Raw genomic sequence first — 72,089 nt, 5'->3', positions numbered from 1 at the left:
GCTACAAGCTAAGGAACGCCAAGGATTGTTCAACAACTACTAGAAACTAGGAAGAGGCAAGGAAGAATCCTTTGATTACAGCCTTCATAGAATGCTATGGCACCTTGATATTTGACTTCTGGCTTCCAGAACTGTGAGAGAATAACATTCTATTGTTTTAAACCACCAAGTTTATAGTAATTTGTTATGGCAGCCCTTAGGAAACTAATCATTTGTAAATGTTTTCTCCCAGTCTCTACCTGGTCTTTTCACTCTCTAAACAGCACCTTTTCAGAGAAAGATTTTAATTTTGATGAAGTTCAAATTATTAATTTTTTACTTTATGGATCATGCTTTTAGCATCCTGTCTGAAAACACTTTGCTTACCCTTAGATAACAAAAATTTACTCCCATCTTTTCTTCTAAAATTAAAGAAAATGTTATATTTTTACTTAAATCTATTATCCATTTGAATTAATTTTTGTATATGGTGTGAGGTTTAGATTGAGGGTCATTTAGTTTTTGTGTGTGAATGTCCAATTATTCTAGCACTGTTTGTTGAAAACACTATTCTTTCTCCATTGGATTGCTTTGGCACCTTCATAAAAAATCAGTTGTACATATTTGTGTTTATCTGTTTTAGGATTCTTCCTTATTCTGTCCCATTGATTTTGTGTCTATTTCTTTGCCAATACCACACTGCCTTGGTTACTGTGGCAATATAGTAAGTCTTAACATTAGGTAGAGTGATTCTTTTCACTACATCCATTTTCAGAACTGATTTAACTATGCTAGTTCTTTTGTCTTTTCATATACATTCGGGAATAATCTTGTCTATAGTTACAACTCATCTTTCTGGGATTTTGAGAGAAAACTAATTAAGTCTATAGGTCAATTTGGGCAGAACTTACATCTTTACTAAGCTGAGTCTTGCAATCCATGACCAAAATATATCTCCCCATTTATTTAGATTTTTGACTTCTTGCATCAGCATTTTATAATTTTCAGCATAGAAATACTATACATATTTTGTTATATTTATACCTAAATATTACATTTCCTTTGGAGTGATTAAAATGAGTATTGTATTTTTATTTTCCTATTTTTTTTTGCTTGTTGCTACTATACAGGAATGTGATGGAGTCTTGCATGTTGATCTTGCACCCTGTAATCTTGATAACTGAATACTTTTACAAACTCTTTTGTTGATTTCTTGGTATGTATACACACAGTAACAACTATTTTAATAATCATGATGCAAGCTTGCACAAATCTAGTGGCATATATTCAAGGGGGAAGTATCAGAACTACTGGTAGATCAGCTCAGAGTCATAATTCTACCTCCTATTCACTCACTTAAGTCTTCTGAGGGTGGCTGCATACATGAGAAATTTTAGAATCTTTTGCTTTCAATTTTGCCAGGGTAGCTAGAGTATGAGATCTCATCTTAGATTTAACCAAAGCCCCAGTATGATGGAATGCTTAATAATACCCAAGCTCCTTGGCAGTCAGTTTTGCTTTGCAAAAGGAGTGCGTTGATGTCCTCTGACCCCTTTGTGGGTGAGGGATTTAACTGTATGCCATCAAAGATTTTGCTATGGAGCACCATGGTGGGTCTCACTAGACCTTGAGGTTCTGTGTGTTTGTGACAGAGGCACAAACAGCAACCACAGCATAAGCCCTTAGGGCTTTGAAATGCCTTCTGTAGCCAACCCCATTAAGGAAATATGGACGTCAGCATATCATAGTCCAGTAGTTTTTTTCAAGGGTGGTTTACCTGGGGGGAGATCCCTCTGGAAACAACAACTGGCTGTTAGGAGAGGACCAGCTTAGGTGTTACAATGCTACTTCACCCTAAACAGGAGTGACTATCAGATTGACTATGCATTCACATTCTGCATTTGTTCTACAATTTGGACTAGGTAAAACCCTATGCAAGCCACAGAATGTGGTACAAATAAGAGCAAGGTTTTGCCAGTAGTCAAGGGAGCTCTTCTAATCTTTTTGGGTCATTGTGTTTATCCACCTAGTAAGCCAAGAGCAAGAAATAAACTGTAACCAGCCTGCACTCTGTGTTATGATTGGGACATCCTGTTTATGATGTCATGACACTGGCCTTGCTCTTGCTGGCCTTTGTTCTAGGGACCATAAGCTGAGTTCCAGGCTTTGATACCTACTAAGTTTTCTGCCAGTCTATCTAGATTTCTCTTGTGTCCAACCAGATTCTTTGTTGATGTGGTACACCCCTCCCCTATCTGCCAGAGTCTTTCATTTCTTTTGGCACAGATACAGACTCCATTGCCTACATTGCCTGTCATGGTTATTTTTTGCCTGCTAGTCTGGTCTTTCTGCCAGGCCAGAAGTAAAGAAAAGCACAGGTATTTGCACCACACATTTCTAAGTATCACCTACTCCTGATTGTCTTTGGCTCTACCTTGATTGTATCTCTCTTGTGGTTCTCCTCAGACCCTCACAGCTCAGAGCAGCTAAAGCACACCCATGAAGCCAGCACATACCAATACCCTCCGCCCCCACTTTTGCACCAAGTCTGGGAACAGAATGTTCCAGAATAACCCAGTCAGGGATGGTACCTGTTAAAGTACAGAGGTCTAACCTACCTGCAGGAGGTCCGGCTCTGGGTGATCTGACCAGATTACCAGTCACAGACAACAAGAGCTAAGGCTGACTGCATATACCTCTCCTACCAGGCAAAGCAGGTTTCTCTCCTGGAGGCATTGTGTTTGTCCCCTGGCAAGGTGTCAGAACACCTATTCCTGAGCTACAATGTGTTGTTCTAGGAGAGTCAACCTCACACACCTGAAGGGAGGGGGAGGAAGGCAAAGAAGGAAGGAGAGTAGCAGGGAGGGAGGAGGGAGGGAGTAGGGGAAGGAAGGAAGGGAAGAAGGGAGGGAGGGAGGGAGGGAGGGAGGGAGCAAGGAGAGGGAGAGATCAGCCAGTGGGGTGAGGGGCTGCTCCCTGAGAAGAGGAGGCTGAATACCTCTTGAAGACAGTGGGGCTGTGAAGCAAACCTGGGGGCAGGAGGGCTTCCACCAAAGGCTAGTCCTGAAGCCTAATCATGTCGTGTCCTGTGAATGTTCCCCTTCCTGCTTCTCAATACCGTAGCATGAAATTAGAGAGGAGTAGGTAAGAGGTAAGGTTATGGAAAGAAGCTTTGCCCTTAGCCCCCAGACCACACCTCTTCCAGTAGGAGGGGCAAAATAGCAAAACCCACCAAGCAGAAAGGGCAGTGGTGGGGCAATGAAGGGGATGGCAGTGGGAGGAGAATGCAGGCTAAGCCAGAGGCTTTCCCTAGCAACCAGAGACTATGTTGCTTATGAGCACTGGTTCACCCACTTTTGACTGGCTTTAGTTTTAGAGACTTATAAAATGGGACAGGGATGAAAGTCAAGGAAAATAGGCTGAACACGGTCATTAAACATAGCTAGTATCAGAAATAGTTGCAGTCTATGCTGTCTGATTGGAAGTGCACTTTGAAAACACTTCTTTTTTTAATATTTTATTTATTTTTAGAGAGGGAAGGGGGGAGAGAGAGAGAGAGATAATATTTTATTTATTTATTTTTAGAGAGGGAAGGGGGGGGGGAGAGAGAGAGAGAGAGAGAGAGAGAGAGAGAGAGAGAGAGAGAGAGAGAGAAACATCAATGTGCGGTTGCTGGGGGTTATGGCCTGCAACCCAGGCATGTACCCTGGCTGGGAATCGAACCTGTGACACTTTGGTTCGCAGCCCGCGCTCAATCCGCCAGCCAGGGCGAAAACACTTCTGTGCACCACAAATTAAACATTCTCTACCTGTTCTTACTTAAATTCCACCACTACTGATTCAGTCCTCAGGTAAATACTCAATTATCCCTTGGCTCTTTCTTCCTTTGGAACCTTTTAAAAGCCCTTAAAGAAAGTCACTACTAACTGATCCATTTGCCCTATGAACCAGTGCACACTTTTCCCTTCAACAAAGATAAAGCAGAAAAATGAAAAAGGCACTAGGTACCCCAGGCCCCTGCCTCCATAAGGCAAAAACCTAGAATTGTTGACAAAGGAAGAAAAGCAGGCAGGTGGAGAGTGATTTGGTCTATTGGTATATTAAAGAAGTCTCACAAAGGAGGTGCTAGTGAGATCAAAGCAACAACTTCTCCATTCCTGTTCCTACCATTCCACAAAATACTCCCAGATGTCTCTACACAGGGCTGGCTTCTAATAAATCAGCCTCCAAGCTATCTTCCAGCCCACCACACAAGGTAATGATCACTATTGATGCAAATCGTTCTACCATAAATCACCACCCACACTTATCCCTTCCACATAGTTAAAGTTCAAAGATGATAGAAATGCTATGAGTAATTCCAGACACCTGCCTCTGTACAGGAAGGAACACAGATGCTGTATCCCAGAAAAAAAAAAAAAGATCTTTCATATCCATCAGTCCAAAGCCAAAATGTATTCTCCACTGTTTCAACCATACTTTGGAGGAACTATATCAGAGTTCCCTGGCTGAGTCGTCAAACTAAACCCCCTCCCATGGGGTAACACCTATCAAGGGGTAGTTAATGCAGACAGAGCAGCAAATGTGTCTCTGCTTTTCTCACCATTTTCTTGACTAACACCAAATCTTGCCTGGACAATCCAAACAAGTGTCCCCCTGGGCTTCTTGCCCATCTAGCAAGAAGAGGGTGTCTCTTGATCTATCCCACTTGATTAGTGCACCATTGCTTCTACTGGAAATAAGTCAGGCTCTGGGAAAACAGTAGCTGATGGTATCTCCAGTCCCAGCCTCTGTAGAGAACTTAGACAACTGTTCAATCTCAGTCAGTCTGTCTGAGAAGAGGAGTCTGCAGAGGCTTGTGGATGAGGTTCTGGACCTCACAGGAGAGAAACATTTCCTCCACTGCTACTTACTTTCTCTGAACTAGAGTTCCCTTTGGGCTGCCTTCCCACCCATCAAGCAACGGGAGGGTGACTCTCAATTCATCTGCATAGTAATCAGTGCCCCAACTGCTTCTATTAGAAATAGATCAGGCCCTAGTAAAATGGAAATATTGATGGTGTTTTATGCCCCCAGACTCTGTAAAGGTGCAATTGTAACTGTTCAATCTCCGTCTATCCAAGAGATGGGTAAGGGCTGGGAAGTCTGCAGTCTAGACTTAACAGGGAAGAGAGAAGAAAATAGACTGGAAGAGAGTGTATAGAAAGTGTATTGATCCTTGGGTAAAGCGGATCATTCAGTTTAGGAAAAGTTTGAATCCTTGTTTTCTTGTTTCTGTTTTTTCTTATTTTGTTTTTGTTTTTTGTTCTTGAAAGCCATGATCACAAATCTTTCCTCTTTTTATTGTATTGAGTCATTGCCAAAGATTCAAGGATTAGTCTTAGCTTATTCATTTTAGAAACCCAAAGAGATTGTGTCCTTTTGTCCATAGTGATTCAGCAGAAACAGTAAAACATTATCTAAATCCCTAACTTTAGCCTGTAAAGGTCCTAATACAGTTGCTTTTATTTATGAGAGAGCTAAATAAGGGAGCAAGGCAGACAGCTCCAAGTGCCTAGACCTGTTAGAAGTATAATCTCAACTCTAAAGGACTCTAGAATGGCTATGATAGCAAATTGTTGTTCCATGCCCAATTCATCCCCCTTCTGTATTAATGATTGTTGTAATCATATAATCTTTTCAAAATCTTCTAAAAGACAATCTTTGAGATTATGTAAGTCTTTGCATATTGATGTGCACTCAGACATGTGGGGTGTGTGTGTGAGAGAGAACTGTAAACCAGTTCATTTCATTACCCTTGTACAAAAATTACCAAGACAGGCTTGTTATATACTCTAAAAGACAGGAAAATTGGAGGTGGGGAAGTCTTGATTTGGCAGCCTTTTTCCTCATCTTACCTCTGTTAACCAACGTCAGTTTAATTTGGGGTTGTTTTTTCTACAGCCTCATGCCTACCATGGACCTCTAGTTAGCTAAGGGCTGTGAGACTGAGACTGGCATCTAAGTCCACATAATCATCCCATTAAATAACCTGGAACACAGAACTTTCTCCCTAGCCTTACAGCCCTTCAAAGAACAACAGACCCATCCAGTTCCTTTGAGGGTCTATCAGGCTTGAATCCTAAATGACAAGAAAGAGTGAAAACTTTTGGTTTACCTAACAAACTGCCCTAGGAAACCACCTCCTGGGTGAGGTCAGCTTGGGGAAAGGAAAGGCCAGTTGTGAGGGGGAATCCCAGCTGAGTCCTAGTTCTTTCTACCCCCCCCCCCATAGGGGACTGTTCCACATGGCATGGAGAATGTAGCTAGCCCTCACTCAGAAAGGCCAGTGGGGAGTGAGGTCTAGCACACAGGACCCATGCCCACGGATAGGTTCTCCTGGGGAGAATCAGGCCTGCATTGTACTTAGGCTGTTTTGAGACTTGCTTTTGCTAAAACTCCCTCACCCTGAATTGAGGCAGCAAGTGTTTACTACATATCTTTAAAATAACTTCCTAAAATCTATGCTAAACCTCCCAAGGACAAATGTAACCACTTTTCCCTTTGCATTTGCAAATATCCTTCTTCTGTGATGTAATTAGCAACATCCTCTCCTTTGTTTTCTATAAAAGGTAACCACCTAAAGCGAATCTGTGCATAGTAAATGAGGACCATGCTCGATGTAATATGCTCAGAAAAGCAATAAAAGCCTGTCCAGGCAAGGGTCAAGGCCCTCTCTCTCACTCAGAAAGTGGCCATGCTGTCCCTTTTTCTCCACAGGACTTTTGCAGTCCATGTGAATTTGTTTGTCACAGCCACAACACACAGACCCCCCGAGCCAGGGTCTGTATCACACACACCCTTCACTGGTGCTAAGGCACCGTGCCTTCCCCTAGGTATGGAAAGGGGCTGACCTCCTTCCTTTTATCAGCTACGTAATGCAGAGAGCTATTTACTCCTCCACTCCACTGGAAAGAAAGTGCATAGTGTGAAAGTTAAGGGACTAAGCATCTCAGAGTAACAAAAGGAAGACAATGTGAATTGAGGCATAATTACCAATTCACAGTGCCATGGCAATTTGTTTTGCTTGTCAGGAGTCCACAGTCCACTTATTGCGTGCATCTCTGAAACTTAAAACTATTTTTATCACTCACAAATATTATCTCAACTCATCTACATGTTTATTTTCCTAGCACTGATATTTAGATTGTGTCATGGTACATGATATTTTATTGTTCAGGTACTCTGCATATTTATTAGAAATGTGTTTAAGACATCCAAATAACATTCAGTAGTAAATGTGTCACAGGCAAGGTCCCTAGAGCCTGGAAGTTTGCCTTCTGAGAGAAGGATGTTCTGGGAGGAGCAATGCCAGGAGAGTCACTCTTCTCTTACATCAGACTCTAACGTACTTTACATGATCTGTAACAGGTGCAGTGCAGATCCTGTCATATTCTCAGACTGACATCCTCCTGTCCCCATTCCTGGGACAGTGGGATGCTTACCTGTACATTCAGTCCCAGTGCCCAGTCCCTAAGACCAATCTTGACTTTGGGATATATTAAGAATTCTGGGCTTAGCTTCAAGCTACCTTTCGTACTTTTTTGGCTCTGCCTTTGCATTTCTAAAAAAGATTTTATTTATTTATTTATTAGCAGAGGCAAAGGGAGGGAGGAAGAGAGGGAGAGAAACATCCATGTGTGGTTGCCTCTCATGCACCCCCTACTGGAGGACCTGGCCTGCAACCCAGGCATGTGCCCTGACTAAGAATCAAACTGGCGATCCCTTGGCTTGCAGTCTGGAACTCAATCCACTGAGCCACACCAGCCAGGGCCCTTTGCATTTAATTTAAATGTCTCCAACCCTACCCTTTTCCTACATTTTGTGAACTTGGACCTACCTAAGTCCTTTTCTCGATAATTTACAAAATACCATGAGGGAAGCATTTTCTTCACTAGATGGGGAGTTCACTTGCTTTTTGGTGGAAGGTGTAGGTGGGTAATTCCTAGGTTTGAATTTTACTGTGAGATTCTGGAAGAATCCCTGAAATAGCTCGGAATCATCAGTCCTTGTCCTTCTCATTCTCTGTATCCCATCTTCTCTTATTTACACACTTTACCTTTCTCCTAGAGTCTAGTTGCTTAACTTTATTATACACACCTCCCTCTCCTGTATAGGGCAGTCTAGCTAGTCATAACTGCTCACAAGGGCTTGGGGGTCCAAAAGTAGTGCCAAAGGAAACTACATTGAAGATCATTCAGGTCATTAACTGGAAAAGCCAGGCTCCTAGAGAGGAGATTTTTTAAATAGCCACACCAGCCCCTATACTGTGCACCAGGGACCTGCTCAGCTGTTAACAGCCTGCACTCTTTGTATGTGATTTTGTTCTTCTGTAATCTCATTTTATGCTTCTTCCTTTTCTGTCTGGGCTTGTAAATAATAATAAAAAAAAGAAATAGACCTTGGTACTACAAAGCTCTGGATTTGAATCCTGGCTCTTTTACTGACAAATATGTGTAAACGTAAGCAAATTTGTTTACCTTCTAAGATTTTCTTCACCTTTAAAATGCAAAAGTATATCATCTATCTCTCAGATCTGTATTTGAATTAAATGGGATAACACCTGTGCAGATACATTATAGCACCCAACATACAATAGGTGCTCAGTGCATTGTGGCTGTTAGTCCACCTCAAATCAAAATGCTGAGGGAGGACCTATTCCACTTAATGTAAGCTTAGTTGTGGTCAAATAAGAGCACAAATGAAATGCACATTCTGCAATTAATATTTAAACCTAGCAACTATATTCATTTTAGCCAGAGCATTACCCTCCACAACCATGTGGGTTCTCTTCACCAGAGAAGCTCCAACAAACGGGCTTTTTAAAAGTTGTCATGGCCCTAGAAACCCCTTGTGAAGCCCCATCTTCATTTCCAACTGCTCACTGTAATCCAACAAGCAGTGGTTATACTGGGGAGATTCATAAAATGGGAACTGGAAAAACAAAATAAGACCAGATCGTAAAGTCAAGTAAGACTTGAAAACAATGTAGTCAAAGATAAGATGAGGTATGGGCAGGCCAAAGTGATGTTCAGAAATGATTCCAGGAACACAGCTCATTTGCCATGGTATACCTGTTAGGTATAGTTCAGTGTACTTCTTGAAAAACAAAATGTGCCTTGTATGCTTTTAAAGGAGCCAAATTAATTCAGACACCAACTTGAATTCAGCCAAGTGCATAGCACAATCATAAGTGTAGTGTGGCTGCTGTATCCCCAAACTGTCAACCAAAATATATGGTAATGTTCCTGGGTTTCTGGTCTGAGATTGTAGAGAGGGCATCTGCACATATCACTCTCTTGCTCAAAAATTTGAAATAACTTCTTATTGCCTATTGAATTAAATGTAATCTCAGCCCACAACATTCAAATGTTTTCTACAAGTTAACCTAAACCCACCTTGCCAGATTTATTTCAACTTACTTCCCTATTCACACCCACATTTCAGCCAAGCTGGACTGTTTGTTCCCTGAACATGGCCCCAAACATTTCCACCCCTGTGTTTTTGCTGTTTATGACTTCGTCCCTATTCCTTCTCTCTACCTACTGAAATCCTTCAGAATTCCTCGGAAAAAAATGGAATCTCTCCCATTAGTCCTTTTCTGATCCTGCAACCCTTCTCCAATTTAGATATGATCTCTCTTCCCTCTGAAACATGATATAATTTACTTTCTATCTTGCTTGTGGCATGATTCTAGCTTGAATCTAGGTTTTGGCCCTTGCTGGGGTTCAGGTATACTATTCAGTCTGGTAAATTGGGGGAATGGTGGTGGACCTGATAGCCTTTGTGAAAATAAGTCCTCCTGATGGGAGGAAATAACAGTGTGACAGTGCTGACTCAGGCACAAATTTTAAGTCTGCAGTAGGAAGCAGTGAATTAAGAGTACTATACGATGGCTGAATCTGCTACAGCCCAGCCTACCTGGATGCATGCTTCTATCCTATCCAAGGACTTATTTGCATCCAGGAATGATTCTCCTGGCAGAAAAGTGAATGAGATTCAGAGTCCCTCTTCCTGACACAGCCCATTGAGGTTCAAAAGCATAAATGGTGTTTAATGGCCTGGGATGGCCCGAAATGAGGCCAGAATGCAAACAAAGAACAAGAAGGATATACTCTGAGAGACTCTCCAGGGAAAGAGAAAGTGGATTGGTGATCCACACTGAGAATGAGTCCAGCTCACTTGGAGGGGTCTTGTTCAGGACCTTCAGTCATCTTGAACATCCCATGGATGCACCTCACAAGAAAGACTTGCATTTAAGCCACTAAAGAATTAGAACATTTAAGCACCCAGGTGGTCTTTTCTTTAGGACACTTTGGATGTGAGTCTGACAGAGTAAAATGACACCTTGAGAAGCCATCTTGATGAGGGTGGATTTAGTTAGCATTTTATGCTGGAATCAGTTAAGTTGGTGGCTTGATTAGAGCTACCTCTGTTTAATAGGGATTGTGGGTAGGAGCATGGACTCTGGGCACAGCATCCTGGGTTCAACAGCTTCCTTATTTGTAAGTGAGGGTAATTAAATCAGTTAACAGAGGGCAGCAAATGGGACCACATTGATGTTAGCAGTTCAGAAGTCCATTCAAGAGGCACATTTAACTTGTCAGTAACCCAGCAGACAGGGTTGAAAAACCGGAGGACTTATTCATACATAGTTGGATGTAACTCTTAAAAATCTTGGGACTACTTAAGGTGGAGACCAGTAGAATTCTTTCAAGAAAAAAAAGAGTGTATATAGGACCTCAATACCATTGTAATTTGAATATTGAAAAATAAGAGTCCTATTTTACCCTTAAAAATAAGGGCTCTTATTTTTTTTTAATTTTAATCATTGTTCAAGTACAGTTTTCTCCCTTTTACTTCCAATCCAGCCCACCCACCCAACCCTCCCCACTTCCCTCCAATTACCACCTTCCCCCTAGTTTTTGTCCATGTGTCCTTTAAGTTTGTTCCTGTAAACCCTTCCCATTCTCCCCTAAAATTCCCTCTTCTCTCCCCTCTGGTCACTGTCAGCCTGTAGGGCTCTTATTTTTTCACTGAGGTATAATTGACATACAACATTATATTAGTTTCAGATGTACAACATAATGATTTGATATTTGTATAGATTATGAAATAGTCACCACAATAAGTTTAGTTAACATTGTTGTAACATTTTTACAATTTTTCCTTGTGATGAGAATTTTCAAGATTTAAGGAGACATTTTTAATTTGCAGGTTTATCATATCCTATCATACTAGCAGCTCTCAGAAGACCAGTGGTGATCAATGGAGAGTGAGCACTCTGCTTGGTGGAATATTGGAGAAGACTATGAGGCCCAGCAGAGTGGCAAGGACACTGTAGGGCAGAGTGTGAGGCACCCAGTGGAGCAGCAACAGTGCTGGTGGGAATATGAGGTCTGTCCAGAATGTATTGAGTCATGTAATATGAAAAATAGAGACATTTATTGAAGAAGATACAAGATACAAGAAATATTGGACATAGGACAATGATGCCTTAGTCCCCTTCAAAGTAGGCACCTTGGGACCTCACACAGTTCCAATTGCCATCAGCCACCTGTCATATTTTCCTGAATCTCATTGACAGTTTGAAATCTCTTCCCTTTCAAAGGTGATTTTAGTTTTGGGAAAAGCCAGAAGGTACAGGGTACCAAATCTGAGCTGGAGGGGGCTGAGTCCCCTGGGTGATTTGATGTTTTGCCAAAAAACTGCTGCATGAGACATGATGCATGAGTGGGCACATTGTCATGATGAAGCTACCAATCACCAGTTGCCCATAGCTGTGGCCTTCTGAATTATCCAAATAATTTCCACAGAGGAATGTGCAAGCTTAATGCAAAATTGGATGCAGATGCATTGCTCTACTCACTCAGTCATTTTGTATGTGACAGCCACACAGTACACATGTTCACTCAACAGTGTTTACCACCCCCACTGACTAGTACAGTGAAGTTGTCATTGTTCACATATGTGCATTCCAGTTCACTCTCCTTGGCTGCCAGGTTACACTGATGTTATGCAAACTGTTCTTGTTATATTAACAATGGCTAGACTTTTCCTGGACAGACTGCCTCCAAGAGACCCACCTCAGATCAAAAGATACACACAGACTAAAAGTAAAGGGATAGAAAAAGATATTTCATGCAAATGGAAAGGAAAAACATTTGGGGTAGCAATATTTATATCTAACAAAATAAGCTTTAAAACCAATCATATAGTAAGAGACAAAAAGGACACTACATAATGACAAAGGGAACAATCCAACAAGAGGATATAACCCCAGTAAATATTTACAAACCAAACATAGAAGCACCTAACTATGTAAAGCAAATATTGATGAACATAAAGGGAGAGATTGACAGAATCAATACAGTCGTAGCCAGGGATTTTACACCCCTTTGACTCCAGTGGATAGATCTTCCAGACAGAAAATCAACAAGGACACAGTGGCCTTAAATGACACACTAAATCAAATGGACTTAATTGATATCTTCAGAGCATTTTACCCCAAAAGAACAGAAATTACATACTTTTCAAATGTACATGGAATATTTTCTAGGATAGACCACATATTAGCACACAAAACAAGTCTTAATAAATTTAAGAAAACTTAAATCATATCAGGCTCTGATCACAGTGCTATGAAACTAGAAATCAATCACAAGAAGAACATTGAAAAATACACAAAAACATGGAAGCTAAATAACATGCTATTAAACAATGAATGTGCCAACAAAGAGATCAAGGCAAAAATCAAAACATACCTTCAAGCAACTGAAAATTAAAACACAGCAACCTAAAATAGATGTGACAGAGGGAAAACAATTCTAAGAGGGAAATTCATAGCATTACAGGCCTATCTCAAAAAAAAAAAAAAAAAGACCAGAGGGGAGAGAAGAGGGAATTTCAGGGGAGAATGGGTAGGGTTTACAGGAACAAATTTAAAAGACACATGGACAAAAACTAAGGGGAGGGTGGTAATGGGAGGGAAGTGGGGAGGGTTGGGTGGGTGGGCTGTAATGGGAGTGAAAGGGAGAAAACTGTACTTGAAGAAAGATTAAAATAAAATAAAATAAAATAAAATAAAATAGAAAAAGAAAAAGCTCAAATAAACCATCTAACTTTACACTTAAAGGAGCTTGAAGGAGAACAACAAACAAAACCCAAAGTGAGTACAGGGGAGAAAATAATAAAGATCAGACCAGAAATAAATGAAATAGAATCTAAATAAATGACATAAAAGATAAATGAAACCAAGAGCTGGTTCTTTGAAAAGATAAACAAGGTTAAAAAACCTTTAACCAGACTCATCAAGGAAAAAAGAGAGAGAAACCAAATAAATAAAATCTGAAATGAAAGAGGATAAATAACAACTGACACCAAAGAAATACAAAGGATTGTAAGAAAAATATTATGAACAAATATATGCTAAACTGGACAATCTAGATGAGTTACGTAAATTCCTAGAAACATACAACCCTACAAAACTATATCAGGAAGAATCAGAGAATCTGAATAGACAGATGACACCTAGTGAAATTGAAGCAGTAATCAAAAAAACTCCCAACAAATAAAAGTCCTGGACCAGATGGCTTCACAGGTAAATTTTACCAAACATTCTGAGAAGAACTAACACCTCTCCTTCTCAAACTATTTCAAAAAAGTCAAGAGGAGGGAAGGTTTCTGAGCTTATTTTATGAGGTCAGCATTACCCTAATTCTAAAACCAGATTAAGGCACTATAAAATTATAGGCCAATATGGCTGATGAACATAGACACTAAAATCCTCAACAAAATATTTGCAAACCAAATACAGAAATGCATCAAAAAGATTATACATCATGACCAAGTGGGATTTATTCTGGGAATGCAGAGTTGCTACAACATTTGCAAATCAATAAATGTGATTCACCACATATAACAAAATGAAGGATAAAAACCACATGATCATATCATATGATGCAGAAAAAGCATTTGATGAAATCCAACAGCGATTTATGACAAAAACTTTCAGTAAAGTGGTAATCGAGGGAACATACCTAAACATAATGAATGCCTTGTATGAGAAACCCACCATCAGCATCATACTTGACAAGTGAAAACTACAAGCATTCCCGTTAAGATCCTGAACAAGACAGGAATGTCCACTTTTACCTCTCTTATTTAACATAGTTCTGAAAGCCCTAGCCACAGTAGTCAGATAAAAAGAAAAAATAAAGTGCATCTAAATGGAAAAGGAAGAAATAAAACTGTCTTTATTTGCAGATGACGTGATACTGTATATAAAGAATCCCAAAGATTCTGCAAATAAACTATTAGAACTAATAAGTGAGTTCAGCAAAGTAGCAGGATAGAAAAAAAATCCAGAAATCAGTTGCATTTTATATGCCAATAATGAACTAAGAGAAAGGGAAATTAAGAAAACAATCCCATTCACAATTGCTTCAGAAAGAACAAAATACCTAGCAATAAACCTAACCAGGTATGTAAAAGACCTGTACTCAGCCAATTATAAGACCCTGAAGAAAGAAGCTGAAGGAGATACAAACAAGTGGAAGCACATACCATGTTCATGGGTAGGAAGAATTAACATCATTAAAATGTCCATATTACCCAAAGCAATCAATAGATTCAATGCAATTTCTATCAAGATTCCAATAACGTATTTCACAGAACTAGAACAAATTTTTCAAAAAATTATATGGAACCACAAAAGGCCCCACAAGGCAACAACAATCCTGAGAAAGAAGAACAATGTTGGAGGAATCATACTATCTAATATCAAACTATACTATAAAGCTATAGTAATCAAAACAGCATGGTGCTGGCAAACAAACAAACAAACAAACCCAGAAACATAGATCAATGGAACAGAGCAGAGAGCCCAGAAATAAACCCACACCCTTATAGTCAATTAATATTTGTCAGCAAGCACACACAAGGGGCTAAAGATAGTTTATTCAATAAATGGTGTTGGGAGAATTGGACAGATATGTGCAGAAAAATGAAACTAAACCATCTTGCTACATCACGCAGAAGAATAAACTCAAAATGGATCAAAGACTTAAATGTTAAACCTAAAACCATAAAAATTATAGAAGAAAACATAGGCAGCAAAATCACAGATATTGCTTGCAGCAATATTTTATGGGATATATCTACCCAGGCAAGGGAAACAAAAGAAAACAAACAAATGGGACTATACCAACTAAACAGTTTTTGTACAGCAAAGGAAAGCATCAACAAAATAAAAACACAATCCACAGAATGGGAAAACATATTCATCGATACATCTGATAAGGAGTTAATATGCAAATTTTATAAAGAGTTTACAAAACTCAACACCAAAAAAAAATCAAAGGACCCAATTAAAAAATGGGCAAAGGACCTGAATAGACACTTCTCCAAAAACGACATACAGATAGCCAATAGACATATTAAAAGATGCTGAACGTCTCCAATCATCAGAGAAATGCAAATTAAAACCACAATGAGATTTAATCTCACACCTGTCAGAAATGGCTATCATCAATAAATTAACAAACTACAACTGCTGGTGTGGATGTGGAAAAACAGAAACACTTTTGTACTGTTAGTGGGAATGCTGACTATGGAAAGCAGTATGGAGAGATACCTCAAAAAATTAAAAATGGCCCTGGCTGGTGTAGTTCAGTGGATTGAGTGCTGGCCTCAAACCAGAAAGATGCTGGTCAATTCCCAGCCAGTGTACATGCCTGGGTTGCAGGCCAGGTCTCCAGTTGGTGTGTGCTGATGTGTCACTCCCTCTCTTTCTCCTTCTTTTCCCTCTCTCTAAAAATAAATTTAAAATATTTAAAAAATAAAAAATGGATCTGCCTTTTGACCTAGCAATCCCACTTCTGGTAATATATCCAAAGGAACCCAAAACACTAATTCGAAAGAACATAAGCACCTGCAGAAGGCTGAAAGTAAACCCTGTGGAAATGTAACACATGATTAGAGAATGAGAGAATTCTAAGAAAATGGAGATTACTGAGGAGAGAGGTCAAAATGTGCTAATAGATTCATCTACTTCATAATTTGTACCCCAATATTCAGGAAGCCTAAACATTTTATCTGCTGCAAAATTGCCTCAATATTATAACTGTAGAACTTCACATTGATCACAGGATACAATATTAGGCATGTGTGGGTGGACAAATACAGTGATTCATGCATATAAAGGTACCTAAATCTGAACAACCTACATGGTTGTCCACTTTTAGGGAGCCATCAGTTTAATCATGACAAGAATTTGCTTAACAAAAAATTCCACTTAAAAATTCAGTTGGAATTTCTACTGTTTATAGAGCCTACCATTACAGTATGTATTTATTCTAGCTGGTGTCTACAGAGGCCATTCTGAACAGTAGTGTCCCCTTGAAATAGAAAGCTATACCAATAAAGTTTGGGGGCAAGAAATTATGAGGGAGAACAGAAAATTCTGTGACAGCAGGAATCACTATTACATAGATCCAAATATACCCACAAGTCAGATTGTATCTTCATAAAATTGATCTAAATTAATTCATTAATAACAAAGAAATCCATCTTGTTTCCCAACAAAAGTGTGTGTGTGTGTGTGTGTGTGTGTGTGTGTGTCTAGAAAGTATCCATCCATATAATATTAAAAATGGGGACATTTACTAAAGAAGATACAAGATACAAGAAATATTGTACATAGGACAATGATGCCTCAGTACCCTTTAAGGTAGGTATCTTGGGACCTTACACAGTTCACTCAGTCACTATCAGCTACCCCATTGTATTTTCCTGAATCTCATTGATGTTCTGAAGTTTCTTTCCTTTCAAAGGTGATTTTAGTTTTTGAAAAAGCCAGAAGTTACAGGACACAAAATCTGGGCTGGAGTGGGGCTGAATCACCTGGGTGATTTGATGTTTTTGCCAAAAACCGGAATGAGATGTGGTGCATGAGCAGGCACATTGTCATTATGAAGCTGCCAATCAACAGTTGCCCATAGCGGTGACTTTCTGAATCATGTGAATAGTTTCCATGGAGGAATACTCAAGATTCACACAAAATTTGATGAAGATTCATTGCTCAATTCATTTAGTCATTTTGAATGCAACAGCCACACAGGACACATGCTTAGTCAGTGGTTTCTACTGCCCCCACTGAGTAGTAGAATGAAGTCATCATTGTTCATGCATGCCCATTCCAGTCCACACTCCTTGGCTGCCAGGTTACATCGATGTCGTGCAAACCATTCTCATTATATCAACAGTGGCTGGACTTTTTCAAGACAGGCTACATATATATTGGACCTCTGTAATTAGAGACTTACAGGTTGAGAATTCTGGTTATTCATTCTTTAGTTTCCAAATACACAAACAGAATTAGTGCTTGAGTTATAGGCAAAAAGTTCATCCACTTTATCTCTCTCCCATTGGAAAGATTACCCCAAGCATGGGGTTACCCTGGATGATTTGAATGTAGGTATCTGAGTTTAGTAGATCTGGCTTACCAAGTACTGAAAAATATAGGGAACATTTTTGAAGAATGTGTCACATTACAGAACTCCCTTTTCTTTAATGAAGACCAATAGAAATATCTCTTTGATCTCAAATCAGGAAAAGCCATACTTCTTTTAAACTGTTTTTAAAATATATTTTATTAATTATTCTATTGCAGTTGTCCCACTTTTTTCTCCTCTTTATTCCCATCTGCCCTGCACCCTCCTCCTGCCAGCATTCCCCCCCTTAGTTCATGTCCATGGGTCATGCATAAAAGTTCTTTGGCTTCTCCATTTCCCATACTATTCTTAACCTTCCCCTGTCTACTTTGTACCTTCCACTTATGCTTCTTATTCCCTGTACCTTTACCCACATTCTCCCCCTCCCCCTGATAACCCTCTATGTGATTTCCATTTCTGTGATCCTGTTCCTGTTCTAGTTGATTGCTTAGTTTGTTTTTGTTATTTTTTAGGTTCAGTTGTTGATAGTTGTGTTTGTTGTCATTTTACTGTTCATATTTTTGACCTTCTTCTTTTTCTTAGATAAGTACCTTGAACATTTCATATAATAAGGGCTTGGTAATGATGAACGCCTTTAACTTGACCTTATCTGAGAAGCACTTTATCTGCCATTCCATTCTAAATAATAGCTTTGCTGGATAGAGTAATCATGGATGTAGGTCCTTGCCTTTCATGACTTTGAATACTTCTTTCCAGCTCCTTCTTGCCTGTAAGGTTTATTTTGAGAAATCAGCTGATAGTCTAATGGGAACTCCTTTGTAGGTAACTGTCTCTCTTTCTCTTACTGTTTTTAAGATTCTCTCCTCTTTAATCTTGGGGAATGTAATTATGATGTGCTTTGGTGTGTGCTTCCTTGGGAACAACTTATTTTAGACTCTCTGAGCTTCCTGGACTTCCTGGAAGTCTATTTCCTTTGCCAGATTAGGGAAGTTCTTCTTCATTATGTTTTCAAATAAATTTTCCACTCCTTGCTCTTCCTCTTCTCCTTCTGGTATGCTATGATTCAGATGTTGGAATATTTAAAGTTGTCCCGGAGGTTCCTAAGCCTCTCCTTATTTTTTCAAATTCTTGTTTCTTCATTCTGTTCTGGTTGAATGTGTATTTCTTCCTTCTGCTCCAAACCATTGATTTGAGTCCCAGTTCCTTCCCATCACTGTTGGTTCCCTCTACATTTTCCTTTATTTCACTTTTCATAGCCTTCACTTTCTCCTCTATTATGTGACCATACTCAATCATTTCTGTAAGCACCCTGATTACCAGTGTTTTGAACTATGCATCTGATAGGTTGGCTATGTCTTCATTGCTTAGTTGTATTTTTTCTGGAGCTTTGATCTGTTCTTTCATTTGGGCCATTTTTTTTTGTCCCAGTGGGCCTGTTATGTAGTAAGGGGCAGAACCTTAGGTATTGGGCAGGGAGGGGCCACCCATGTCACTGCATTGTGGTGCTATATATGGGGGAAGGGTCTGAGAAGGAACAATGCCACTTGCTCTGTTCTTGGCTGTCTTTCAGTCACTTCCTCCACTACCCACAAGCAAATTGGGCCCTTCTGATGCTGATTCCTGAGTGGGTGAGCTTGTGTACTTTCTAGGACCCTGTGGGTCTCTACAACGAACCCTGCTCTGAGGCTGGGAGTTTCTACTGTTGCCTCAACCCCCATAGATTTTTATAGCCAGAGGTTTTGAGGCTTCCTTTTTCCCTGCTGGAACCCTGGGTTGTGTGGTTTATCTCGCTCCCCAGTTGTTCCTCCCAGTTTATCTACACGTAAATGTGGGACTGCCCAGTCCACCTTGCCATGACTCCTCTCCACCCTGGCTGCCATCTCTGCCCATCCTACCAGTCTGGATGAAGGTTTCTTCTTAACTTCTTGGTTGTCAGACTTCCATATGGTTCAATTTCCTGGCAGTTTTTGTTTTTAAATTTGGTGTTTTCCTTCTTTTGGTTGTGTGAGGAGGCAAAATGTATCTACCTGTGCCCCCATCTTGGCCGAAATTCCTAAACTGTTTTTTTATACTACATAAGTGGTTCTCAGAGTGTGGGTCCCAAGCAGGAGCATTGGTATCACCTGGGAAATTGTGAGAAATGCAAATGTCCAAGCTCCAGCCTAGAACTAACAAATTAGAAATTCTGGAGGTGAAACCCAGCAATCTGTGTTTTGATGAGCCTTCCTGGTGATTCTAATGCAAGCCAAAACTTGAGAGAGCCACTGTCCTGTATAGTTGATGACTGAGAAGCTTGGGGCCAAGTTTACTGTTTCTCTCTGGCAACTGTTTTCTAATTCCTCTGCCCAGCATATTAGAGGCAGAGAGGAGTTCTTCAGCACCATTAGATCCCCAGCTCCTTAGAGATTTAAGAAGGATTTTGCTAACACTAACTGAATTGGACTGAATCAGGAAACCCAACTTTCGAAAAATGATAATTTACTTGTACAATATCCAATACTTCCTTCAAGTGAAAGGCTACATTAAGATTGTATTACAGATAACCATCACTCAGAACTGTTGGAAATTGAGCTGAATGGAAGTCCTAGAAGTACAGAATTAAAGAAATAACTACATCAAAACTGGAAGGAGAAGTGGAGATACAGAATAGAGTGGTCCTCCACACATGTGCTGGATAAAAATTTGGAGAGATATCTCAGGAACCAGGGGTCCCAGCCCAACACCAGGCACCTCAGCCCAGGGTTCCTGTACCTGGAAGATAAGTCCCCATAACTTATGGCTATGAAAACCAGTGGGGATTAAGGCTTTGCAAGACAGAAACTACCAGACTCCCAGGCAGTTCCTCCTAAAGGACCTGCACATGGACTTACTTGGACTCACTTGAACTCATTTCCTCTGAGCTGCAGTGTGGAAGCAGCAGATTTAATGACATCAGAGATGTGTGGGGAGGAAGTGATTTGTCTGACATCAGGACGATCCCTGGGGAGCAGATTTCTCCCAGACAGAAATGCTGGCAGAGGCCATTGTCCCTTTTCTGAGCCCTCCTCCCACAGAGCCACAGAGTCAGAAGTGGGGCACCATATCTGAGAGTCCATCAACCTGGATCATACTGTTTGCCCCACCCTGGTGATTCCCTGAGGCCATAACCCATTCAACTTCAGGCTTACCTAAGCTGTTTCTGGTGGCTTTTCTAGACAAATGTCTTATCTTGGACCATGCTTCAAATTTTCCTAAATTCTCTCAAACAAGCAGTATCTGGCTTTATAGCAAAGCCCTGTACCTCTCCCTAATTTCCCCAGGCTCAGGACAAGCAGAAGCCAGCCTTGTTTCACAGCTTGGCCTCTCTAGGGCACCTCCAAGCCCAGCACAAGTAGCAACCATCTGCAAATAACTTTGTAGCTAGTGGTGTTTGATCCCAGATAGAACACAGTCAGTGGCTGATTTGGACCTGCCAACAGCAATCAAGGCTCAACTACAAAAGGAGGGTATAAACAGCCCACACAGTGGGTGCACCTTGAGTACCCAGATTTGGTAATAGCAGATGCTGTCCCACTGGACCCTACAGGACACCTACTGCATTAGGCCATGCTACCAAGCCAGGGAAACATAGCAGCTCTACCTAATACATAGAAACAAACACAGGGAAGCTGGCAAAATGAAAAGACAAAGAAACATGGCCTAAATGAAAGAACAGAACAAAACTCCAGAAAAAGAGCTAAACAAAATGGAAGAAAGCAATCTATCAGAGGCAGAGTTCAAAACACTGGTTATGAGGATACTCTAGGAATTTAGTGAGGATTTTCAACAGCACAAAAAAGATCCAGCCAGAAACAAAGGATACACTAACTGAAATAAAGAACAATTTACAGGGAAACAACAGTAGAGTGGATGAAGCAGAGAATCAAATCTATGTTTTGGAACATAAGGAAGAAAAAAAACAACCAATTCGAACAACAAGAAAAAATAATCCAAAAAAAAAAATAAATAAGGATAGTATAAGCAGCCTCTGGGAAAACTTCAAGAGGTCCAATATTGTCATCATAGGGGTGCCAGAAGAATAAGAGGAAGAGCAAGACATTGAAAATCTATTTGAAAAAATAATGAAAGAAAACTTCCCTAATTTGATGAAGGAAATAGATATGCAAGTCCAGGAAGCACAGAGAGTCCCAAACAAAGTGGATGCAAAGAGGCCCAATCCAAGACACATCATAATAAAATTTCCAAAGGTTAAAGATAAAGAGAAAATCTTAAAAGCAACAAGAGAAAAGGCAGTTAGTTACCTACAGGGAGTTCCTGTAAGACTCTCAGCTAATTTCTCAAAAGAAACTTTGCAGGCTAGAAGAGATTGGCAAGAGATATTCAAAGTGTTGAAAATCAAGGACTTACAACCAAGATTACTCTACCCATCAAAGCTATCATTTAGAATGGATGGGCAGTTAAAGTGCTTCACAGACAAGGTAAAGCTAAAGGAGTTCATCATCACCAAACCAGTTTTATACAAAATGTTAAAGAGTCTTCTTGAAGAAGAAGAGGAAGATAAAAAACATGAGCAATAAAATGGCAATAAATACATATCTATAAACAACTGAATCTAACAAAATAAACAAATAGAACAAAAACAGGATCATAGATACAGAGAATGTTTTGTTGGTTGCCAGATGGGAGGGGGGTCAGGAAGATGGGTATAAAGATGAAAGGATTAAAAAGTACAAATAGGTCGCTACAGAATAGTCATGCGGATGTAAAGTACGGCATAGGGAATAGAGTAGCCAAACAACTTACATGTAGGATCCATGGACTCGGACAACAGTTTGGGGATTTCCTGAGGGAGTGAGGGGCTAGGTGGTGGGGGACAAAATGGGAAAATTTTGGATAACTGTAATAGCATAATCAATAAAACATAATAAAATGAAAAAGACTGTATTACAATTGCTTAATTTATAGCTAAGTGGTTGGTTTTGAAAACCTTGTATGATTATATTGTCTAATTATGAACTAAAAACAAACAAACAAAAGGATTTCGTCATTTTGTATAAGATAAGTGCCCTACAGCTTTACCTACAAAAGACATGGTGATGTTTTGTGGTGAATTATAAGGTTAAAAAAGTAGATGTTGGCTATTCTTATTGACAGTCAAATGTCACTAATAATATCAATATCAAGATATAATAAAATATTAATAATATTAAATTTAAATAATTAGAACCATTACATACTGTAATACTAGCAAATGGTGACTGACAAAATATATAATAAAAGCTTTTATAAATTGAAAATTAAAGCAGATGTATTTAAATAATCTATCATGATTTGCTTGTTAGCCTGGAAATCTCTTATTCTTATTCTTAACCTTATTCTTAGGTTAGTAAAACATGCAGAAAAACCAATTCCACAATGCCAAATGAGTGAATATGACTTACTGTCAGGAACTCTTAACTCTTGTCACTGATTTTTAACCTTTTGGGATTGAGAGAGATCTCATTTCATCTGAACCACAGAGTACTTCTGTGACCTTACATGAGATAATTTCCCCGCTCTGAACCTCATTTCTGCCTCTGAAAAAGGAGGATTTGATTTTATCATTTCTAAGGTCACTTCAATCTCTGATATTCTGGGATTCTAGATTTCTAGAGATAAGGCCATCACTGTTCCAGTACCACCCCCAAATCACTGCTCTCTCCTGACTTCTCCTGACCAGAAAGAAGAAAGAGGATAAAAGGCAGATTGGTGGTGGCAGACTGGTGGCTGCAGCCTAATGGAAAGCATGCATGAGAACTTTGGAATCCAGATGATTTTGGAAATCACATGCAGGATTTGTTTCTTGCTGTGTGGCCATCAGTTGAGGTGTGAATTGAGGGATACTGTTTGTTCTTCCCTAAACTATATGTAGAATCCCAAAAATTTTATCATAAACTTTGTGAGAATAATATATAAACCATATAAAGCCATTTTCAGTAAAGAACATCTTAAAAGATCTAGTCCAGTGCATGAAATTACTTAAGTGTATATAATAAAAGCTAAGAGACTTGTGTTTACCTATACATCTCCCTTCCCCATTCCCATCAAAACAGTTATTTAGCTGAATAATTCAAGCTCCGGAGATAGGGTAGAGGATAGGTGTGGTTTAAGAGGCTCAAATTAACCAGATAATTGATTCAATTCATCCAATTCACTTTCCTGTAGAATTTATTACACCTATTCTGTCAGTATCAAGAGCAATCTTTGTTTGCCACTACTGTTCATTGGCTAGCCAAATACTTTGCTGGTTTTCATTTCACTTCCCAGGCTAATTCTTATATGGATATGTTTTTAACACCTCACTACAAAAAGTTTCTCATAGCTGAGAGATTATCCTTTGAAATTGATCATTTCAGAAAATATTTCTTAGCAGGTTATATTATTAAATACTTTCAAAATGCAGGCTTCCAACTCCTAATCAACCTCCCACCTCACATACACACATAAATCACATACTTACATTTCCTGTAACATGGGGCTTTTCTTGCTGGTACTAAGGTAAATTGTCTTGATTTTTTGCCTCCTGTTGATATCTACATGCCCATCATCTCTGGAGTAGCCTATGTCATTCTCTCACTTGAAAAGAATAATTTTAACTCTTACAAGTCTTTTTGTGTCAGAACCTTGACTGTGTTCTGTGTTATTTTGTTTTGTAACAAGGCAGGTTCATTTAAACTATTTCTTAAGAGAGAAACCCTAAACTGCATTTAAAAATATATGAAATTAAAACAAACAGTAAAAACTGTTTTATTAGGACATTTAGAGACAAAGCAACTGGTGATTTGCCTGCATTTTTCATCTCTTAAAGGTTGCTTTGCTGTTGTGCAGTGCAGCCTCAGTAATATGCACAAAGTTGGGAATTACCATGTGTCAGAGCAAGATGATATGTCCAGGTCACCTGAATTATCCATCATTAGAGGTGACATCAGCCCTGTAAAAATGTGAATGATCTTTGCTTTAGCACATCACTGATATGAAACTTAGAGAAGTGGATTCAAGTCTGTGCTTGAGGGTACATACATACTTATTTATCATGTAAAAGAAAGTGCATTAGACCATGTTCTGATTGCAGAAAAATGAATGAGTTCCAGGACAAAAGTGACAAGATCTATATAGATCTTCGTGGTTAGATAGGGAAACAGAGTGATTCTAATAAACAATGGGTATTATTTTATACTACCTAGTTATTCATAAGATTCCCCAACAGGGAAGAACAAGCAACTGCAGAGCATTTCCCAAACCCCCCTCCTTCAGTCACAGAAACGTCAATAAAACTCTTCCACCTCCCACTCTTCAGTGCCAGATTCGTAAGCACTTAGCCAAGCATGCTGGGAGACACAGAATAACGGAAAGAGGCGAATATCTGGATGTCTTGAATTTGCTTGCATTCTGCTCTGTTTCTCTACCATCTCGTTACTAGACATGGGCATTAGATGTGACAATCAACAACATCTGAGCTGAACAGAAGAAACATTAAAGGCATAGTCTTCAGGAGAAATGCCTCGACGACAGCCTCAGTCACCTAATCAGACTTTAATTTTAATCACAAATGACACAGAATCATCCAGCCCTGTCATTCCTAATGATACCAAGAATAAAGGATGGACCGGAGACAACTCTCCAGGAATAGAAGCTTTGTGTGCCATCTACATAACGTATGCTGTGATCATTTCAGTGGGCATCCTTGGAAATGCTATTCTCATCAAAGTGTTTTTCAAGACCAAATCCATGCAAACAGTTCCAAACATTTTCATCACTAGCCTGGCTTTTGGAGATCTTTTACTTCTACTAACTTGTGTGCCAGTGGATGCAACCCACTACCTTGCAGAAGGATGGCTGTTTGGAAGAATTGGATGTAAGGTGCTCTCTTTCATCCGGCTCACTTCTGTTGGTGTATCAGTGTTCACATTAACAATTCTCAGCGCTGACAGGTGGGTTTCTTTCTTCAATTACATTTGCCAGGATGTGATATGAGGCAAAAAGAAAAGAGAACAAGATATGAAAAGAAATAAAAGCTTGTAGTTAGTATTTACTGGCTCCTATCCTGTTTTTCCTACACTCTGTAACCGAGGTGTAAGATTGAAATATTGGGGAGCATTTTAAATAAAAGTTGGTATAAGAATGTTAAAATTCCTGTGTTAGCATCAGAAGAGAGATTGAAATTGCATGTTTTAGGGATAATATATTCTCTTTGAAATGTAATTGTTTGCTTGAAAGCACATTTGAAAGATGCCCCCCCCCCCAGTTTATTACAGCAAATTGTTTCAGGTGTAAAAGAAAAACAATTTATGCTTTATACATTAGTGCATCCTAGTGGTGCAATATTGTCAACATTAGAACACCAGCCTAAGTGTGAAATTGACCATATATGCATTACTGACTACCAGGAGAGCAGTAAAAAAATTGCATACATCTAATATATTTAAAATTAATCAAATTAATAGCAGAAAAATAGCAAGCTTTTTGGCTTCCTGGTAACTCAGTGTAATGTCATCACTTAATTGTATTTGTTTTCTCTATAGGTATCCAATGACATTCTTGTTTTCAGAGAAATAAAATAACCTTGTTTAACTTTCAGAGCTCTATGGATAGAGCATGTGAGATCCTCTGGCAGTCAGAGTGTTTGGGCTCAGTTAGGATATTTTCAGTGTAAGCACTGTTTTTCTGTGTTCCTATTGTAGAATGGTGACTGAAAACATGAACAAAATTGAGCCTCCAAATGTTAAAAGTGATGCTTAGGAAAGTCTGCAAGAAGCCTGTAATAAACACCTGGCAGTACCAGAAGGATAGCTTCTTCAGATTCTGGAATCTGAGATGAGGAAAAGCTTTCTTGGTGTCTTTTTGGGATCTTTGCTTTGATGGGTTTTATATTATATTATATATTTGAGGACAGATTTACTTAAAGGCTGTAGATTTTAAGGTGGATGTGTTAGAATAAAGACATCCATCTTTGCATGGGCACAGGGCTTCTGATTTCACCCTCTTCTTGACCCCAATCTACCTACCTGTGGCTTGGGCAATAAGTTACCACTTTTGAACAAGGAGGAAATTAACCGTCTCCTCTCTACTGCATAAACTCATGGGATTCCTGTATAGGAATAAAGGAGAATTAGGTTTAACATCAGTCACTTATACAAAAAAGAAGTCTTTTAGAATATGTAAGGTGATACACAGGCAATGAATTACTCTCAATCACACATAAAATCATGCTGGAAAAAACTTATTTGTCTTAAACAGAGGATCTACACATAAAATTATAAACTTGCAAACCTGGAATATCCCACACTGGCGAATAAGGGAAGAGGTGATGAACACAAATTAAAAAAACTGGGATGTCTTATGTGTATTTAAAACCATAACTAATTCCAAGTGGTTAATTTTGACTTGGTTATATACATTTGGATAGGAGGTAGAACTGAGTGACCACTTTTAACCCTAAGATTTTGTAATTTTGATATTTATTTGATCTTTGCTTCTGCTTATGTATTTCTAGATACAAGGCAGTTGTGAAGCCACTAGAGCGACAGCCCTCCAATGCCATCCTGAAGACCTGTGCCAAAGCTGGGTGCATCTGGATCATGTCAATGATAATTGCTCTACCAGAGGCTATATTTTCAAATGTATATACTTTTCGAGACCCCGACAAAAATACAACATTTGAATCATGTGCTTCTTATCCTGTTTCAGAGAGGCTCCTGCAAGAGATACATTCTCTGCTGTGCTTCTTAGTATTCTATATTATTCCACTCTCTATTATCTCTGTCTATTATTCTTTGATTGCTAAGACTCTTTACAGAAGCACCTTGAACATGCCTACTGAGGAACAAAGCCATGCTCGTAAGCAGGTATGTACATATCAGGATTCATGAATGAATTTAGAAGTGAAAGGTCCTACTTTAGCACCTGTGAACAATAAATACAGCACGAGTATGGTATTTTTGTTATGATCATGGGCTGTGGAGTCTGTCAGACCCACAATTTAATCCCAGTTCTACCACATACTAGCTGAGCAGTCTTGAGCAAATTACTTAACCTCCCTGCACTTCAGTTTTCTCATCTGTAAAATGAAAATGGGGACTGGATGATATATATGAAATGCTTAGCATAGTAAGCATTCAATAAACAATAGAAGTATTATTATTAGAAAAGGGACAACTGAAGTTTGGGAGCAGTCAAAATTATTCACCTCTGTAATAGTGAGGATCATTGCACAACGTGAGACCATAAAGTGAAGCATCTTTTATTGTATAACATGTAACAGAATGATAGAAAAACACAGGATGATAGAACTGGCAAGAAGCCATAACATTATTCAATGCAAACCACTTACACAGAGATGAGTAAACTTTGGTCTCCAGGGATGAAGTGCCAGTGGCAAAAGAACACAGTGACTCACAGAAGCTTATTTAAGACTGTTGCAAGAAATTAAAAAAAAATATTGCAAGAGCCAGGTGTGCTGTTCTGTAAATATGAACAGAATAAAAAGAATGTTGCCAAAACACTGTTCCATTTGATTTTTTAAAATGCAACAGGATTTCTATCTTTCTTGAGTGGAGAGGGATGATTCCATTTACCTCTTGATCAGTTTACAGAGAGATCAGTGCCTTTTTTTGCAGCTGGTCCATTCAGTTGGTTCAACAGCAGTGCTCATAAAGCTAAAGTTGCACATTTAATGCCCATGTGACCAGTTATCTTTGCTCTATCCGTAACCAGAGGCAACATCTTCATTTCATCTGATTAATTTCTCTTATTAATAGGTATAGGATTTTTTTACATATGAAAGAGGCACAATTAGTTTTTATTCTTTTGACTACATAGAATTCCTATAGGTTAAAAAACAATTTTTGGTACCAACTTGGCAATTTTCCTAAACCTCAGAATAATATTCTAACCTAGTCAGCCTCTGCTGATATGATGAAACCAGTCTTGTATAATACCTCTATTTTTTTTTAAGATTTTTTTATTTATTTATTTTATTTTTAGAGAGAGGGAAGGGAGGGAGGGAGAGAGAGAGAGAGAGAGAGAGAGAGAGAGAGAGAAACATCAATGTGTGGTTGCTGGGGGTTATGGCCTGCAACCCAGGAATGTACCCTGGCTGGGAATCGAACCTGGGACACTTTGGTTCCCAGCCCGCGCTCAATCCACTGAGCTACGCCAGCCAGGGCTATAATACCTCTATTTTTAACTAAAGTAAAATTTCCAGAATTCCACAACACTCCTTGAGAGATAACTAGAGACATCTTCGAGTCCCTCAAAACCAGGGGTGGGAGCCTCTGAAGTAGAGCTAATGAGACCAAGAACATGGATTACCATGCTAATTAACTTGCTGTATTCTATAGCCACTGGCTGCCTTCCCACATGCGTCAGGTAGTTGTCTCACACATGTATGTCCAAAAGAACACCAGCTTGTTGACTGTACATTTCTATGTAAATCTAGAGAATGGTTTTTAAAAGACTCTGCCAGCTAAATGATTTGTTTCTTTTGCCATTTTTATTTCCCCTTATAGATTGAATCCCGGAAGAGAATTGCCAAAACGGTGTTGGTGCTGGTGGTTCTGTTTGCTCTCTGTTGGTTACCGAATCACCTCTTGTATCTCTACCATTCATTCACTTACCAAACTTACATGGACCCCTCTGCCATTCATTTTATTGTCACCATTTTCTCTCGGGTTCTGGCTTTCAGCAATTCTTGTGTAAATCCTTTTGCTCTTTACTGGCTGAGTAAAACCTTCCAGAAGCATTTTAAAGCTCAGTTATTCTGTTGCAAGGCAGAGCTGCCTGACCCTCCTCCTGCCGATACTCCTCTTGACAACCTGGCTGTAATGGGAAGGGTCCCCGGTGCTGGGAGCACGCAGATGTCTGAAACTAGTATGTCTTTGTTCACTGGGTGGAGTGTGAAGAAGGAAGATGACAGAGTCTAGCTTTTAAATTAAAAATGGTATTTTTCCTCCCAGCGTATGTATCCAATACTGAGCTGTGCATAGGTATATGGTGTCAGGGTTTTTGTTGCTTACGAATTGTGTTAAAATCTTAGGAGTGAAGGTCTTTTAAAAGTAAAAGACAAACCATGATTTTCTTTAAAGTACAAACGTTAATGTTGTTGGGCTTTCTAAGTAAAGTGAAGCCCCACTAGGTGTAGAAAGAAACATTTATATATGTCAGTGGGTCTTAAGGGAGGTTGCACAGAAAGGAAGGTAAAATGAACAAGGTAATTTTTAAAAATCGAATTTGTTTCCATCACATCTATAATGCTTCTAATTACTCATATATTCCTGTGATTTTCATAAAATTGTGTTTGTGTTTATTATGTGGTATAAATCTACACATTACACCTTGCATTTGAAAAGGGGACCAAAAACATCTCTTTTGCACTTTCCTTAAAAAAAGAAGTCCTAAAAAATAAACCTTCACGGGGTTTTTGACTGCCCTTTTCTGTTAATCTCTATTTCATTATAAGTAAACTGCGCAATTGTAATGAAAATGTTTTGGGGTCAGTGAGTATAAAGCAAGGAGTGAGCATCTGAAGCAAGGAGCTTGCTTTACTGGGTCAACACTTACTGACTTAATGCAGTTCTATTTACAACGACTATCAATTAATAATTGGAAAATGTTCCCTCTCACAAATAATATGGAAAATTTGCCTTATTTACAGGCAAAATAAGTGGCCACATTTATGGTGTCTTTTGAGGTCCGCCTCCCCAAGAAGGATGGACCCCTGTTGAAAAATCTGCAAGCCTGCTGGTGTCTGAAATTCTTCCTTTAAGAAAATTCATTTCTTTTGGTAAGCAGTGCCCTCTTTCTTAAAAATGCAGAAGTACCACACGAAATCCCTAACACCTGGGTATGTAGTTTTTATCAGATGATCTTCCTGCTTGATTTTATTAAAATGTGCTTAAGTCCAGTAAGAGTATGATCTGATTAACCTCTACCCTTGGAAATCAGACATAAGGTTCTGGTTTCCTATCCTCCATTCCTACTTGCTATCACTATAAGCTTGTTAATAATTATCATTTCAAGCAACAGTTGTTAGTAGACATCAGATTTAGATTTGTGATTTCAGAAAATGTTTTCTTGGGGCAATCTGAAGCATATGTTTGGCACTAGAGATAGCTACTTTGCAATTTCAAAAACTTGATTTTGGGGTGTGCTTTTGGTAGTTTTGAACTTTCTTTAATAGCTTATGTAGTTGGAAACTTTTGCTAATGATGTGGCTCAAAAGGGGGATATATATGAACGCTAAGCTTTACATTTCTGTAAAACTGTTTTACTTAAGTGTGGGCAGTGCCAATATTGTATTAGTATTGTTTTAAGTTGGATATTGTAATAAGTGGGGCAAAAGAAATAAATACTAAAGTTATAAATAATTTTGTGTAACTTCATATTCTAAAAATAATACTTCTGATAGAATATAACTGAGAATCCGTTTTAACCCTGAAATTTATTTTCAAGTCACAAAGATTCTGAATATTTTACTATTTTCCTCACTCTGGGTAAAATTATATCTTTACTCTCCTAAGTATAACATTTCAAAGATAACTTGATAAAAGTACCAGATCACAAAAGCCAAGATAACCTTTTAGCAGTTGATAAAACCAGAGCTCAAAGAACTTTCATTTTATTCATTCTAAGTAATCCCAATGTGACTTAGGGATTTGATATAAAATAATCCCCTAGTTTTATAGGGCATCAGTCTCCCTTCCAGAGTTAAAGAACTGGGATTAAAACTATGGCTTTGACTTCCAGTCAAGATGGTGGCATAGGTAAACACAGCAGGCCTCTCCGCATAATCACATAAAAATTACAGCTAAAATATAGAACAACCATCACTCAGAACAGTCAGAAACTGAGTTGAATGGAAGTCTGACAACTACAGAATTAAAGAAAACACATCCATCCAGACTGACAGGAGGCATGCAAATGCAGAATAAGCTAGTTCTCACATCCATGTGTGGTGGATAAAAAATTCAGGATATCTTAGGAGGAGTCCCAGCCCCACACCAGGCCCCCCAACCCAAGGTTCCAGTGTCAGGAAGATAAGTCCCCACAACTTCCGGCTGCAAAACCCAGCAGGGATTGAGTCAGTAGAAGAAACTTCTGAAGCCCCATGAAGTTCCTCTGAAAGAACCCACACACGAACTTACACAGACTCACTCCCTCTGAGCTCCAGCACTGGGTTAGCAGCTTGAAAAGCACCAGTGGCATAAAGGGAGGAACTGAGTTGTCTGGCATCAAGATGAGCAGAGGCCATTGTCCCTTTTCTACACCCTACCCGCACAGGGCCAATAGGCTAGTGCCATATCTGAGACTCCATCAACCTGGCTTATGCTGTTTAACCTGCCTTGGAGATCCCCAGAGACTCTGCCCCCAAAACTTATAGGCCTACCCAAGCTGCTTTTCTGTATGAATGGCTGGTCTTGGCTCATGCTTCACAACTTCCTAAATCCTTTCAAACAAGCAACAGCAGGCCTCAGTGAGCCCCAGGCCTGGCACTAGCAGACAGCCTAGATTCAAAGCTTGGCTTCACCTGGGAATCTCCAAGCCCAGCACAAGTAGCAACCATCTCAGATTGGTTTATACCTCAGGCAGGTTGGCCCCAGAAAAACACAGATGGGGGCTGACCTTGACCAGCACCACCTGGGGAAGCTCGGGGCCAACATGCCCAGTGGACAGCTACATACCACGTCAGAACACCACCACCTTGACCCTGCACAGCTGATTATCCACAGAGGACAGAGGCTGGTGGTCAGGCTCACAGCCAGTCCTTGCAGTTAACTGGCCTGGGTAAATCCCTCCCATTGATCTGCCAACAGCAACCAAGGCTCAACTACAAGAGAAGGGTGTACTGAGCTCTCACAAAGGGCACACCTCAAGTACCTAGCTTGAGCAATAGTGGAGGCTGTGCCACTGGACCCTACAGGACACCTACTGCATTAGGCCACATTACCACAACACAGAGTCAAAGAAGCTCTACCTAATACATAGAAACAAACACAGGGAGGCTGCCAAAACAAGGAGATAAAGAAATATGGCCCAAATGAAAAAACAGATAAAACCTCCAGAGAAAGAGCTAAAAGGGAGATAAGCTATCTACTATATGCAGAGGACAAAACACTGGTTATAAAGATGCTCAAGGAACTTAGTGAAGACCTCAACAGCATAAAAAATGATCCAGTCAGAAACAAAGGATATACTAATTGAAATAAAGAAAAATTTACAGGGAAACAAGAGTAGAGTGGATGAAGCCATGAATCAAATCAATGATTTGGAACACAAGGAAATAAAAAACAACCAATCAGAACCACAAGAAAAAAATCCAAAAAAATGAGGATAGTATAAGCAGCTTCTGGGAAAACTTCAAGAGGTCCAATATTGGCATCATAGGGGTGTCAGAAGGAGAAGAGGAAGAGTAAGAAATTGGAAATCTATTTGAAAAAGTAACAAAAGAAAACTTCCCTAATTTGGTGTAGGAAATAGACATGCAAGCCCAGGAAGAACAGAGAGTCTCAAACAAGATGGATGCAAAGAGGCCCACACCAAAACACATCATAATTAAAATGCTAAAGATTAAAGGTTAAGAATCTTAAAAGCAACAAGAGAAAAGCAGTTAGTTACCTACAGGGAGTTCCCATAAGACTGTCAGCTGATTTCTCAAAAGAAACTTTGCAGGCTAGAAGGGATTGGCAAGAAATATTCAAACTCATGAAAAGCAGGGACCTACAGCCAAGATTGCTCTGCCCAACAAAACTGTCTATCATTTAAAATCAAAGGGCTGGTAGAGATTCCCAGATAAGAAAAATCTATAGGAGTTCATCATCACCAAATCATTATTATATGAACTGTTAAAGGGACTTATTTAAGAAAAGATCAAAACTACGAACAATAAAATGGCAAAAAATACATATTGATCAACAACTGAATCTAAAGAAACAAACAAAGAGAACAGAGACAGAATCATGAATACAGAGTATTTTGATGGTTTCCAGATGGCAGGGAGGTGTGTGGGAGTGGGTGAAGAAGTGAGGGAATTAAGAAGTGCAAATAGGTAGTTACATAATAGCCATGGGGATGTAAAGTACAGTTTAGGGAAAGGAGTAGCTGAAGAACTTATATGCATCAGCAATGAACATGAACAATGGTGGGGTTAGTGCCTAAAGGAATGGGGGTGCTGGGTAGAGGGGTACAAAGGAGAAAAACCAGGACAACTGTAATAGCATCATCAATAAAATATAATTTTTAAGAAAACTATGGCTTTGATTTAGAGGGGGTAGTCTTTTTTTTAAAACAGATTATCCTTGTTAGGATTACCCTCCCAAGTAGGCTCCAATATCCACAATGTCTTTCATACTCTCTACTGTGGTGCCAGAAATGTTACTATGAAGGACTTCCTTTCTTTGGATGTGTTTGAAATGGAAGGAGAGGTAGGATACTTGAAAAACAAATTTTGCATACTTCTCAATTTTTCTCAGGGTCTGCCCTGACCCTAGAGTAAGAATAATGGACCATAATCATATGCTATAAAACAGCAAAACAAAGACACAAACTTAGGTATAACCAAAATGTCCAATGGGGAAGTATTTGTCACTGAAGTTGAAAGTGCCACAAAACATTGAACACTGGTGTATCTACTGAGAATAACAAATTTGGGTTTAAGAATTTCTGCAGTTATAACCACTTGAGGTCAGGGATCCATCAGTTGTTTGTCAAAAGGAGTTACTTTTATTTTCATGAAGTTTTGAGATTACAGGAAGTGGGGAAAGGAAATTCCCACATAGAGTTAGCTTGAATAAGCCATTAAAAATTTCACTTGGTATAGTTCAGTAATTTTCCAGAAAATGTTCCTACTCAAGGTAGGTGACTTCTCTGGCCAAGCAGTTTCTACTTTTGTAGGTTAATGTATTTTTATCCACCAAGAGGGCCGTGGCCTATCAGGCCAGGAATACAGCACAGATCACCACTTATAGAGGTCAGAGAGAAGAATGGAGAAGACATTCAGAAATAAGCCAGCAGTCTGGGTTCCAAGACTGTTTCCACTTCCTGCACCCAGCAGCCCCTCATGCGGCCCATCTACATTCCAGTCCTAGAGTTTCGGGAGTTACTCCCTATATTTATAATAATGAGTCCCCCCTTTTTGCTTGTTACCATGAGTATTTCTGTGCCTTAGAAAAAAGGTTATGAACACAGAGATGCTTCCAGATTATTTTGGTTACTAGGGAGTTAATTCTACAACTATACCAGGGCATAAGAACAAAGAGGAGCCAAGCCTCATAGAGACAATAGCATTGCTTTAAAAATAACTGTCACGCCTCATAGTCAAATAGAATGCCATTTAGGCAGCAGTCACCAACCTTTTTGGCACCAGGGACTAGTTTCCTGGAAGGCAATTTTTCCATGGCTGGGGTGGGGGTGCATGGAGGATGGGGGAGTCAGGAGGCAGAGCTCAGGCAGGGGATGGCATGAGGGACAGGAGGTAGAGCTCAGGTGGTAATGCCAGTGAATGTGGAGGGAGGTTGGGGACCCCTGCATTTAGGCACAAGTGTATTTGGCTCCCCATTTCCCTATTATGTTGACTCAGTGACCCCTGTCACTGTCAGCTTATCCTCTCACTTCTGGGGACCTTCACAGTAGGCCACTGCTCTGCTAATTACCTTTCCTACACAAGCTTCCCTGCTTCTGTTCTACTCTGATCATGTTCTTGTTTCTTCCAGTCATTTCTCTCACTGGGAGAGGCTCTTTTGGGCTCAGCTCATCAGACTGTCTAGAATCCAGGGCTACCCTGCCAAGTCACTTCACAGGCCTCTGGGCAGCCTTTGGGCTAGGGTGGCTCGGTCACATGGGACACAGGAATAGGAACCTCTTTGAATACCTAATCAGAGCAGCCAGTGGATATAGCAGGCACACAGAGTGTCACATGCAGTAGTCCTGGGTAGCGTATTATCTATCACTTATTTTATGAACTCACTCAGGATTGAAATGGGAGCCCGTAACACAGTGCTGAAAACAGCTGTATGCCATTTTTGGACTCATGAAGAAATATTTAGTGATGCTTAAATGATCCTAACAAAACTCATGTTATCTATACTATAAAAATGCATGCAAGTTCAGTTCTCCCATAGTCTCCAACACAACTTCATAAAATATAAATGTTATTGGAAGAACACACCCAAAACCCAAGATACTATTTAAAAATTGTTGTTATGGTGGGAAGCATCTTCACACAGCTGGTGACTAGGGAGTTAGAATGTTCAGAAACAAAGAAATGGTAGAAATAATTTCTTCTGGGATGCTTTTCCCCACCCTCAACTTTGTTTATGAACTTCATGTTTACAAATAATAGGCTTGTTATTTTTGTTATTTTTAAAAGAATTAATACTTTTAGCCCTGACTGGTGTGGCTCAGTGGATTGACACCGGCCTGCGAACCAAAGGGTTTCAGATTCAATTTCCAGTAGGGGCACATGCCTGTGTTGCAGGCCAGGCCCCCAGTAGGGGTCGCACAAGAGGCAACCACACATTGATGTTTCCCTCTTTGTCCTTCCCTTCCCCTCTAAAAATAAATAAAATAGTAAAAAATAATAATACTTTTAAACGACCTTTTTAAAAATTTTTTAAAAGTATGTGTTTTGATTTGAGAAAGAAAAAAAAGAGAAACATCAATCGGCTGCTTCCCACACATACCCTGACCAGATTTCAAGCCTTCAATCTAGGTATGTGCCCTGACCTGTAATCAAACTCCCAACCTTTAGGTGCACATTTAACGCTCCAACAGACTGAGCCATACTGACCAAGGCTAAATGGCTGTCTAACTTTAGTCTTACAAACACCAGTAAGTACAAACCACATAAAAGCTCTTTGAGGTCTCCAATAATTTTTTAGAGTAAAGGTGTCTGAGACCAAAATGAGGACTGCTATTCACCAGAATCCAGTACTTCCATCTTACTTCCCAACCACCATGAGTGTGTCTCCCCTGAGTGGTACCTGTCTTGTTGACAGCTAAGTCGCCAGAGCCTAGTACAGTGCCTTGCACTTAGCAGGGACTCAGTATCTGCCCAATTAAAATTTATACACTTCTTCATTTTCAGCGATATGTGTAATATGTGAGAAAAACAAGTTGGTTCGAGGGAAAATATCCCGTCCTAAAAGAAAGAGTAAAACAACGAAGTTAGCCAGTAAAGCTGGTGTTTACACTTGGTATTTTATATTCCAGGTTTGGAGCTTGTGCACCTCTGAATCATGGAGTACAAGAGACAAGCAACTAACTGCTACCCTCCCCAACCTCCTTTCCACAGACCCAGCCTGAGGAAGGTACCAGATAAAGCAGAGGGCTGAAGCTTGGAAAAGGCTAATCCTTCCACCCATCGCACCTTCTTCCACTCATTCACGACGATGGAAGCTCACACTACATTCTAGGATCGTAGGCTATCAAGATCAAGATGCACTAGAACCGACACCTATCCTAGGGAATCAGAAAGAAACAAAATACATGTTTCTCACACGGAGGAGGGGCCTTTGGGCAAAGGAGGTAGGGCTTTTTCTCAGCAAGACAATCCGGTTCCGTCAGCCCCAGGAACCTCCCCAAGATGGCGGCGCCCCGACATCCGCCTGCAGGGTAAGAATATTCCCATGCTTTCGGTCTGCCACCCCGGGCCGACTCAACCCTGCCTACGTCGGGACGTAGCACCCCGCGCCACTTGCCGCCCCAAGGTGGTCCGCAAAGACACCTACGCGTGGCAGCAACGCGACCCTAGCTCTCAGTCCCGTGTACTCCACGCCCAGGCCTGCGTTAGCGCTTGTTGACGCCAATGTGGGCGTGTCGGCGCGACGCGCGACGTCTTGACGTGCCGACAAGGCGACTGCGTCAGTCAGAGCGGGCTGCCGTTCTCAAGTCATTTCCTCGCGTTGCCGCGGGAGTTCGGTAGTCTCAGACCCGGTAGGCGGTGGCGGCGGCGCGCGTGCGCGCTCCCGCTGCGCTGTGGAGCCAGCGGCTGCGCCAAGGCCCGGCGGAGCGAGCCAGGTGGGCGGCGGCGCAGCCCGGCGGGGAGCTTCAGGGCGGGCGCCGGGGGCAGGCGGAGAAGGGGCAGTGCGGCTGCTGTGTGGCCCGCACTCCCGGGGGCTGCTGGGGCGCTGCGGGGAGGCGGGCCGGGGGGCGGCTGGGCGCGGGCCGAGCGCGGCCGACTTCTATTTCTCTATTCCCCTTTAGTTTTATCTCGGCCTTTTTGCGCGCTTGGTTGCTACCTGTAGGCTAAGTCGGCAAAATGAGCTGCAACAACTTGGATGGGAACAACGACTTTGATGAGCAGTTGCGAATGCAAGAATTGTATGGAGACACCAAGGACGGAGACACCCAGAAAGATCCCGATAGAGAAACCAGTTCTTTTGGACAGCCGCCAGATGACACCCCCTACGAGTGGGACCTGGACAAGAAGGCTTGGTTCCCCAAGGTAAGAGTGTGTCACCGGTGCACTGAAGAGCGGGCTCCTGGACCAGACTCATTTTCTTTGCGAGGTTTTGGGATAGAGTCCCCAATGGTAGTGGTGTTTCTTTTTGTTGTGTCTGTTGCAGAACCAATGTGTAAAGGAACATAAATCTTTAGGGGCATGTCTTAAATGTAATTTAATTATAAAGTTTTTTTATGCCTCATTAATTTTATCTGTGAAGGTCACAGTTGGTTATTACATTGGTGGCTGCTTTTTATTGCAAAGAGGAAAAACACCAAGAACAAACTTGGTAGCTATTACTTTTAGGGACCTGACCTCACTTATCCTAGGAATTCATATGTTTAGCTTATATGCTATGTGCAAAATGCAGCTTTTTATTAAAAAAAAAAACTAGCCATTTATATAGCATTACTAGTTGAACTTTACACCCCTACTTTTCTATTAAATTTTGTCCCTAGACACATATGCTTGAACCATATAACCACAGGAATATGAGTAGAGGTGCACAAAATATGGATGGACAAGATCTGTGTATATTTGTTTCAAGTATTTGGAAATTCTTAAGCATTTTATATCAGCCTAATCTCAGTAAAATAACTGATGTTAGACTTAGTTCTGTAAACTTCTCAGTAAATGTATCCTGTTAATCAGAATCTCATGGGTGGAAAAAAGGATACCAATAGCACACTAATTGACTTGCAAGCCTGTAATAACAAATTGTGTCTCTACTGTGGAACTTTAAAATTTATCTATTTCAACTTCTTCCTTTACCATTTTGTGTACGTGTATGTGCTCCAATCCCTCCAAATTGTTAAATTTACTAAAGTTGATCCTTGAACAACCTGGGTTTGAACTGGGTCCACTTAACATGCATATTTTTTTCATCTTGTAAGCAGATGACATAAACTTATGGTATCAGTAAATGTAGCACAGTACTGTAAATGTATTTTCTCTTACGACTTTCTTAACATTTTCTTTTCTGTAGCTTCATGTAGTACATATAATATACAAAATATGTGTTAATTAACTTTACGTTATCAGTAAGGTTCTAGTCAACAGTCGGCTATTAGTAGTAAAATTTTTGGGGAGTCAAAAGTTTTATGCACATTTTCAACTGAATGAGGTGTTGGCGTCCCTAACCCCTGTGTTGTTCAAGGGTCATCTGTAGTGCCAGCCCCAGTGCACCTTTGGTTTCTTCAGCTTTCTGAGTTCTTTTTAAAATACAACCAGAGACATTGAAATAAAGAACAAACTGACAATAACCAGAGGGGAGGTAGGAGGCAGTAATGGAGAAAAAGAGGGGAAGGGCCATCAAGGAACATGTATAAAGGACTCATGGACAAAGCCAAAGGGGGTAGGTTTGAGGGTAGGAGGTGGGGATGGGTGGAGCTGGAGGGGCATGGTGGGGTGAAAATGGAAACAACTCTACTTGAAACAATAAAAATACAAATTTTTTTTAAAAGCTTAAAAAATTAAAAGTATAACAAAATAATCTAATAAATATTTAAATTCAAAAAAATAGTCTGATAATACAGTAACTCATGACTCTATCTTATGCTGTGGAAACCCGTATCTCTTAAAACTTAGAGTTTAAAATTTTTCCCATTCCTATGCGTGCATAACATTGATTGGTATGAAGATATAACTACACTTCTTGCATTGCACAATTGTGCTGTTTTCCCTAAAAGCCAGGAGGATAGATGTAAGTTGAATTGTTCTTAACTTCTTTGTCAGTAAATAATAATGTGATTTAATTCAAGGTAAAGTTAAAACAAGGATTTAGATTTACTGTTGTTAGCTGCATTCTTTATATACCACATCAAAGGTCCATACTGTTCTCTTTGAATACAAATATATAAATATTCAGTGTACATACACTTTTGTGCACCTATATAGTTAAAGGAATTCTGTTGTTAGATTACTGGTTGGCTATTGGTTTATTCTGTTTTATTGTTATATGATACTCCTTTGTTACATGTTCTTGTTGCCTTAGTCAAGTAGACTATAGACAGGTAGTAATTTATAAATAAAATAACTAGAAAGGTGCCAACATCATTTGAAATATTTTAGTAGTAAAAAAACCTTAGTATTATCTCAGACTTTTGTGTGGATAATCCAGGTGCCCATGGTTTGTTTTTTATCATTTTATGCACAGTTTTCTATTTGTAGGGTGGGACAAAAGTAGGTTTGCAGTTATTAGCATGTGAAACACAGTTCATTTTTGTATTGTTTATTAATTATATTATTTTCCATATGAACAATTTTTTTAAAGATTTTATTTGTTTATTTTTAGAGAGGGAAGGGAGGGAGATAGAGAGAGAGAGAGGGAGATAGAGAGAGAGAGAGAGAGACATCAATGTGCGGTTGCTGGGGGTTTTGGCCTGCAACCCAGGAATGTACCCTGGCTGGGAATCGAACCTGGGACACTTTGGTTCCCAGCCCGCGCTCAATCCACTGAGCTACGCCAGCCAGGTCATATGAACAATTGTTTATAGGTCCACTGTATAAGGTGACTATTCTTGCATTTATACTTTGTCACTACAGTTATTTGCAGAAACACTTCTATGTTAGGGTGTATAACTGAATACCCTATAATTTAATACAGTGTAAACATTTTACAGTAGAAAATCATTTAAAAATTTTTCTAAATGTGTGTGTGGAATTTCTTGTTCAGATCACTGAAGATTTCATTGCTACCTATCAAGCGAATTATGGCTTTTCTAATGATGGCGCATCTAGCTCTACTGCAAATATACAAGATGTTAGTGCTAGCCCCACAGAGGAACCACCACAAAGAAATGCCCCTGAACCCACTGATCCCAAAAAGAGGGGAGAAAAGCGAAAGGCTGAGTCAGGCAAGTGAATTTAGCTTAAAAACATGAGTGTAAAAATTAAGTGTGTGTGTGTGTGTGTGTGTGTGTGTGTAGTTACTTTTTGGAGAATTATAATGGCTTTGAAGGAATCATTGGGACGATTTTTTAAAAAATATTTTGGTTCATATGTTGACTCTCACTACCTTATTGAGGGCATTGAGTGGGCTGTTTCAATTCTATGCTTCTGTTGCTTGCTTTACGAAATAGAGCTATTATTAAGGGATTATCAAAATTTCTATTAGTAAGGTTGTTTTTTGTACTTTTTGAATTTAAGTGAATTGAACTTAAGTCAACTTTGCTTCAGCTTGGCCATGTGTAACACAGATTGGAGTCAGAAGCAACTTAATGTGAAGGCCTAAAGTCAGTTCAAGGATGAGGGTTTTTTTTAAGGTAGTATCAGAATCTTAGCCTACATGTGGAAGCAGCCCAAGTGCCCATCAGTAGGTGAGTGGATAAAAAAAGCTGTGGTACAGTTATACAATGGAATACTACTCAGACATAAAAAAGAAGGAACTCTTACCTTTTGTGACAGCATGGATGGACCTGGAGAATATTATGCTAAGTGACATAAGCCAGTCAGAGAAAGTCAAGTACCATATGATTTCACTTATAAGTGTAATTGAATGAACAAAATAAACTAACAAATAAAATAGAAACAGACTAATTGATACAGAACAGACTGACAGCTGTCAGCGGAGGGGCAGGAGGCCGGGTGAAAAAGGAAAAGGGATTAAGCAAAACAAACAAACCAACCTTATAAACACAGACAACAGTACATGATTACCGAGGGAAAGGTAGGTGGGAGAGGTAGAAGAAGGTAAAGAGGAGATAAATGGTGATGGAAGGAAACTTGATTTGGGGTGGTGAACACACAATCGAATATACAGATGATGTATTATAGAATTGTATATCTGAAATCTATATAATTTTATTAAGTAATATCTCAATAAATTAAATTTAAAAATTTTAAAAAGATTTTATTTAGTATTTTTAGAGGAGAAGGGAGGGAGAAAAGGGGGGAGAGAAACATCGATGTGTGGTTGCCTCTAGTATGTGCCCCAACCAGGGACTGAACCTGCAACCCAGGCATGTGCTCTGACTAGGAATTGAACTGGCGACCCCTTGCTTTGCAGGATGACTTCCAACCAAATGAGCCCCAACGGTCAGGGCTCCATCATTTTTTTTTAAAAGATGAACTAACTCTCTTTCTTAAGATAGGGTTCTGAAACTAATTATGCGTCAAAAGATCCAAATACTACTTTGAAAGCCAGACAGTGGTTTGAATTAGTCTATCTTGTTCTAAGGGTAAAAGAGTTCCTGGAAGTTTTAAGACACTGCCACATTGTCAAGATATTATAATGTGACTTTTACCTTTTGTTGCATGTGTTTTATTTATTCATTTTGATTTTTAGGATGGTTTCATATTGAAGAAGACAGAAATACAAATGTATACGTGTCTGGTGCGTATACCTTTTTAAACAGATTTAGAGTAGAAAATACTTGATTTTGATATTTTTCACAAATTATTTTGTTTTCAGTTTTTCTAAAGTCTTTATTATTGTGTCATCTTTTGTTGAACTGTTTACATTAGTGAGGAATATGTTTGTTGTTTATGACCAAACTAAGAAAGATTAAGTATGTATAAATTTGCATGCCATCCTTTTTGTCTGGTTTAGGTAACTTATGGCACTTTGTCCCTTCAGATTCATTGCTACAAGGCTTCAGCAAAGCATAATTTTAATGTATGTTTGAATACATTAAAACATGAAATTTCCTCAATTCTATAGTTGTGAGATTTTGCGTACATTTGGAAAATCAAAATTATGCTCATCTAAGTTGTAGTTTTCTAATTTGTAGAATGCAAAGTAACCTTCACCTTTATTTAGATGCCTTTATACATTTAAAAAATTTGTCCTAATGTTAATAGGTTTGCCTCCAGACATTACAGTGGATGAATTTATACAGCTCATGTCCAAGTTTGGCATTATTATGAGAGATCCTCAAACAGAAGAATTTAAGGTCAAGCTTTACAAAGATAATCAAGGAAATCTTAAAGGAGATGGGCTTTGCTGTTATTTGAAGGTTAGTTATATGGTCAGATAAGTGTCTTTGATCTCCATTTTTAAGTCAGGAACCATTTTGTATAGATGATTACTAAGATGAAGAACTATTCAAAATATGATGCCTCTAAGAAGAAGAAGTGCAAGGACTACAAGCAGTTTTAGATTGTGCCTGCATGTATCACCTTGATAGGTTTTTCACTTATTCATCTAAGAAAGTAAAGTATCGGGTCAGAGTATTATGTAAGTTATATGACTGAAGTGCTTTTGTCTTCAAAGAATTCTCACTGCAAAGATCTCTTTCAGAGTGTATGCCTATAATCAATTCACAACACATTTTAAAAAAATACAGAAGGAAAGGAAGCCAGTAATATTTTATTTGCCCATTTGAATGAATTCGACCAGGGATCAGCAAACTGCAGCTCACTACTTGTTTTTGTTAGTAAAAGTTTTAGAACATGGCTGCATTCATTCATTTACCCATTTGTCCATGGCTGCTTACATATTTTAACAGCAGAGTTGAGTAGTTGCAGCACAGACCATGTGGCCCACAGAGCCTAAAATATTTATTAACTGGCTCTTTACAAAAGAAGTTTTCTAACCCCTGAGTTACACCATAAAGGAAATTATAGCTTATGCCTACTGTTTCCGAATATCTTTTAATGGGAGAGAATGGCATTAACAGAAATTTGCAGAACTATATTTATGGTATCATAAATGCACAGGAAAAGCTCAGTGTTAAAGGCACTCATCATTTCTCTGGAACACCTATCATCTTAGAAATGGGCGATACCCATTTTGCAGGGTATAAAGAGATGGGCACGACGATGACATACAAATGTCATAGAACGTGAAAATAATTGTGAAGTAAAATCAAAGTGATAAAACAGCAGTACCAACAGCACAGATGTGTTGTGTGTATACAGCATTTCAATGAAATCAGAAGGGAGTAGGATTAAGCTGACAGCCTTTTGGGAGAGAAGGTTTTGACCTAATTTTTGAACATGGTGGGAATGGGACATGGGTGTGAGCGTTATAGGAAGGTAGTTATATAATTTTCAAATGGCTAGTTTTACAAGGATTATTAAAAATCTGTGAACAGGTTCTTAGGGGTTTGATTGTATTTTAACATAAAAAGTGGGGTTTTGAGACTCTGTGTGTACAGTTTATGATCCATAAAACTGTAAGATTGGCAGACCAGTAAATTGAATCCCAGAAGGATATAGTTAATTGCTCCAGGATCTATATTATATTATGCAGCTGTGTTCAGCTGTCCTTTTGTGTTCTCTTCAGGTTCTCAGATTTTTGACTGTAGAACTGACAACTGCCCCTTTTGTAGAAGACTCAGAATCCTCAATGTGTCTAATGTACAAGCTGTCAGATAATCATTATCTACTTCCCATTATGTTAAAGACCTACATTTTAATTGGTGAACAAAAAAAATTAAAGGCTGGCTGTGCTATTCCCTGTTCCTTGAGCCATCTAGTCTTTTAAGAAGGAATATCTTAGAATTTTAAAACTGGAATGCACCTTAGAAATCATGCAAGTTCATTTGCCTTATTCTGTAGTTGAGAAATGGAGAGTCCAAGAAGCAAAACTACTCCAATAATGGTGTAATTTATTGAACAACTGCCATATGCCAGTCGCTATCCTTAATATGTATTCCATTTAATTTTGTTAGGAACCCTGTGATGAAGGCATAGTTATTCCCATTTTACAGATGAAAAAACGGGCTCAGGGAGCTTGAATAACTTGCCCAAGTTCACATGGCTGGTTGGGGGCAGCTATGTCTTGAACGCAGGTTTCCTGGTATGCATTCTAGAGTTCCTTATCCCAAAATGGTGGTTAGGTATGTTTAAATCATCATTGCATGTTTAGTCATCATTCATCTAAAAGAACTCCTGAAGTTTTATTTCAGTCTGTGCCTTGCTGACTGTGTCTTGTTTTCCCTTTTTAAAGAGGGAATCTGTGGATCTCGCATTAAAACTTTTGGATGAAGATGAAATTCGAGGCTACAAATTGCATGTTGAATTAGCAAAGTTTCAGCTAAAGGGGGAATATGATGCCTCGAAGAAGAAGAAGAAGTGCAAGGACTATAAGAAAAAGCTGTCTCAGCAACAAAAGTTTGTGTTATTTCTTTTCCTCTTTGAAAGATTTCATGTAAATATTCTGGAGTATGCTTTTGGTAATAGGCACCTAAGTTTTGTTCTATCAAATATGCCTACAAATTATTTTTAAAGAATTTTATTAGGTCATCAGAAACCTTCAGTAATCTGTACCATAGGATGATTTGGTAGCAGTGGTGTTTTTCATTTTCTGGGGTGTTCATTTATAATACATTGGGGGCTTAAATGAGATAAGACAGCTATGTCTTCGGAAGATGTTGAACATTAGAATAAATAACAGTATAAGCTTGTATACTACAGCCATTAGTTCATTTTCAATGTAGGTTGAAATCAGCTACACCAGGAGCTAAATTTTTACATACAGATTTGTAGTAGAAATTACAAATTTGAAATGATAGGTTTTTTTCATTGTATTTACTGTGTATCATATGTAGTATATACATAATGCCATCAAGTTTCTGTTAATTTATTTGTTTAATATGTGTTTTGTCATATGCTAGTTTTAAGAAATTAGCCAAAATGCTAGGTACTTTTATCAGAGTGAGTGCTGATAACACTTTTAACACTGCTTAAACTGTTGATAAAATGATCATAAAACATTTAGTTGTGATGTCCTATAGTTCTTACAGGGATAATTAAAATAGATACATATGATTTTTATAAACATCAGTAAAATTTAAGATTGTAACAATAAAGAATGAATAGTTTTATATATTTCAGTGCAGTTTATCATAATCATAAAATGCCTAAAAACCAATACAATTACATACTGGAAAATTAGCAGTTATTGAGGAATCTCATTGGAATATTTGTAACCAGACAGCAATTCTGAAGAAATATATAGGGCAGTGCATAAGTAGGTTTATAGCTGTTCATATGGAAAATAATACAAGAAATAATAATATAAGAATAAACTCTGTGTTTCATGTACTCACAATTGTAAACCTACTTTTGCCCCACCCTGTATATTTCAGGCATCTCAGATACTGGGTCCATCTTTCACCTGCCTGTTATTTTTATTCCAGAAAGTTCTTTGAATGAACTGTGACTAAAATATACATTGTTATTTTGGAATCAAACAATTATCATTATTAAATACTCAATAAAAGATTATTTCTACTTTATGACCTTAGGCAGTTGGATTGGAGACCTGAGAGAAGGGATGCGCCATCCCGAATGCGCCATGAGCGAGTCGTCATCATCAAAAATATGTTTCATCCTATGGATTTTGAGGTAGGGTACAGAATTCTTACTGATAGAAGCATTGACATGCCTTCTTTCAAGGGAGCCCAGAGCTTGCCTCCTCCCATCTTTCCTTTGTTGTGTCTTACACATTTATGTAGTCCTCAAGGTAGGAGAATGTAGTCAAGTATCAAAGCTTTCAGATTTTCCCATGTTTGCCCGTGTTCTTTTAATTGTATTGCAGGTAAGACTGTTTAATATCCATACTGTGGCCCAAAATGGCAACTACTTGGTATAGGAAATTATCAAAAATATAATCATTAAGAGATTTATGGTAGCTGCTTGTGCAGTTCAACAAGTATGAGTTTATTTTGTTGGGAAGGACCAGTTTCACATTTGGAAGTGAAAACTTCACTTTAGAACTAAAAGTTTAGTCCTTTGCCTTCTTAGGTTAGTGAAATATAGCTAATTTTTAAATATCGAAGTTTTTTTTTCCAGGATCTGATTTTTACAAAAGTCTTTAGTGGCTATTAGGTGGAGTTTATACTATTAATGTCCATGTAAAAGTCCAAGAACAACAAATGAAAGCAAATAAAGGAAGAAGAGCTACTAAAGGGGTGTAAGGAATGTGACTTGCCATCAGGGTACCTCATGTTGCATTCTGCTTCTTGTTCTTATCTGTCACTTTTGGCATAAACCAATGGGATTATTTGTGGAAGAACAATTCTTTATTATCTTCCTGGATTCTGAAACTAAATAAGTTACATATAAGAAAAAATGTTCATAATGTAAAATTCCAGGTTTACGAATGATATAGTTGCAACCAAAGCCTACCCTTGTTCCTTTCGTGCATTTAAACAGTCAAAATGGCAATTTCATTTTAGCCCCCTTACATACTGGCTCTCCAGATTGTCTGTTGAGCTCCACTTGGGTGAATAGTGATATGATCAGCTTTACTGTGCACCTGTGGAGTCTGTATATCTTTTAAGATCATTGGGAAGACACACGTGGTCTATTCATGATTTTTTATGTGTCTTCTGACTAAAGTACTGAAGAACCTTGAACATGTGGCTTAGTGGGTTGAGCATCGTTTCACAAAGTGAAAGGTCACTGGTTCAATTCCTGGCCAGGGCACATGCCTGGGTTGTATGTTCCATCCCTGGTTGGGGGCACGTGCAAGAGGCAACTGAGCAATGTTTCTCTCCCTCTTTGTCTCCCTCCCTTCCCCTCTTTCTGAAAAAATAAATATTTAAAAAAAAGAAATATTCAATATATCAGAGCTGCTTTAGACTTACAGTGATAATGAGGTATGCTTAAAAACACATGTACACATGCACACTAAATGTGTTTTGAAATGCAGTCCTTGCCAGTTGGGCTTTAAAAGGAATTCATAGATGGATCGTGGTATCTAGTCTACTAGGTACAACTCCAGAATTGCCTAAAATTCCTATCATTTTACCCCACTAGTAAATTACTGTTTTTTTAATTATGAGACCTATTAATATTTATGGCTTGAAGTCCTTAATTCACATATTCCATACTCCTAACACTTCAATGTGGAACATAAGTGCAAACCTAATTGAGAGTATCTGGAACCTCAGCAAGTAGGAGTCTGTTATGTTAATTACATTGTTTTTTTCTTTCTGCTTCCACCTCCTGCCTTGCTCATTGAGACACCTTATTTGAGTTTAGCTATCACCCTGGCCAGACATAGCTTTTCTACCTTAACAAATATTCTTTCTTCCAAAAAGCCACATTTATTCTACCTTGACTCCTAGAAATCCCCTCCAGTGAATATTTTTAAGAATAGAAGTTTCATGCTTATAAATTCTTGATGGTTTTGAAACAAAAATATCACCCTTACTGGTTTAGTGTAAATTTTGAGAGTTATACAGCTTTTATATTATCCCACTTTGTTTCCTTCATAGCATTTATTATTGTCTGAAATAATTAGATCTCCTCTATTAGAATGTGAGCTCACGAGAGCCAGGGCTCTATCTTGTTTGATGGCTGTTACTATTCCCCATGTTTAGAATTGGGCCTAGCACAGAGTAGGCTCTCATTATGTACTTATTAATAGGCGCTTGGTATTTATATGAAGAAAAGGTGAATGAATAATTGAATGAAACCACTGTTACTCACAAGGCAGAGTATTTTTCATTCCTAGATGGATAAAACATTTTCTGTTTAGCATCTTCGCAAATAAAGGAAAGTGTCCTTTTTAGGCACTTATGCCACCAAGGCTGGGAGAGCAGTAGTGGACTTCAGTTTCTTCACATAGAGAAAACCTTGGTGCTGTCCTTGTTTGCCCACCTGTCTTGACCAAGGTCTTATGTGGTCTGCTGAGCTTGATGAGAGCCTGTCAGTCAGAGTGACTGCAGACAATCTTATTTTTTGTTCAGTGTCTCTGGATGAACCTCAAAGTGTATCAATGTAGATCTGTCTGAAATAGTAGACTCTAGCTTCATGTGGTTATTTAAATTTAAATAGATTTAAATGACATAAAACTAAAAATTTAATTCCTCAGTTGTACTGGCCACAAGTGGCTAGTAGCTACCATACTGGATAATGCAGATACTCGTTTCTGTCACCACAGGTAGTTTCGCTGGACACCGTTGGCATAGACATTATATAACTCATTGTAGACCTGTTCAACAGGAAAACCTGGTTTCATTGGACGTTTTGAGGGATTGTTTGATTTGACTGGTGATTCTATATTAATTTTAAGAATGGACATCATCACCCTGGCTGGTGTGGCTCACTGGGTTAAGCACTAGCCTGCAAACCGAAGGTTCATGGGTTTGATTCTTGTTGAGGGCATGTACCTGGGTTGCAGGCCAGGCTCCAGTTGCCTCAGTGTTACGGTCACACATCATTGTTTCTCTCCCTTTCTCCCTCCTTTCCCCTCTCTCTAGAAGTAAATAAAATCTTTAAAAAAGAATAAACATTATCACTGTGCTTTGTACTGAAAACAAAAACTGAATTCTTGAGTTACCTGGGGTGTGAAAAAGAAGTTAGATTTGGGGAGTGGAATATATTTTTCTTCCAAATAGGTGACCAGTGTTGGAAGCAAAATACCTAAAAATAGTCTTTGGTATCAGGATGAACAATGTGAAGGTTAATATTTTTAATGTAACTTCAGAGGGTTTTCAGTATTTAATTCAAAGCCTTATTTTAAAATTTTTGCCTGGCAAATTTGAATACCAAGAAATGAAGAATTAAAACTCAGGTGCAAAGGTAGGTTTCTCACTGTCTATAACACTACTGTCCAATGGAAATATAATGTGAGCCACATGTGTAATTTAAACTTTCCTAATCGCCACAGTAAAAATGTAACATGAAAGAGGGGAATTTTTTTAAAAAAGATTTTATTTATTCATTCTTAGAGAGAGGGGAAGGGAAGGAGAAAGAGAGGGAGAGAAACATCAATGTGTGGTTGCCTCCTGCGCACCCTCTGCCAGGGACCCAGCCTGCAACCCAGGCATGTGCCCTGACTGGGAATCAAACTGCAACCCTTTGGTTCATAGGCCCATGCTCAATCCACTGAGCTACATGAGGGGAAATTTTAATAATGGATTTTGCTTAGCCCAATCTATCCAAAATAATGTAATTTCAGCATTACTCAAGATATTAATGAACTATATTGTATTTTTCCCCCTTTGGTACTAAAGCTTCAGCATACAATGTTTGTTTCACACCTGTAACACAACTCGATTTGGACTAGTGACATTTCAAGTACTTAACCAGCCACATGTCATTAATGGCCACCATCTTGGACAGTGTAAGTTTAGGTTAGAAAGAAATAAGAAATGTGGCCTATTTTTTGCTAGGAAAACAAAACACTACACCACCCTGGAAAGTTATGAGCATTGCACCCTGCAGGAGGGTTCAGTGTATCAGTCTGATTTTAGTCTCTGGTCTGTTGCTTGCAAAGTGTTGTCTTTAGAAAATTTCCATGCTTAGGTATGTTCGGGAGTTTTCCTAGACCAGGGGATTATTAATTATCTTTAAGCTTCAGGATACTATAAAGCAGTGAAGATACATTAATTATTTTCAAACTGGTATAACTGAAAATGGAGGTCTGGGAAGACTGGCAAAAATTTGATATCCTCGTAGGAAAAGCATTAGACTTTGATATAGAAATAAAGGCAGTGTTCCCCTCCTCCCCCAGTGGAATCACACTTAAATTGTTAAGTATTTTGAAACAGGTTTTGTTTGTTTTTAATATAATCCTGGTTTCTCTTAGTGAATAAAATAGAAGTGTTAGGAATAGTTTATGAAACTTTGCAAAGCTTTTATCAACTTTTCACTATATGTAAAAGACAGTGCTATGTTCTGTGAGGCACAGAAAACTCATGTAAACATGATTCCTGCCTTCGGAAGGCACACAGTCTGCTAGGAGCTAACCACACATGCGCGTACTGAAAAGCCACCACATGACTTTACCAAATGACTTTTATGCTCCATTCCCCATTCCTTTCAGTTCTGATAATTATATATAAAACAAATTGGCCTCTTTTCCAAAATTAGAATTTATAAGTGAGGGAAATCCAGAGTCCTCCCAGCTGTAGTTTCAGAAGCCACCGATTTATAGGATATTTTTTATTTTAAGTTTTATTTTAATGACTGCTTACCAGGGTTTTTTTTTTGTTTTTTTTGTTTTTCTTTTTTGTTTTGTTTTGTTTTGCCTTTTGAGAGAACTGTAGAAGGGGAAAAGCTACTTTTTGGATTTTTTTGCATTTTTTTGTTGTTGATGAGGAATATAAAAACCTCTGAGTTAGATGAATTTAAATGTTTTCTAAATGTATGTCTTGTACTTCAATAGAAATTCCTGGGTGGGCCCTGACTGGTGTGGCTCAGTTGGCTGGGCATCCTCCTGTGAAGCAAAAGGTCACCAGTTTGATTCCCAGCTTCAGGACACATGCCTGGGTAGTGGGTTTGGTGCCAGATTGAGAGGCAACTAATCTATGTTTCTCTCTTGTGTCCGTGTTTCTCTCCCTCTCTGCCCCTGTCTCTAAAAATAAATAAATAAAAATATTTTAAAAAAATCCTAGGTAGGATATACTTGTTTATACTTGCATGTAGTTGTAATTCAAGCTGACGATGTAACATTTATGAGTCTTTTTCATGCATAGAGACTTGGTGAAAGATTTCTTAATTCCTACAGGAAATCTTAAAACCTTTTATTGGTGGGGGGACATGGAGGCAGGAGGGGTTGTCCACCTGAACTGAAGCAGCAGTGTTTGAATATTTTTAATAGATTTTAGTTTCAAGAAAGCAACAGCTAAAACATGTTTTGTTGTGTGCTTAATACCAGCTCCTTATTTGTGTGGCTCTGGTGCAATGTGTAGGAGACAAGATGAACAGGAATCTTTATAAAGGAGGTTTACTCTGTGAGTTAAAATAGAATCTTGGAAACACAACAAACAATCTTAGAACATTTAGTCAGTAAAAGGGATGTATCTTTCTCCATTGAAACATTTCTGTAAATAGGAATCTGTGCAAAACAGAAAGCAAAGGGCTCTCATTGGCACAGTCATTCATGGCCATGCAGTGTCTGACTTAATATGTGCCACAGGACTCCTCCTGCTTTTAGAACTGCTGTTATTTGGGATTTCCAGTCCACTTCCCTTCTCTGCCATTGTACACTCCTACTGCTGCCTCCTGTAGCTGCCCATTCGCTCTGTCTTAAAAGCAGGGCAGACCTGTGGTAGTACCAGCAGTCATGGAACTTTAAGTTCATTTGATTTTTATTTTATTTTAAATTTTGTAGACTACAGATAAACATAACTGAGCAAAACCTTTTTTTATTTGTTGGTATATCAAAGCAAGAAATTCAGTTCTCTGGATTTGTATTTAAAGAAAGGGGCAAACTCGTTTGAACCATGTATTTTTGCAGGATGATCCACTGGTGCTGAATGAGATCAGAGAAGATCTTCGAGTAGAGTGTTCAAAGTTTGGACAAATTAAGAAGCTCCTTCTATTTGATGTAAGTTGATGACTTGGACATTTCTAAAGCAATCATTCTTCCAGTTAAAAGTTATTACCAGAAGTCAGTATGCCCCAAATTTTAGATTGTTTTTATATAGTAGGTCTATTTGGTGGTAGTCACCTGTTAGCAATAACTAGATGGACATGGATTATAAGTCAAGACTTTGATAGACTTGGAATGCTGTGATTAGTTCCCTTTATCATCACTCTAGAGTATCTGATCAGGTTAAGAAAGTATAAGAAAAATGTGTCAGATCTTACATTTTCATGCTTATCCACATTTACCCCCTCTTGAATGATTCTTCTCCTCTATATTTGGAGAAGAACAATTAAGAAAAATATATTTTCTTGTATGTTCCCCTTCTCACCCTTTTTTTACTTCCAAAATTGATGCATAATGAAAAAAGAGTCACTGTTTATTGTGTACTACAAGCTACTTTACGTGTTACCTCATTTAATCCTCAATCTTTTGAGGTAGGTGGGTACTATTATACCCATTTTACAGATGAGGATACTGAAAGTTTAGAGATTGAACACCTTGCCCAAGGTCACTCAGCTGTTAAGTAGCAGAGCCAGGATTGAATCCCAGGGCTGTTCAACTTTAGAGTCTCCATTTAGAGTCTATGCTGTCTTGCCTGTGCTAGACAGTGTTGTCAGCAGAAACATTTCCAAGGACATCATGTTTCATTCTTGCTAAAAACAAGCTAAAGAAAAGGCTAGCTGCATGTCACTGGATGGGGTAAAAGGGCAGAAAGTCTTCATATATAGAATCTTAACTCACATTATCAGAAAGAACACTGCTACTTAACTGCTTAGTCAAATGTGTATGTTTTATTTTGAATTTTCTCATTTATTTCTTCTTTTTGTTCCTTATCTTTTTAGAGACATCCAGATGGTGTAGCCTCTGTATCCTTCAGGAATCCAGAGGAAGCTGATCATTGTATTCAAACCCTTGACGGACGGTGGTTTGGTGGCCGCCAAATCACTGCCCAAGCATGGGATGGAACTACAGATTATCAGGTAAATTCTGCAACTGCCAGGGGAACATAGTTTGTTACCAACAAATACTGATCTAGCCGTCCTTCAGATAATGTTTGGATTTCATTTAATCTGTGAAATATTATAGTAGCACTTTTAAATAATACTTACCACTCAGAGCATAGAAAGCAAAATGTTCAGCCTTTCAGTTTATAAGTGTAAATTTGAGGCTTGTTCAGTATAGTGATAAGAAAAGGACATGTTAAACCAAAAAATGTTTCTCTTTTTTTGTCTGTCCTAAAGTACAGGCAGAGTTCAAATATTAACTTTTTCATTAATGAGACATTTCTGCAGTATTAGAGTGTTGGGCATTTATTTAAATGATCCTAAGATCAACTCTAGTAAATCAAGATATAAAGTTTTTAGAGCATTGTTCTGATATGCCAAGGTTGTGGGTTCAATCTCTGGTCAGGGACAATAATAATAAACCAGTGAACGAATAAATAGGTGGAGCAGCAAATCAATGTCTCTTTCTTTCTCTCTTTCCCTTCTCTTCCCTTCCCTTCCCTTCTCTTCTCTTCTCTTCTCTTCTCTTCTCTTCTCTTCTCTTCTCTTCTCTTCTCTTCTCTTCTCTTCTCTTCTCTTCTCTTCTCTTCTCTTCTCCTCCCTCCCTCCCTCTCTCCCCCCTCTCCCCCTCTCCCCCCTCTCCCCCCTCTCTCCCTCTCTCCCTCTCTCCCTCCCTCCCTCTCTCTCTGTCTCTTTCTCTCTTTCTCTCTCACTTTCCCTCTCTCCCTGTCCCCCATCTCCCTCCCTCCCTCCTTTTTACCCCCCAAAACTAAAATGATGTAAAATTTTGAAAACCAAAGATAGGAAATTGCTTTGATTTCCTAAGCAGTGCCTTATAAAATCAGGATACTTTTATCAGTATTAGAAATGTTCAGAGATACAACTTTCATCTTAAAACTTATTTTAATGGTAATTTTCATTTATGCACAGGTGGAGGAGACCACAAGAGAAAGGGAGGAAAGGCTGAAAGGATGGGAGGCTTTCCTCAATACTCCTGAGGCCAATAAAGGTCTTCAGCGTTCAAATTCCATTTGTGCTTCAGAAAGAGCAGGGCCTTCTAGAGTAAGGCATTTTTCAGAGCACCCCAGCACATCTAAAATGAATGTTCAAGAAGCTCCAGCTGAAGTGGAATTTGAAGAACCTATAGATGAAAAGAAGTTTGAAAAAACAGAAGATGGGGGAGAATTTGAAGAAGATGGTAAAGAAAGTGGCCCCCAAAAAGAGGAAGAAGGTTGCCTCCAAAAAGAATTTGAAGGTGGCTGCCTTGAAAGAAAGTCTGAGAAAGACTGCCCCAAAAGAGAGCACGAAGACCTTGAAAGAGAGTCTGGAGAAGGCAGTCCCAAAATAGAGTTTGAAGAGGGTGGTCCTAAAGAAGAGTCTGAAATGAATGGCCGTGGAAGAGAATCCAAAAAGAAGCGGCTCAAAAATGATTTTGAAGAGAATGGCCTTGAAAAGAAGTCTGAGGAAGATGGCCCCAACAAGGAGTCTGGAGAAGAGAATGGCCCCCAAAAGGAGTTTGAAGATGAGTCAGAAAGAGAATCTGAAGAAGACTGCCCTGAAAAGCTGTTCGAAAATGGCTCTGAAAAAGAATTTGAAGAAAACGGCCTCAAAACAGAGCTCGATGAGAATGGCTGTGACAAGGAGTTTAATGAAAACGTGTTCGAAAAAGAGTTAAAAGAAAATGACTCTGAGAAATCAGAATTTGATGATGATAGCTCTGAAAAAGTGTTTGAAGAGGAAGGCTCTGAGAGAGAGTTTGACAAAGAATCTGATGAAAAGGAAGTAGAGGAAGATACATACGAAAAAGTTTTTGATGATGAGCCTGATGAAAAAGAAGATGAAGAAGATGCTGATGAAAAGGAGGAAGATGATGGAGATGAAAAGATGTTTGAATACTCAGATGAAAAAGAAGATGAAGTAGATGCAAAGGAGGGTGAAGAAGAAGGTATAGATGAAAACATGTTTGAAGATGATTCCAATGAGAAGTTGTTTGATGAAGATTCCTGTGAGAAGTTGTTTGATGATTCTGATGAGAAAGGAACTGTGGGTGATTTGGGGAATGTTCAGGAAGAAGGGGCCCTGTCCACAGGCAGCAGCTTTATCCTCAGCAGTGATGATGATGATGATAATGATATTTAATCCCTTAAATTTACTTTTGAGGGCTGTTCCTCGATCTACATTTTGCCTATGCTCCAGGGTAATTACTAGTAGTGTTAACATGAACATGTGCATAGTAGTAAGATGCCATCGGATTAATGAACATTTTCATTGTTTCCTATACCTAATGATTTTAAATATATGTTAATTGGCTCTTAAGTTGAAACTTAATAGTATAATGCAAGTAAACTGGATACTCATCCTTTGTCAGATTTGTTAAATGCATGCAGAATATTTTTTAAAGTATTCTGATTGAATTTTGTGATATTCAAAAATAAAAATAAGTTGTTAATATGCAGAAACTGAAAACTGGACTTGAGTTAAATTGCATTTTAAATTCTTGCTATTGCTTTATTCATACCTAAGTTTAGTTTTTTTAAGGATTTGAAAAATCTCATAGGAATCTCCTTGCTTCTAGCTTATACTACTCCTTAGGTCCCTATTTCTCCTCTCTAAACCAGAACATGTTACTGAACTTATAAGGTAAACAGCACTTAGGAGGTTTTTTCCTGCCCAGTCCTTGAAAGTTACTTTTGTTTTCCTTTCTACCTTCTTTTCATGATAGTTGATTAGTAGATGTGCAAGAGTGAACTTGCTGAGCTTTACAGCTTCCACTACTGAAGATACAGAGAAGGAGATTAGAATTGTAACCTATGCTGTATTATTTGGGCCCCTTTAGAAGTTGATTGGAGGTCTGGGACCTCTCCCCAGAAAAGTGTACACACTACACAACTTTTTGTATACAGTTTTTAGAGGTTCCTGGATCCCCTAGAGTTTAAGAATGTTATCATTCATACTTCAATTTTGTGTTCTTGTTTTTGTTCTAGAATGGTGCCTAGTACTGTGATAAATTGTGTAGTCCCAATAAAATGTTGGGTCTTTCTTGCTTATGCTTTCCAAATTTAGTATTGATGAATTGACTTCTGATGTAGCATTAAGAAGTTATTCTCATAAATTAGAATCATTGAAATAAACTGCATTGATGCTTTTTCATTAGACTGTCTCTAAGTGTAATCATTACCCTCTCTAGACTGAAAAGAGTTCTTGTACTTCAAGCCAGCTTTCTTAGTTTTTAGTTGATGTCTGGGATTTCTTAAAATGTGCAGGATTTGCACCAGGGATACATCAGTAAAAGAGTTGAAGAAAGTTAAATTGAAAGATTGCAAACCAAAATAGCATTCCCTTTAAAGATGAACCAGAAGCACCCAAATATAATGTATTGGAAAATTGGTTTTCTAAATGAAAGGAAAATGAAGCTTTATCTTCATACACAGTGGTTGGGACATACAACTACAACTTTTTTTTTCAGGTAATGAAACATTTATTCACCCATTATTTTCCCTCAAGTATGTATACTGTAACTGCAAAGTAATGATACCAAAAATTTTAAAAAGTGGCAGGCACATTAGAACCTGAAACCAACGATTTTAAACTTTAACTGAGCTCTAAGACCATTAGAAAGAGTCTGTTTTCATTTCGGCTTCCCTGCTTATTAATTTGGTTGATGATCAAAATACTTGTGCTCTTCATATAAACACCCTGGAAATGAAAGTTACAAACAGCTGTAAATTGGTAAATAATTTATGAGGTGCTACTGACAAGAGGCATGAAGCGCAGTCACCTGTTTTCTAAGTTATAAAGTTTTATTGGTCCAGAAAATGAAGTTTATTGTGAGGCAACAATACATCCTGTTATCAAAAGAAAAAATATATATAGGAGTGCATTTTAAGCACAGCAATGCACAACAATTACCTGGCATTTTCTAAATGTAAGGCTCCTCAAAACTATGTATAAACTATAGTGTCTATGAATATCAAATAATGCATGTAGCCCTGAATGTGTGAAGTGGCTACACTAGGCATGCCTTTGAAAAGCTTGAATGCCCTGCTCTCTGAGGCTACAAGTACTTTGATAGGAAAAAAAACTGGAAACTTTATTTTCCAGATTTTATTTATTTTTAGAAAGAGTGAAAGGGTGGGGGGGAGGGAGAGAAACATCAATGTGTGGTTGCCTCTCATGTGCCCCCTACTGGGGACCTGACCCACAACCCAGGCATGTGCCCTGACTGCGAATTGAACCGGTGACCCTTTGGTTCACAGGCTGGCGCTCAATTCAATGAGCCACACCAGCCAGGGCCAAAGCTTTACATTAGAAGACAAAAATATTACTGGTCTTGCCAATATTAATGAAATACTTGATATTGTTACTGCTTTCTACAAAAACCTGACAGGGCAAAGTTGAACTATTTGATTCCAAGGATCTCTGTTTTCCTTCTCAAGTAATGATAGTTCTATGCTCTTTCTGAAGTCCCAAGTTGCCAAATCTGTTTATTTGGGATACTACATCTTATTTTTATTTATTTATTTTTATTTTGGGAGTGTTTATTAAAGATGGGGACAGTGAAACAAGGGAGGGCTTAGAGTAGAAACAACAGGAGAGAGCCTTTGTAGGGCTGCTTTGGCTCTTCGGACTGTCAGAGAAAAGGGTCCTTGGAGACAAGTTTATAGGGTAAGCCTGCAACTAACTGCACTATTCATTGCTACTGGGTTGCAAGTCTCATGGTAACCCCTAGAATTTAGGAGAGGCACATATGTTGGGGGGGGGAGGAAAAGGCCTGGGAATGGCGTGTTACCTCTTCCTTTTTGGAGTGGAATCTATTTTCCTGATGTAAATTGGCATTTCTCAGGCTTAAAAAGAAGGATTTAACTAATTTTCTAAATACACCTTTCTCAAATAACGTGAATCTTATTTTTTTCAAGTAAACCACCATTTCAATGTAATGCTGAGAAGTGTTCTTAAATTGAACAAAGTCATGACTTGGAGAACAGTAGAAGACATAAATTTGCCCTTTGTGAATAATTGTCCATAGATTGTTTTTTTCTTATTGGGTCTCTTTCAGATATAAACTGCATGCCTTTCTATTTCAGACAGTCACTTCATTTAAAATCAGTTTGCTAAAATTATTTTTCCTCTTATTGCACCTCATTTACATGACTGACTTTATTCACATTTCTATGTAAAATACTAATGATGTAAGAAGTGTTACTGTAGGAAAAGGAGGAAGGGACCAAGAGGTACAAGCTGGTAGTTACAAAATAGAAGGATGTAAAGTAGAGCATAGGGAATACAGTCAATTATATGGTGCCCTTGCCAGTGTGGCTTGGTTGGAGTGTTGTCCTGTAAACCAAAAGGTCGTGGGTTTGATTCAGGTCAGGGCATATACCTCTGTTGAAGCTTCCATCTCCAGTTGGGGCACTTATAAGAGGCAATCAATAGATGTTTCTCTCTCATATCAATGTTTCTCTCCCTTTCTCCCTCCCACCCTCTCACAAAAATCAACAAGCATGTCCTCCGGTGAGGATAAAAATTAATAATATTGTAATAACTACAGTATATGGTTGTGATGTCAGATGAGTGCTAGACTTACTATGTGGATCACATCATAAGTTATATACAAGATCTGTCTGGGAAAAGTCCAGCCATTGTTAATATAATGAATATGGTTTGCATGACATTGATGTAACCTGGCAGCCAAGGAGAGTGTACTGGAATGTGTGTGCATGAACAATGATGACTTCACTGTACTAGTCAGCGGGGGTGGTAAATGCCATTGAGTGAGCAGGTGTATTGTATCACCACCACATTCAAAACAACTGAATGAGTAGAGCAATGAATCTGCATCAAATTTTGCATTAAGCTTGAACAGTCCTCCACGGAAACTACTCAGATGATACAGAAGGTTTTGGGGGATGATGCAATGACTACAGCCCAAATAAGAGTGTGGCACAAACTCTCCAATGATGGTTGAGAGTCTGTTGAAAGTGATCCATGTTCTGGAAGACCTGCGGCAAGCAGAACATCTTAGGATGTTGAACATGTATGGGTTGTGATCAACAAAGATTGGTGATGATGGTGCAAGAACTAGAAGCTGATCTGGGGATTCCAAAAACTACTGTGTCCAAGATTTTGATGCAGGATCTTGATGTGAAATGTGTTATGGCAAAATTTGTTCTGCAGCGTCTGCTACCAGAGCAGAAAGAACATCATGCTGCAGTTCCTAATCACTGGATTCAAACTGCTACCATTGAACCAGGTTTCCTCAAAAAGATCATAATTCAGACATGAATTGTGGGTCTATGTCTATGACTCAAAAATGAACGCCCAGTTGTTCCCATGAAAGTTACCTGTTTCTCCACATCCAAATAAGGCACAGCAAAGTCAGAGCTGATGGCAATTCCACCAAAGGATTTTCAGAGTGTTTTGAACAGTGGAAGAGACAGTGGGAAAACTGTGTGAGGTCCCAAGTTGCCTACTTTCAAGGGCACTGAGGCATCATTGTCTTATGTCTCTCATATCTTCCTCAGTAAATGTCTCTATTTTTCATAGTACATGGCTGGATACTTTCTGAGCAGACCTTGTAAATGCCTAATCACTATGCTGCTGTACGCCTGAAACTAATACAATTTTGCATGTCAACTGTATGAAAAATTTTTTAAAAATGTTAATGTTAAAATTCTTTCTTCCCCAAAATCACACATTGATATTGCAAATAGCTTAAATTTTTGAACAATTATCACAGGGATTGATTGCTTAAGAAAAATACCTCATAGTTTACAGTGTATTTTTAGGTGTTCAGAGATCTACAGATAAGTTTTACTTTTAATTTGGAATGAAGAGGATACTGATATTGTATGACAGATGCATTGTTCTCAAATAGACAGCATATGCAGATTGGCTTGTGTTTACAGTTTAGTTAGCTGTAGAATTTACAGGCTGTGATATTAAAATATACTGGCAGTCCCGGGCCAGATAAAGAAAGCTAGGACGGCAGCAGCAGCAGCAGCCCAAAGGTGGCTTTTCTGCTGCCAGTGTTCTACCTCTTGTACCACTTCTTAATGTTTCTGCTGAAATAGCCATGCTGATATTAGAAGAGTAAAGCTCTAAGAATAAGTATTTTTGGAATTGGCATTTCCAACTTTCTTGTAGAAATTAGACTTAAATAATGATGATAAGCCTGCAACATGTTAATGTAAGTATTTCTAGGCTCAAATATATGTCTAACTTTTAAAGTTTGAAAATGTGATATCATCACCACTTTTTAATTAAAGTATTTCTATACTACCTTTAAAATATACAATATAATGATGCACAGTTCATTAGTCCAGTCCCAAAGTTCCTGTAGGCCCTGTGTGGTCTGCACCTGCTCACACTTCACCTGCTCCAACTGGCCCAGGAAGTCATGGAACCTGCCACCGAGGCCCCCAAGAAGCTGCAGGGCCTCCTGTGCCACCCCCTCCTCCTGATGCCACTGGATGGTCAAGAAGGACACCTCCCTCCTGGAGGGGCAGATACATAAATAAGGAAAATGGTTGGGGAGTTCAGGCCAAGATGGTGGCTTTGCTTCCTCACACAACCAAAAGAAGGATAACAACCAATTTAAAAACAGAACAGCCAGAATTGCCAGAAAATCAAACTGCAAGGGAGTCCAACAACCAAGGAATTAAACATTCATCTAGACTGGTAGGAGTGGCAGAAATGTGGGCAGAGAGGACGTGTGGGAAGGCAAGGTGGCAGACAGCATGGGTGGTCCCACATTTGCATGTGGATAAGCAAGAAGGAACAACAGGAGAGTGAGAAAGACCATGAAACCCAGGATTTCAGCACAGGAAACTAAAGACAACACCTCTGGCTGTAAAAATCTGTGGTGGTTGTGATAGCAGGGGAAAATTCCAGTCTCACAGGAGAGTTCACTGGAGAGTCCCATAGGGTCCTAGAATGTTCATAAGCCCACCCATCTGGGGAATCAGCACCAGAAGGGCCCAATATACTTGTGGAAAGTGAGACAAGTGGCAGAAAGTGGGGTGAAAACCAAGCAAGCAACATTGTTCCCTCTCTGACCCCTCCACCACAGACAGCACCACAATGGAGTGAGGAGAGTTGCCCCACACTGGTGAATACCTAAGACTTCGTCCCTTAAAATGTAACAGGTGCACTGAGACAAAGAAATATGGCCCAAATGAAAGAACAGATCAAAATTCCAGAAAAAGCTAAGCAATAAGGAGACATCCAACCTATCTGATGCAGAGTTCAAAACACTGGTAATCAGGATGCTCACAGAATTGATTGAGCTTGCAAAATGAAGGAAGAAATGAAGGCTACCCAAAGTGAAATAAAGCAAAATATACAGGGAACCAACAGTGAAGGGAAGGAAACTGGGACTCAGATCAATGATTTGGAACAAAAGGAAGACATAAACATCCAACTAGAACAGAATGAAGAAATAAGAATTCAAAAAAATGAGGAGAGTCTTAGGAACCTATGGGATAATGTTCTGACATCTAAATCATAGGGGTGCCAGAAGGAGAAGAGGAAGAGGAAGAAATTGAAGGAAAACTTCCACAATTTGGCAAAGGAAATGGAGTTCCAGAACGTCCAGGAAGCTCAGAGAATCCCAAAGAAATTGGACCCAATGAAGAATGCACTAAGACACATTGTAATTAAGTTACCCAAGGTTAAAGATCAGGAGAGAATCATAACAGCAGCAAGAGAAAAGGAGACAGTTAACCTACAAAGGAGTCTATCACCTGATTTCTCAAAAGCAACTTTTCAGGCTAGAAGGGACTGACAAGAAGTATTCAAAGTGATGAAAAGCAAGGACCTACAACCTAGACTGCTCTATCCAGCAAAGCTATGATTTAGAATGGAAGGGCAGATAGAGTGCTTCCCAGATAAAGTTAAAGGAGTTCATCATCATGAAGCCCTTACATGAAATGTTCTTTTTAAGATTTTAAGTTTTTAGAGAGAGGATGGGAGAGAGAAAGAGAAGGAGAATAACATTAATGTGTGGTTGCCTCTCGCATGCCCGCTACTGGGGACCTGGCCCGAAACCCAGGCATGTGCCCTAGACTGGGAATCGAACCGACAACACTTTGTTTCACAGGGTGGCACTCAACCACTGAGCCACACCAGTCAGGGCTGAAATTTTAAAGGGACTTACCTAAGCAATAGAAGAAGATAAAAATTATGAAGAGTAAAATGACAACAAACTCACAACTATCAACAACTAAAACTAAAAAAACAATAACAAAAACTAAGCAAACAACTAGAACTGGAACAGAATCACAGAAATGGAGATCACATGGAGGGTTATCAGTAGAAAGGAGGAGAATGGGGGGAAAGTTACAGGGAATAAGAAGCATAATATGTAGGCATAAAATAGGCAGGGTGAGGTTAAGAATAGGATAGGAAATGGAGAAATCAAAGGACGTTTCTGTATAACCCATGAACATGAACTAAGTGGTGGGGAATGTTGGAGGGTGGTGGCAGTGCAGGGAGGAGGGGGAGAAACGAGAGAAAAAAATTGGAACAACTGTAATAACACAATCAATAAAGTATATATTAAAAAAGAATAAAATTAACAAAATATACAATATAAACTTTGGTTTTTAGGTGATTCTTAAGAAAGTATAGATTGGAGTATTAAAATTTCGTTATTGCTTTTGCTAGGAATATATTCGTTAACATATTGAGATTCTAGTACTGTTAGACTTGATTTAGTGTATTTACACTCATGAAATCTTATGAAATCTTTTTAGTGTAATTTGGTTCAGTCAATTAGCAATTAACAAGTATAGATTGGGGTGGCATGTGTCCAATAATATTTTAGATGAGGTGTAGAGTAAGAATATGTTAGACAGTAAGAATAAAGGCAACATTAGGCATGGACCCTCCTGAAATGGCAGTGTAATCTATGTTGAGACAAGGAAGTCAAAAAATTATGGCATTGATTCTGCAATACCACTTCTAAAGCCTAGAACAATGCCTGTCATATAACAGAGGCTCAGTGAATAGTTGGTTAATTAGTTAATTTATCCTAGGGATACACTGGCACACTCCTATTCATTCATTTGAAGAGGTTTTACTGTTCTCACCACTACCACATAACCATTTTTTAAACTTGAAAACTCAATTGACTTTATTAAGCAATTCATGAATTCGGCAGCATCCCATTTAGCAACTAAATGGGCACTCTCTCCTCATCACCATTCTTTATTATTTCAATGTCAAAGTAAGTAATCCTGTTTTTCCTCTAGTCTTCCCAGCTCAGCAACTCAAGTCTCTAAACACAAAATCTAGGAATCATCTTTGATTTCTTTCTCATCTTCACTTCCCACCCCCAAGCCCTGTTGGCTCTAACTCCAAATACACCAAAAATGTGAATACATCTCCCCATGTCCATTCCTACCATAGTAGTACAAGCCACCATCATCTCTCAAAGACCTTCCAAGCTGGACTTCCTACTTGTGTTCTTGTTCCCTTCCAACTAATTTCTTACATGACAGCTGGGGCAATTAAAAAAAGTCACTGCTTAAAACATCCTGATGACTTTCTATTAAAATACTCTAGTAGCACTTAGAATAAAATCAATACATACCTGCTCACAAAGCTCTGAATGATCTTGCCCTGCCTGTCTCTTGAGAGTCAATGCAGAACTCTTTCTAGTGTACCACTCTTTAGTTACACTGGCATTGTCACAGTTTCACATTCATAATTTAGTAACATTGCACATGCCTCAGCCTAAAATGATCTTTCCCCAGTCAGACTGGATCTCTTTCATCCTTTAGACTGCTTAAGTATCACCTGCTTGGGAATTCTGACCACCCCACGTCTCTCCCTGGATGGTTACTGTTGAACTCTCTTTAGACCAATAGATTATCTTGTGTGTGTTTTTTAAAGATTTTATTTATTTATTTTTAGACATAGGGGAAGGGAGGGAGAAAGAGAGGGAGAGAAACTACAGTGTGTGGTTGCTTCTTGTGTGTCCCACACCAGGGACCTGGCCTACAACCCAGGCACATGCCCTAGCTGGGAATTGAACCAGCAACTCTTTGGTTCACAGGCCATCACTCAATCCACTGAGCCACACCAGCCAGGGTGGTTATCTTGTTTATTTGCTTACTTATCCCCCAACCTACTCCTTCTATAAGTGAGCCAACCGGGGCTCAGCCACGTGGTGCCTTGACACATGACCCAACCATTAGTGGTGAAGGAAACAAGCTTTTATTAATATAGTTCCAACCTCAAGAGTACTGAGAGCACTCCTGCTCAGAGCCATCCTCTCCTACAAGACCCAGCATTTCCCATGCTCCCCAAAAGACTATAAGCCAAAACCATGTCCAGAAGTTCCCAATACCCTTATCTGTCCCTCAGCTGCTGCCACAAGATCTCCATCCCCTCTGGAAGGTGCACTTGTGTGTTTCAGAGTCTCCATCCTCTTGTAGCAGCTCTCTCCTTCATGATCTGGGTTATGCTGTTCTCAGCCTCCATGCAGTGGTTCAGGAAAATATGTGCTGTGTTACACTGGGCCATGATGGGGTCCAGGGAGGTACACGTCCCAGTAGAGTGTCTTTTCCGTATGTCCTTCAGAGAAGCAGAAGTCTGCACTCAACATTCCCAGTCACAGTTCAGCTCCAAGCATCTCCCATGAATCCATGCTTGGTTAGGCAGGTCCATGCAGCTCCATCAGCTCTACCACAGTCTTCCCTAGTCTGACCTTTTCCCCTTCCAGACCTCATGATGCACTCCTGTGTCTCTCTCACTTATTCTGGACCTCTTTTCTTTGTGGTGGACTCTCTCCTCTCCTACACTCTTTTAGCCCACCCTCATTTAAATGTTTGGCCCAGAACTTCCTATGTGACCTCATGTGCAGCCCTTCCTACAATGTGCCATTTTTGCCAGTTCCCCCATATCTTTTACCTTCTTTTGGCTGCCATCTTTAGCCAGAGCAAGAGTCCCAGTGACACAGGAGTATCAGAGTGGGCATCTGCCTTCCCTGGCTATGTATGTCAGTTATACCTTCTTCCCTTCCTTTTAGGAAAGGTAAGGCTATTAACTTGCCATTGTTATGCAAATATCTTAAATGCCATATCATCCACTTCTGCCTTCTCCCAATCAAGGCTTGTGAGGAATACATTCTGCTATTTTCAGGGGGGCCCCACTCTGCATCACATCATACTTCCATCACCCTGGCAGCATGCAAGCTCTGTAATAGCCATGGCTTTCTTCTGGTCTCTGCTGTCTTTCCAGTGCCTGGAAAAGTGGCTGCAACATAAGAGACCACCATACATTTTTTTCAGTGTTGGTAATAATCATCATGAATGTGTTGTATTCTGTGAGGAGCTTCACATTCTTAGAAGAATCTGTAGAACTTCAAGTATGGCAAGGAAAGGGGAATAATAGTTATCTGTAACAAAACCAATGAGATAAGATTTTAAAAACACAGGGATCACAGTAGGACAGAGTTAATTTCTATTGGGGCCATATTAAGTTTGAGTTGTCTATATGATATTTATGGGGATATGTCAAATAGGCAATTTGATATATGACTTTCAAACTCAGGGATGAAGTCAGACCTGCAAAGTTAAATTTGGTGATATCAGCATCCAGATGACATTCAAAGCAGGGGACAGGATGAGGAGCCTCCAGGAAAGATAGTAGAGAAAGGAGAGGACCAGACCAACCCCCAAAGCATGTGAGCATTTGGAGGTGAGACAGAGGAGGAGGAGCCAGAAAAAGAGTTTGAGAATGAATGCTCAGTGGTGTGGGAAGAAAAAGAGGAGTTATGGTTTTCTGGAGGCCAAGAGAAGACAATATTTCAGAAAGGCAGAGTGATCACTTGTGCCAAATGCTGCTGGGAGGTAAAGATGAGGACAGAGAATGGATCTTTTCTTTTGGGAAATTGGAGGTGATAAGTTATTTCTGATAAGAGCCATTTCAGCAGAGTACTCAAATTGGGGAGGACATGAGAAGAGAATGGGAGGCAAGAATTTGGAGTTAGCAACTACAGTCAATTATTTTGAGGACTTTTGCAGATCTTGGAGCAAATTATGGAGGAGAATGTAACGTTAAGGGAAAGATTTTTTTAAATTAAAGATTTTATTCATTTATTTATTTTTAGAGAGAGGGGAAGGGAAGGAGAAAGAAAGAGAGAAACATCAATGTGTGGTTGCTTCTCACATGGTCCCACTGGGGATCTGGCCTGCAACCCAGGCATGTGCCCTGACTGGGAATCGAACCTGCAACCCTTTGGTTTGCAGCCCATGCTCAATCCACTGAGCTACACTAACCAGAGCCAGGGGAAGTTTTTTTTTTAACCTTCACTTATTCCTTCTGTGGTGGTCTTCTTTTCTTTCTGAGTTGCTGACCAATCTGAGATGCTGTCAATCTGAGTTGCTGACCAATATCACCCTCCTTTCTAAAAAAACTTCTTTTAACATTTCTTGCAAGGCTCACCACAGGGCAAACTGGTACCCACAAACTGAAGAAACTGACACACAAATACAAAGAATTCACACCTACAAAGAATCACAACTACTGAAGTAGACACTTCTGGGGGAGGCAATGCCTGGGTAGGAAATCTTGAAGTGTAATTGATGAATTGCTGGATGGTAGGTATGGACAAGTATGAGGAAGAAAAAAACTCCAGGAGAACCCAGTCATATGTGGGTTGCCACAGTTTTGTGCATTTACCTCCAGGAGCTTGATCAGGTTTTCACAGTAACTATGTAAGAAAAATTCCCTTGTGCTTCTGTCAGAGAGAGAGGAAAAGGAACCATTCTGAATTATACCAGAGCACTTTTTATTTTATTTTATTTTATTTTATTTTATTTTATTTTATTTTATTTTATTTTATTTTATTTTATTTTATTTTTATTGTACTTTTTTCCATTACCATTTGCCCTTTTCCACCTCCACCCACCCCCTACCCTGCTGCAAACACCACACTATTGTCCCTTTCCTTTAGTTTTTTTTTTTTTTCTCAATCCTTCCACCCTGCTAAACCTAACAGGGCTTGTCCTCAAGAAAAACTTGTTAACCAGAGCCTAATTTACCTAGGGGGTAAAGGGAAATACCCTAATCTCCTCTATCTATCCTGTACCACCTAAGCAGGGAGGTATAAAACAAACAAACCTGAGAAATATTGAAGTTCACATTCCAGAGGCACAGGCTCACTGAAAGACGGAGACCTATCTAATCACAGGACTTTAGAATGCTTTCCCTCTCTTTCACCTCACCACATTACTGAAGGCCTATCAATGGCAGTCCCTTTTATCCATCAAGTCCTGTCCCTTGTTCCCTGACCTCCTCCCCAGGAAAACTTTGCTTTATTTAATTGCCACAGTTTCCACCCGTCCAATAAAGAGGTAACTTTACTGTACTTCTCTATAGACTGACATTCTTTGGTTTAGTTTTGTTTTTAGTATTATCAGTCTCTCTGGAGGTTTGCACAGATGAACCTGTGTTTATTTTGAAACTTCACAGCTAACTTCAGTTATTTTGTTATAAACCAGTAATTTGTTTTTATAAAATGCCAGTTGGTTTTTAAATATATTTTAGTATTTTTTAAAATAGATTTTATAAACTGAGGTTGATGCCCCATAAATCTTGTATTTTAAATCTTGATGGATTTGACCAAATTGCTCTTCAGAAATGTTGAACTCATACCACCATTCACAAATGTGTAAAAGTGTTCAGTTTCTCCATATTTTTGTTAATACTAAGTATTATTGATCTTTTAAATTTTAGCCAATCTGAGCATTGAAAGCGGTATCCCATTTAAATTTTCATTTCCCCAATAACTAGGGAGGTTATGCAGAGGTTCAAATGTTTACTGACTCTTTGCATTTCTTTGGCTTTCATTTGGTTATTCATACATTTTTGTCAAGTTTTTTATTGGCTTGTTTGCCTTTTCTTAATGATTGGTAAAAAGTTCTTTTATATTGTAGATAGTAACCATTTGTTATAAGTACTGCAAGAAATTTCTTTCAGCCTGCCTTTTTCCTTGTAACTTTATGTTGGTTTTAGGCACACACAAGTTTTCTGTGTGTCAAGTAGTAAATCTTTCTCTTTATAACTCCTGGGCTTTGTGTCATGCTTACCAAGACCTTCCCCAGCTCAGTGTTTTACTTACTTATCATAATATATTTTCCATATATATGTTTTTATATATTCATTTTGTAGTTTAAGTTTAATTTGTATATTCATATCTTTAACCTTAATGGTATTTATCTTTGCATAAAACATGAGGAACAAATTGGGGTGGTGGAATTAAGAGCTCAGTTTTAAACTTACTAAAACCAGAGTCTATATGGTAAACCACTGTTATGTGATCTTTCACCACCAACAAGAAATTTCTGCAAGTTATATTGTGGAACTTGAGATGCCTGTGAGAGGAGAGGTCTGGGCTAGAGATGTAAATCAGTCATAGTTACATAGAAGGTATGTAAAACTCCTTTGGGGCTGGAATCATCAAAGGAGAGGTTACAGAATCAAAGGAGAGAGCCCAGATCAAGTCAATCCCTGAGGCAACCCAAGATTTTGAAATTTAGTGAAGGAGACTAGAAAGAAGGAGCCAGTGAAGTCAAAGAAAAACAGGACAGAGTGGTGCCATAGAGAATGTTTGAAGAGAATGTTTGAAGAATAAAAGGGAGTGACCAATCCTGCTAAATGCCTCTCAGAGAATGAGTAGGATGAGCACATAAAGATGTCATTGGATTTAGTAACATTGATGGGATTGGTGACTTTTTAAAAATTTTATTTATTTATTTTTAGAGAGGGAAGGGAGGGAGACACACACAGAGAGAGAAACATCAATGTGCGGTTGCTGGGAGTCATGGCCTGCAACCCAGGCATGTACCCTGACTGGGAATCGAACCTGCGACACTTTGGTTCGCAGCCCATGCTCAATCCACTGAGCTACGCCAGCCAGGGCTGGATTGGTGACTTTGACAGGAGCAGACACACTGGAGTGGTAGAAAATGGAAGCCCCACTGGAGTAAGTTTAAGATCACAAGGAGAGTTTATAAGTAGAGATAGTGACCAACCATAGACAAATTCAAGAAGTGTTGTTGTGAGGGGGAAGAGAGGAATGGAATGAAGGTGATTGGGGTGTTAAAAATGGGAGATACATGGGCACATTTGAGTGATGATAGAAATTGACCCAGTAGAGATGAAGAAATTGAAGTGGGAGAGAAATGGGATAACTGAGGTTTGAGATAGGCCTCTAACTTGATTTCAAAATGAATCTCACTACCATCAGTTGATTAATTCATCTGCTCCCTACTAATTTTAAATCTTTAAAATATGAAATTCCTGCCCTGGCTGGTGTAACTCAGTGGAATAGGCACAGGCTTGCCAACCAAAGGGTTGCCAATTTGATTCCCAATCAGGGCACATGACTGGGTTGCAGGTCAGGTCCCCCATAGAGGGTACGTGAGAGACAACCACACATTGATGTTTCTGTCACTCTCTCCCTCCCTTCCCCTCTCTCTAAAAACAAATAAGTAAAATCTTTTTAAAAATATGAAATTCCTATTTGTACTTTATAGTCTGTCCCACTAATCTTCCATGGCTTGGGCTTTGAAGGTGTCAAGACAGTTTTCAAGTTATGTCCATTGCTGCTTATCTTTTTATATTTCAGCAATTATATTCAATTTGTAAGAACTCTGTCTTATTCTCTGATTACTTCTTTTCCAGAGCAGACTAATTTTGCTCTATGGATGCAACATCCTCTTGGACATTTCTCAAGATGCTAATCAGGAATTTTAAACATTTTCTACATTAACTTTTCCCTCAGAAGTCTGTTGTTTGGCTTGTTCATTCCAGTGTTTCTCTTTCATGCTCTTGGTTTTCCTTGAATGTCGGGTGATTGGCCATTCATATGAAGGATTAGATCATTATGTTTTGGTAACTGGTTTAGAGTCGTCAGCAGTTGTGAAGGTCACTAATCACCTGACAGGCTTTCTCTCTGAATGTGACAGAGCTGTACAGGTGAATGGCTGGGGGTGTGCCAACAGGAGGATTGTCATTTATGAAGCATGGATAGGGAGCAAGTTGCAGTCAGATGTTGCGAAAGTGTCTTATTAGATATATAGTGCTTTAGAGGATTGAACTGCTGTGCCAAGATGTCTTTTGTCTCTATATCCTTATGGTGGTCCCCAAATTACCTGGGTACGCCCTACTTCTCTCTCCAACAACAAAGTCCACACTGGGCTCTGTCTCTGTGCACAACAAGTACTTTATTGAGAGAGGTTCTCACTGTGCACAGAGTTGGAGAGTGGCCCAGTTGCTTTGGCAGACCTTTAACTAACTTGTCTGCTTTCTGCTCCATGACTCACTCTAGCTACTAGCCCTGATAATTCTGAGCTTTTCCTGGACTTTGGAAGATTTATAATTATTTATCCAATATTCTTTTCTTATTCTTGTGTTAGCTGAGTGTGGGTTCCACAATATAACTTGTAGAAATTTCTTATTGTTGGTGAAAGATTACATAACAGTGATTTATCATACAGATTCCTGAGTCATACTGTCTGGCTTTGACAAGCTCCTAAGCTCCCTGTGGCTCTGTTTACAAAATTTGAAACTGGGATAATGAAAGTACCTATTTTGCAGAATTATTTAGGTGTTTTAATACATGTAAACCATTTAGTGCAGTAGCTAGCCCATTGAAAGCACTGCGTAACAATCTGTCATTATGTTTCTCTGGTCTGCTGGAGATACCTCTTCTGGCTTTTTAGCACTCTGGATTCTTTTCTTTCCTATTTTTATATTTCTTCTGGCATTCTAGTGGGATTTTAGAAAAAAGATGAGATTAAATACATTGGCTCAGTTCATCCCCTTGAACTGAAAAGGAGTACTTGCATTTGACAATAATTAAAAAATGAACATTCTAGGTTGTTAACTTTCTACTATTTTGAATTTCACATTCTCTTGATGCTTAGAATAGTATATCTGTAAGAAACCTTAGAGATTATCTAATAGAGCTCTCTCACCTTAACAATAAGCAAACAAATGAGAAATAACTTCCCTAAGGTAGCAAATCTCTTTAAGAAAAGATCCTATACGAGAATAAAAATCTCTTGCCTCCTAGTCCAATTCTCCTACCACTAAAAGTAAGTAAATAAATACATATTATAGGTACCAATGTTATAAATTTCGTATGTCTGTGCCTATCCTATGTCCATTCACTCATCTTATTTAAAGCCAGCCTGGACTTTGATCCCATCCTGGCCTGCTGCTTTTTCCAGAATTTTAAATTATCAATAACACCTTTGTTTTGTAGTATATTCAACCTTTTGTTCTTAACTGGATTCTTTCCATTGGCTTTTAACCATGTTGAAATCTATCACTTTATCAAAAAGGAACTGCAAACTCATTTGACCCTTCATACTCCCACTACCAGATGCTGCTTATCTTTTCACACTCTTCCCCCTTGAAACTCCTAGAAAGTACTCTCCACATTGTCAGTCCTTCCATCTTTTTTCATTCTATTTGAATCTGCTTCTGACCTGACACTCCAGCAAATATCTCTCACTAAGTTCACTTATATGAACTCCATGCTACTAAAACCAACAAAAAATTTTCAGGCATCAAATTCTCCCATTTCTCAGCAGCATTTGACCTATGTGACCACTTCCACCATCTGGATACATGTTCTTTTTTAAGCTCTAGGGTATGAACATGCTAATTTTATTTTATTTTTTATCCTCACCTGAGGACATGCTTATTGATTTTTAGAGAGAGAGGAAAGGAGGAAAAGAGAGAGGAAGAGAAACATTGATCGGTTACCTCTTGGACACACCCTTACTAGAGACCAAACCTGCAACCTAGCCATGTGCCCTGACTAGGAAGCAAACCCAAATCCTTTCAGTTTGCAGGATGATACTCCAACCAAC

General features: G+C 39.0%; 2 protein-coding genes across 6 annotated transcripts; both read left to right on the top strand.

Moving 5' to 3' along the window:
• Positions 1–24,986: 24,986 nt before the first annotated feature.
• BRS3 (bombesin receptor subtype 3) lies at positions 24,987–29,410 on the top strand. The gene is made up of 3 exons (XM_045839454.1): positions 24,987–25,420; positions 26,983–27,334; positions 28,997–29,410. The coding sequence occupies exons 1-3, from the start codon at positions 24,987–24,989 to the stop codon at positions 29,408–29,410; spliced, it is 1,200 nt and encodes a 399-aa protein (XP_045695410.1).
• Positions 29,411–37,049: 7,639 nt separating this feature from the next.
• Positions 37,050–56,352, top strand: HTATSF1 (HIV-1 Tat specific factor 1). 5 transcript variants are annotated; one of them, XM_045839438.1, is made up of 10 exons: positions 37,050–37,094; positions 37,686–37,926; positions 40,598–40,778; positions 42,209–42,256; positions 42,724–42,878; positions 44,816–44,979; positions 46,116–46,215; positions 52,064–52,153; positions 53,038–53,175; positions 54,130–56,352. In XM_045839438.1, exons 2-10 carry the CDS (start codon positions 37,741–37,743, stop codon positions 55,336–55,338), a joined length of 2,271 nt encoding a protein of 756 aa, XP_045695394.1. In that variant the 5' UTR covers positions 37,050–37,094; positions 37,686–37,740; the 3' UTR covers positions 55,339–56,352. The 5 variants fall into 5 exon arrangements, with proteins under 5 accessions (XP_045695394.1, XP_045695395.1, XP_045695393.1 ...); XM_045839439.1 differs by having other exon boundaries at positions 37,064–37,094; positions 37,727–37,926; XM_045839437.1 differs by lacking the exon at positions 37,050–37,094 and adding an exon at positions 37,246–37,499 and having other exon boundaries at positions 37,727–37,926.
• The last annotated feature ends 15,737 nt before the right edge of the window (positions 56,353–72,089 follow it).

Source organism: Phyllostomus hastatus, unplaced genomic scaffold (genome assembly GCF_019186645.2).
Source record: "Phyllostomus hastatus isolate PE091 unplaced genomic scaffold, TTU_PhHast_1.1 phas_contig_30, whole genome shotgun sequence".
NCBI lineage: Eukaryota > Metazoa > Chordata > Mammalia > Chiroptera > Phyllostomidae > Phyllostomus > Phyllostomus hastatus.
This window is presented reverse-complemented; position numbering and strand designations above follow the sequence as displayed.

Excerpts from the sequence above, each read along its gene's own strand:
- BRS3 (XM_045839454.1), top strand. The coding sequence starts at position 24,987 with ATGCCTCGACGACAGCCTCAGTCACCTAATCAGACTTTAATTTTAATC. Across the intron at positions 25,421-26,982 it reads ACAATTCTCAGCGCTGACAG|ATACAAGGCAGTTGTGAAGC; the intron begins GTGGGTTTCTTT and ends ATGTATTTCTAG. Across the intron at positions 27,335-28,996 it reads AAAGCCATGCTCGTAAGCAG|ATTGAATCCCGGAAGAGAAT; the intron begins GTATGTACATAT and ends TTCCCCTTATAG.
- HTATSF1 (XM_045839438.1), top strand. The coding sequence starts at position 37,741 with ATGAGCTGCAACAACTTGGATGGGAACAACGACTTTGATGAGCAGTTG. Across the intron at positions 42,879-44,815 it reads GGCTTTGCTGTTATTTGAAG|AGGGAATCTGTGGATCTCGC; the intron begins GTTAGTTATATG and ends CCCTTTTTAAAG. Across the intron at positions 46,216-52,063 it reads TTCATCCTATGGATTTTGAG|GATGATCCACTGGTGCTGAA; the intron begins GTAGGGTACAGA and ends GTATTTTTGCAG.